Source organism: Natator depressus, chromosome 1 (assembly GCF_965152275.1).
Source record: "Natator depressus isolate rNatDep1 chromosome 1, rNatDep2.hap1, whole genome shotgun sequence".
Lineage (NCBI taxonomy): Eukaryota > Metazoa > Chordata > Testudines > Cheloniidae > Natator > Natator depressus.
Window position 1 is genome coordinate 255667413 of NC_134234.1, and position 65822 is coordinate 255733234.

At 46.2% G+C, this 65822-nt stretch overlaps 2 protein-coding genes and 1 long non-coding RNA gene across 5 annotated transcripts; 2 read left to right on the top strand and 1 right to left on the bottom strand.

Moving 5' to 3' along the window:
* Positions 1–7193: 7193 nt before the first annotated feature.
* CBX7 (chromobox 7) lies at positions 7194–20906 on the bottom strand. Of its 2 annotated transcripts, none has more exons than XM_074941588.1 (6): positions 20614–20906; positions 18202–18245; positions 14258–14323; positions 13602–13668; positions 11764–12100; positions 7194–9643 (listed from the first exon to the last, which is right to left on the bottom strand). In XM_074941588.1, the coding sequence occupies exons 1-6, from the start codon at positions 20680–20682 to the stop codon at positions 9486–9488; spliced, it is 741 nt and encodes a 246-aa protein (XP_074797689.1). In that variant the 5' UTR covers positions 20683–20906; the 3' UTR covers positions 7194–9485. The 2 variants fall into 2 exon arrangements, with proteins under 2 accessions (XP_074797689.1, XP_074797690.1); XM_074941589.1 differs by lacking the exon at positions 7194–9643 and adding an exon at positions 10028–10668 and having other exon boundaries at positions 20614–20905.
* Positions 20907–21043: 137 nt separating this feature from the next.
* LOC141986040 (uncharacterized) lies at positions 21044–57220 on the top strand. Of its 2 annotated transcripts, none has more exons than XR_012639112.1 (3): positions 21044–21992; positions 35013–35126; positions 56666–57220. It is a non-coding gene; the product is annotated as an uncharacterized LOC141986040 (long non-coding RNA). The 2 variants fall into 2 exon arrangements; XR_012639111.1 differs by having other exon boundaries at positions 21044–21884.
* LOC141986032 (uncharacterized) lies at positions 26424–28036 on the top strand. Its single transcript, XM_074950199.1, has 2 exons — positions 26424–27222; positions 27802–28036. The coding sequence occupies exons 1-2, from the start codon at positions 26640–26642 to the stop codon at positions 28032–28034; spliced, it is 816 nt and encodes a 271-aa protein (XP_074806300.1). The 5' UTR covers positions 26424–26639; the 3' UTR covers positions 28035–28036.
* Positions 57221–65822: the final 8602 nt, after the last annotated feature.

Sequence of the window (65822 nt, forward strand, 5' to 3'; positions counted from 1 at the left end):
TGAAGCAGCAGCTAGCGGGTCAGAATGCTGCACTACATGGACCATGGGTCTGACCCACCCTGGCACTCCCTTTCCCATTGTTCTTTTCTCATGGTTAAAGCCCATTTTCCTATGACACAGCAGGTAATACCTAACCATGTTCCCTTGAACTACCCAAGGTCCTAGTTTGATTCTTGAAGCACAATTAGATTCCATTTGCTCTGTTACACTCACTATTCTGTTTGAAATCAATAGAGTGCTCAAAATTAGGGCTTATCTACACCCAGTTGTTCTGCTGTAACTATACCAGTACTGGTAAAGCAGTAACAGCCACTAATGTGGACGTAGTTATATCTACTTGAGGGTGCTTATGCTCCTATAGCTTATTCCCATCTTGGAAGGGGAATAAGCTTTGCCATATATGTATCTTTATGCCAGTATAATTGCATTCATGGTACCAAATATCCAAGAGTTGTACCAAATAACACAAATTCACACGCTTAACTTAAATAATTATATTGGTACAAAAACTGTAGACCAGGACAGCGTGTAGATGTGTTTCACCTCAATGTACAAAGAAGCAGGGATAGTCCTAGGCACAAACAATGCAAATGTCCTCTTGAGGTCCTGCATTTTTGGAGGGTCTTTGCCCCCCAGCAGCTTCCACTGATTAAGGAATTTTAAGGTCACTTTAGCTGTTTCTGGAGAAAAGCCTGGCGAAGGGGAAGAAAAAAAAATCAGTCTCCCTCTCTATTCCAGCAATTTGGAATCCAGTCAATCTTAAAGCAGTGTGTGCACAGAACATTTGGCAGCAAAGACCATGGATTTACTTTTGGGTGCCCTACAGGTGCATTCCATGCACTTCTCTCCTTGGTGAGAGACCCCCAGACACTTCAGGCAAGAGGCATGGGGATCTCCTGTTGGCATGGGCTTAGAGCAGAAACTGCAGGGCTTGAATCCCAGAGCTTTGGGCATGAGCCCAAGAGAAGAATCTGGGAGGAGGGGAAAGGCCCAGCAACCCCACTAACACTAAGTAAACCACCTATAACTAACAAACATACATAACTATAAACTATCCACTATTAAGTATACGCTAGGGAGAGTGGAGAGCAAGTGAAGCGGGACTCCACACTTCCAATGACCATCACGGACGGTAAGAAGGAACTGAGGAGGCGCTGGGTCGGCTGGGGTATATATCGAATGCCATGAAGGCGTCACTCCAGGGAGCTCCACAGCCAACCCACTGGGTGTTGCTAGGGTAAAAATTCTCCAACGGCCGTGCACGCAGCGCACGCACACCTAATTGGAATTGATATGAGCAAGCGCTCTAAGAAGAACAGCAATATAGGACTGAAAGGGATCTTGAGAGGTCAGCTAAAACTCACTTTCCACATTTAAAAATTAATTAAAAAAACCTAACCTGCTTGAGATGATCCAATAAGGGAGGTATTGTCAGAAAATGCCCTTACTGCCCTCACTAAACATGGTTCCCTGTACATCATACACATATGATTTCCATCTCTCCTAAGCCAGTAGCACTACTGCACATTCATTCCATAGGCCAAGAGGTCAGCAGCAGAGATAGAAAGAATGGAATTGTAGCATTAAGGGGGAAAATGACAAGACAGAAACAGGCCATTAGTTAAATGTCAGTTATCATATTTAATATTTTTAATAACTTTGTTTGCAACATTTACCACATAAATCATCTAAATAAATAGATGCTGTACAGTCTTATCCATATCAGTACAAAAATAAAACCACACTTTGCATCAAATTGTAACTAGACCTGTCCTCCCATTTGTATTACAATCTCCATTTACAACAAGCACTCACTCAGAAAAGGCATTATATATGTAGGGGTTTTTTGTTTGTTTGGAATTGATTCGTTCCCTCAGCCCCCTCTGCCCAAATACATTCAATTAGTCTGTACAAAAGCTAGAAGCTCATTCTGTGCAAAGGAAGCTTTCTTGTGCAAAGACTCAGGTGCTCTATCATGCCAAGAATAAAAAATAAAGTAACCTTCCCCAACCCCATCCTTGGTGGAAAACAAGCATATAAAATAGGCAATAAAGTCACACAGCAGTCTTAGAAGAACCTAGATCAAGCAGTGCAGGAGCATGGTAGAGAAGGTCAACGCTGAAAAGCTGGGAGGATTAGGCTTCCTCCAAACACAGGTGCCTGCTACTAAGTAAAACACCCCATATAGCCAGCTAAAATGTTCAATTTAGATTTTTTTTAAGCCTAAACTTTGTGATTAGTTTTTTTTTAAGCAAGTTCCTTTGCACCTGTTCTGCTGGACGTGAGGGGAGACATTAACCCACTGGAAGAGTCCAGCAGCCACTGAAAACAGCTGTTAGGTTGCCCCGACCCCAAAGAGGTACACGTGCCTCCCATCCCCATTAAGCTACTAAAGTGCAATTTGTCCAGAAAAGGGAACTAAAAAGAGGTCTCCATAACTAGAGATGGAAGAAACCCATTGGATCATATCTCAGCCATCTCTAAGCACTGGGACTACTTAACATGGGAACAGAACCTAATAACTCCCCTATATACCGCAAGTGGTGGGGGAAAACATGTTCTGAAGGTGGATGTGGAGTTTTAAAGTCTCCTTCCCTCCTTCATTATGCCCTTGTTCACTTGAGATGCCTGGAATGGCAAACCCACCCTACAACTGTAGAAGGGATCCCAAGGGCTGGATGGCAGCTGTGGAAAGGAGATAAGGAATAGCCAGTGGTCTGAAATGGATACATCTTTCCCTTTTCAAATGCCACTTTTTTAAAGAGGCAATACGAGTACTCAGCGCTCCTAGTGCTTTGCATCTTCAAAGTGCTTCAAACATACTTAGGCCTTGACTTAAGAAAAGCCAAAAAGCAGACTAACTTTTTTAGATTTCAGAGAGTTTTTGATGCTACCTCTACATTTCTGGTCAACCCTCCCCCACTGTTAGCACTAAAATGATACAGAACAGATAGATTTTAAAAGGTCACGTTTCTGACCATCACACAGTGCACCCCCTCCCACCCAAAGATGTCAATCTGGCACCTCCAGCACACACACAGTTGTGGGAGGGGAGCGTGCCTCTTCTCTGAAAAGACAAGCAGGGTAACAAGTGGCCCACAATTAATGAAAGCAGCAAATCCTCTCTCTGAGCCTGAGCTTTCTACCCATCCCATTTCGCAGGTAGAGTAATTCAGTCTTCCCATTCAATGGGAGCCACTACCAGCTTCCATTATTGGGCTCAATCGCTCTGTGCTACTTCTGATCATCCAGAAGCTATTGCCCATTCAGAAATCCAGGAAGTGGCCAACTCCCCAGGAAACATTCCTTCTCCTAACAAAGAGTCTGAAATGGATGTTGGAGGAAGATATGAGGTTCTGAACGAATGCTATGTCTGCCCTTCCCCACCAGTGACTGTTCTGATGAGACTGGCAACCTACCCCTGCTTTACAAATGCTCATCTCTTGGGCAAGTCCCACAACCACTTCCACCTGCTTAAGAGCTTAGGTTTCATCTGAGTGGTAAAATAATTTGGGACAGTCATTCTCCTTTTGCATGAAGGCTACAGCCCTGGCTTATGGGCATTTGAGCTCAGTGGGGCAGAGGACAACACGGACCCTCTGACATGAGAAAGAGCTGATTTTAGACCATTGTGTTCTGGGAGATATTGACTTGCAACAATCTGTCCCCATCACCTGCATTTGCCAATGGTAGATTTTCCTTTCTAATAATGGCTCTGATCTGAACTGTCATTCTCCTGTTTGGCTCCCGCCCCCACAAAGATAAGTCTCTGCTTTCCCTCCCCCTGAAAGACCCAGCTACTTAACACAGAAGCAAACGACTCTCTCCACACATGCTCACTTACTCAGTACCCATTCAGAGCACACAGAAGAGTGCCAGTTAATCCTTCTAAAATGCTGATGCAGGGCCGTGATGTCCTAAGAGGGAGAAGGAAGTGAAGAGATAAGAAAATTGTGCATTTGAATACACTAGGCTACACTGAACCAAAACATACTCCATCTCCTAGATACTCCCCTCTCCATGCACACCCCCATCTAATATTCACTTTTTTCCCCCCCATCTGAGTGAAAAGATGAGAACAAATCTGTGGCCAAACCAAAGCTGTGACAGGCCACTGTGTAATGCACATCCCAGCTGAACGAAGCCATTAACTAGTCAGAATTGGGACTTACAAAGGATGGGAGCAGAAGTCTCCAACAAGAACAAAGGTTTTGGATTTCTCACTTTGGCATCTGATTTTATTCAATGGGAAGTATCAGCATGATGCAGACCCTGGAAGGGCTTTGGGAGTTAATGAATGCTCCCTGCATCGCAATGCACTCTCTTCTTGAAGTAACAGGCACTCTACCCAACAGTCTGTCCTGAACAGTCTAGCAAGGGCATTATTGACAATGGGGATATGGTACACAGATCCAGCACAACTCTGGAGTCCAAGGAATGCCAGACTCTACAAGTTAGGGGCCCCATTCATCGAGCAGCCCCTACACTGTCCCAGGAAGCTACACTGCCCTCCTTCCTAGGCTACAGGAAGAGTATATGGAATAGGAACAGAAGAGAAGGGAAAATATTACCATTTTTAGAAAGGAGGTTTGCTTCTTTCCTATTTCAAAAGCATGAAATTAATGTTCAGCAAAGGGGCCCTGCTTTAACCATCAACCCTGGGCTGTTGCCCACAGCCATCAGCACTGTATTTCCTCACCCCAAACCTTTGTTGTGGTGGTTGCATTAAGTATCTCCTATTAGCAGCCTGCCTATTTTTCAGCCTACATGAGGCCACTCTCTCTATTCCAGTTAAACTGTCAAACAGTACTAAGCGTGGGGCTGGGGTAGAGCAGGAAGCAGTACTAGGGCCATAGGCCCCATGAGGTCAAAACCAAGTTCACACATTCAGTCAAACACACCAGAAGAATCTTTCCAGACAGTTTCACAACACTAACAAAACAAAAAACACCCTGTTCTGATATGTTAAATCACATCTATGTTCGTTTCTGTCTCAGGCTCTGACTTAGTCAGGGTCACTTCACTGGCAGACTTGGGTTTATTTTGGCAAAAGGAACTGCATTTGGGTGTTCCCACAATATCCTGTCTGCCACTGAAAACAAATTTGGACTTGACACGTCCAAGGGCCCAAGTCATTACAGGAGAATAAGGGGTGTGCTGGAGACACAGGGCTACTAAGGGTAGGTCTACACTGTTTAAAAACAAAAACAAAAAAAACCTGGGGCAGCAAGTCTCAGAGCCCAGGTCAACTGACTTGCGCTCATGCTGAGGGGCTAAAAATAGCGGTGTAGATGTTCCTGCTTGGCTGGGCATGGGAACATCTACACTGGTATGCTTAGCCCTATAGTGGGAGCCCAAGTCAGTTGACCTGGGCTCTGAGACTTTGTTCTGAGGAGTTTTTTTTCCAGCATAGATGTACCTTAAGATACCACAAATGATTTGTAGTTGGTGCTCGAAGGAATCAGAAATACTGGGGTGTGGGGATGGAAGGTATTGGGGGGGGGGGCCCGAAGCAGTCTTCGGCAAGTGTTTATACAGTGCCTTGTACAATGGAGTCGAGTCCCAATGTGACAGGGGCCCCTAAGTGTGGGCATGATACAAACAATACATAAAATACCACTATGAACAGATGCATGAAACAAGCGTTGCCTGCCCTACGAACTGCTGGCAAGTTCTTACAGTGCAGTTCTGTTCTGAAGACTGACTCTATAAGAACAGTCCCTTCTTACTCAAGGGACCTGCTTTTTGTGCGATTCTGCTGGCTGAAGCCAGTCTGCATTGCTTCAGCCTTGCAGTCAACAGAGCTATAGGGGAGTCAGTTGGATTCTATTCTGGCTCATATTTCAAACAGAATCATTAAAGTAAGCTCCAACTGGACTCTATTTTGGCTCTTGCATCAAACATAATAGCTAGTGAAGCTCTAATCACAGAATCTTTGATTTTTGTGATAGCAGCCAAAAAGGCCCCCGCATGACTTTCAGATTCCAGGCTGAGTTTGCAGTTAAACTTTGCACTTGTAAACTGAGCACATTTGATTTGAAAATCATTGACATTCCACCACCCTGGAGCCCACGCCACCATTTCTCTAGTCACTTTTCAGAAGAGAACGACACTTTACAGACACTAAAAACAATAAAACCATTCTGTTAGAGAGCAAGAATGATTTTTGCAACATGCAAACCTTGCTAAGGATGTGTCAAAAAAAAAAATAAAATAAAAATCGATAAATACATGTTTAGTTTCCTACCACAAAACACCCTCTCCCCACTTGTTCTCTCCACGCCCCCAAAAAAGCCAACCCACACATCAGCAAAGTTCTGCATCTCAACTGGAAATGAATTAACCCCCCCAGTGACTTGGGCATAAGGTAGTACGGCTACCAAGATACCTCCTTAATCCTTTTAGGTCAGGAGAGGATATTAGTCATCAGAAGCAATACAAGTAAACATCTACAAAAGGGTTAAAAATGAAGCAGTGCGTGAATCCTGTTTGCAAGGGCTCCAGAGCTTCCACTTATAGTCAAGTTTGCAAAAACAGTGTTCTTCAAAGAAAATGAATGTCAAGACAGAATTCTTTGGTCTGGAAAATCTCAATGGGTGCATAGACGGTGACACCAAGGAGAGAGAAAAGCAGAACGGAAGTCTGGTGAGAGAAGAAGCTTTTTTCTTGCCCTTTACAGGATTTCTGCTGCTTCCCAGATTTTGGCCAGGGCTGGAAACATCCACAAACAAGAGTTTTTCTTGCAGTATTTCTGGACTAAACTGGGGAAAGTGCATAGAAGGCCGTACCCACATATAAAAAAAAAAATAAAAGTTAAAGCCTCTCTTCCAGATCCTACAAAGGTTTGGAACAATGAGTTGGGAAGTAAGTTCTTCAAACTCAGGTGCCTAGGATTAATCTTCTAAATCTAGAGTCACCTGGATCAAAGTCACCCTGATTTTCAGACATTCTGAGCACTTACAACTCTCAGGGAAGTCAGTAAAAGATGCAGGTGCTCAGCACTCTTTTTTTGAGGGAAGGGATGGGGAAAGAGGACACTTCTATGTAGGTGACTATATATGTATTTAGAAACCTAACTCTAGGCAACCACGATTGACAAACTTTGTCCTGAGTCTATGTTTATCCCACAGGTTGCACTGTTTCTATTTTTTTTTTTTAAAGGATTCAGCACTCCCTCTTCTCATCTAACACCTACTCCCACCACTTAAAAAAAAAAAAAAAAAATCAACTCAGGTTTCACCCCCTACCCCTCCTCTCAAAATTCACCACTCATTAAAACTTGGAGCTGGGGCAGTCTCCTGCATCCCCCACTTTGTGTTTATTTTGAGGGACAAAAATATTTGCACCGAGACACCCGAAATATAGGGCGTGTCAATCCATCCCGCAAGTACCATGACCTGATGGAAGGCAGTCTAGTTCAGACAATGGAGGGTGAATCTTAGTATCCTGTAAGCAGCTAGAGCTTATTAGAGGTAAAATGTGCATTTAAAGCAAGCTTAGGGGCAGTCCAAAACCTTTGTAAAAAGCAAGTGTTTGCAGGATCCAAAGCATCAGCGTTGCAGAACTCTGAAGTTCTGCAGGAGCTAAGCCCTCCAGGGGAAGAGCTGCAGAGAAACAGCATTTAGGATTTACACTAACACTTAGCTTCAGCTCTGTATGAAAGTAGCTTCAGATAGCACAAAACCAGCAGATGAAGTCTTTTTTTTTTTTGGAGGGAAGGAAGGAATTAAAGGAGGGGAGTAAATGAAGAAAGAGTCAAGGCTGCACTGTATCACATTGCCCCACAATTCCCCCCCAAGGCCCTAGCTTTCCCTTCTTGTTTTCCACAGAGAGAAAGATTTTTAAGTTTAAAATAAAGAAGGAAGAGAGTGAGCATGCAAGAACAGATGCTAAACATCAACTTTGAAGATACAGCAATTCTTAGAAACCCCAAAATGTCACAGGTAGAATCCAGCACAAATCTCCAGGCGTTTTTAAGTGCAAGATCAGGTGCAGTCTATAGAACTGCAGATGGCTTTCCTTGGCAAAGCTTTTTAAACCCTCAAAAGGGAAACTCCCCTGGTAAAGGGAACAAATAAGGATGAGGTCACAGATACAGTAAGTTGAGGAGGGAAAATATAAAGTAGGACACTCAGTCCAAGAGTCCTTATCACTTTAGAGGATAAATTAAAAGTTAAAAAATGTTAGAAGTCTAGTAGACTCCTCCCAGCCCTTATGCTATTCACTTTTGCCCTTTAAATTTGATCAGAGAGCAAAAAAGACTACCTAAAAGTGGAAACTGACCAGCTAAAGTCCAGTTTCACTGCTTACTTCTCATGCACTGGCCTCTGCCGTTATCTGCGGTTTTCCAGCACTGCCAGGCAATGTTTCAATCCCTCTATAAGCCCTTCTTCCCAAGAAGAGAGCCACCCTTTTCACTGACTTAGTAAAGCATTTTCAGGACAATATTTATATACAGTCTGGGTTTGGTAAATCTTTTAGTACAGGGGTTCTCAGCCTGGGGGGAATCCTCATCCCCCAGGGGGTGGGGTGGGGGGTTACATATAAACACCTTTCTCTTCCCATATTTCTAGATCATAGAAGGGTTCTGGTCAGAGAGAAGAGTTCTGGGAAGGTCTCTGGATAGAGAAAAATGAGTACCACTATGTTAATATATACAGTTATCCTCCTAAAGGGCAATTAAGTTACAGTGATGCCTTTATTAAAAGGCTCAGAAATCTAAAGTGAGCATGTGTAGCTAATATACCACAGCTAGGAGATTACAAAGCTATGTGTTACAGGATAAATGGATCATGCAGACAAGGAAGACATCCCTTCACTCTTCATGGAATCACACTGTAACCGTCAGTCCCGTTCATTATTTGCCATGGAGTTTCCTACCTTCCCAGGCAAACAAACAGATTACCTGCAATACCGCCACAGATAAAACATTTGGAAGGGAGGAAGCTTGTAACAGACTTGAGTTACCTAAAGTGATCGGGTCCATTACATCTCACTGCATTAGCTGGGCGGGAGGAGGAAGATGGGGAGGGTGATGTCCAGAGGAAGCATCTTTACCCAAGGGACAACAACTGCAAATCAGGGAAGCAAGCAATAGGTCCAACCCCTTCTCCATCTCCGTGTCCTCTCTCACCCTAAATGCAGCTGTCAGAACTAACAGAGTAAAGGAAATACATAGAGAAAAAAGGTTCTCAAAATGCCCTGCCAGGGGAGTCTTTGCCAAGGAAAGGGGTATCAGTTTCTCAGATGGACAAAGCAACAACAGACAAGTATAACAAACAAAAACACGGGCACCGCGTACATTGCCTTTTGTTTTTGCATATCTGAAGGGGGAAAATGAAAAATCAATGAGATTTCAGTAAAAAAAACAAAAAAAACCCTCCTCTGTAAACATTTTTTAAAAGAAACATTTTGGATATTTTTAAAGAGTGAAATAATCACCCCACCCCCAAAAGAATCTGACTAGGAACATTAAAAATGGAGATTCAGAACTGCACGCTTCGGTCTCGGAAGAAGCCCTCGGCCACTTGTGCTTCTCTGAAGGTCACGGTAATGGAGTTCGCCGTGATGTCTGTCACTGTCACTTCGCTGGGGGACAAGGTGGGGATCCAGGGGAGGCTGCCATCAACTGCATCCATGCCTACTGCAGAGGGGGAGGTGGATAAGAGCACGTTAGAAAAAGAATGAAGGGCTAACAGAAGAGGAGCACCCTTGCTGGCTATGGGTGGGTGACATCAACCTGTGCCAAGTTTGCACATGCTCCAAGGCACTGTAGGTGTCTAACCCTCCCACACAGGAAGTAAGGGGCACAGGGAAGAGGTGGGAAGATAATAATGGGACATTGAAAGGTGAGGGAAAGAAGGGGGAGCGGCAAGAAGAACGACAGACACACAATCAACTGTGCAGGCTGATACAACAACAGCCCCCAACAGCACCACCATGCTTACAGGTCCATCAGCATTTTCATTATACATTCCCCACCCTCTTTCCAAATGGGAGTCAAAATATCCCACTTTAGGGGAAATATCTGGAAACTGGATCTCAGCCCACTAGGTCTCCTGGTTAGTGCACGTGTTCACTGTAGTGTAAATTCAGCCCCCACCCCAACCAACCAACCAAAATAAAAAACAAACAATCAGAACTCATTTTTTTCAAGCTCATCCCCGATACCCCATGTTCCCTGGGCCTAAGGGGGCCCTAACAAACTGAGGATTTTCCTCCATTGTACCTCCAAATCCAGCCAAGGGAAGGGCTGGATGTGACTCTCTCCAAAGCCCATCAATGCCACTCCTTTGGGGGTCCAAAGGGTACAAGAGTCTTCCTCTTTGCTCCTCCCCACCGAGGGGAGGAAGCTAAAAACATCTACTCTCCCTTGAAGCTCCTAATCTCTACCACTCAAAGTGAGGGACCCAAATACCCCCCACTTCCACTTCCCCACAGTGTAAAAAACTCAAGAACAGATTGAACAAACCCGCACCCAAAGAGAGCCACAAAAATATATGGAGAGGGGAGGGAAACATCCCCTCTCTATTACTTTACCTGTACTGCACCCTGTTGTCCCACCTGGGTATGGAATGTGGACCCCTTAACTGGGCATTTCCTGGCTTCTGTCTCAGATATCTGAGGTGTCTCTACTCTCACCTCGGAAAGAGTCCATTCACCCAGACACTAACCGGAATTCCGAATGTGCACACGTCGAGGGGAGAATAGAAAAATAGTTTTACATTTCTCTAGCACCTTTCATCCTTCAGATCCCAAACTGCTTTACAGACTGCACAGCTAGGGATCACATCACCCACCATCAATATGCAGCACGACAGCCATTCTGCATTGGTGGTGCTACAGGACAGTCGTGGAGGGGAAGTTGAGTACTTTCTCCAATTGAAACTAGAAGGGAAAGTTTAGATCGCCAGAATCTAATTAGCCCCATGGCCCAACCTAATTCTAACTTGGGTAACACCTTGCTCCTACCAGGAGTGCCATGACATTGATTTTACATCTCGACAGGAAAACTGCACCTTCAGAAGCTCAAACTATGCAGGGGTAATGAGGTTTGCTACTGAATCTGAAGGATATGACTCCTGAGATGCCATGAGCCCGCCCTACAGCTTCCGGGGTTTGCCTGGTGGTCTGCCATCCACTTACTGCCCTACTTAGCTTGTGACATTTGATGAAATTCCAGTGACCTTTGCACCCCACCCTCAAAGCTGGTGATTTAGCACAATATTAATGTAAAGGGATTTTGGGTGGAAGAGAGGAGGGCAGGGTTCCCACTGACATTTGCACACATGCCTCAAAGTGGCACTGCTAGAGGATGATGAGTATGCGAATTTATCCCTTTTAAGATTCCCTTTATCAGGGTGTGGGGAAGGACTATATGCTGGAACATGACAAGACACAGTTTCTTACTGCAACAGACAGCCATGTCATCCCTCTGGAGAAGCAGTGGGGAGGAGAAGCAGCACTAGCTTTCACATGCACTCTGATACTATGATGATGGTCACCAATATAAGAACACATAGGTGGCAACACCACAGAAGCAGACTGATAGATTAACCGAGTTATTCATCCAGACAACTTGCAGAGGTGTTTGGGGACAACCTTGCCAATTATAGTCTTTGCACACATTGTAAAGAGCTGACCCAAAACCACACTCCCAGGATGCAGTAGGCAAGGAGGAAGAGTGTGTGTCCAGTAAACAAAATCAGACAGCATCACGCTCATGCCCCTGAATTCACAGTCAAATGGGGTCCCTGGCCTTACCTTCTTTGCTAGCATGCTGCGTCGCATCCCAGTCATTGGGAGTCTGCCTAGTTTCTAGTGCCACTGACTCCTTCAAGAAGAACTCACGCCTGTGGTTACGGCTCTCCAGGCTTGACATGCGTGGAAACTTCTTCCGCGACAGCCGGAGATATTTCTGGTTCTTGCGCTGCTTCCGGAGTGGGAATGGTAGGACGCCTCCCCCACTCTTTTCAGATAGCTCTGTCTGTCCTGGCTTGGCCCCTGCCAGATTGCTTCCTCCTCCAAATCGCCGTGATAGAGAGAAACAGAGCTTCTCCTTTCCCTTGTGGGCACTCCTCAGGTCCATACCATAAAGCCTCTGTGAATGGAAGCGGAGCGAAGAATGGAAGCGGAGAAAAGCCAGTCATCCCAGAGTAACAGAACTAAAGCACCTGTGTGTTTCAATGCCCTTGCAGAGACAGAACCATGCTAAGAGGAAGGGGAATAACTGTCTACAGGTGCCTAAATGCCTAGGGAGGAGACAGTTGTACAGCAAGGTCACTGAGCAGAGGGAAAGCTTGAGATGAATGCATCAAGTCAACAGTCCCAACAGCAAGAGCTGTTACTGTACAGCAGGTACAGTAAACTGTAGGTCGGGACCCCAAAGTGGGTCGCAAACAGCAAGTCTGAAGCCCAAGCCCCACCTCTCAGGGCTAAGGTTACATGCCCCCTGCCCATGGCAGAAGCCCTTGGGCTTCAGCTTTGGCCCCCACCACCCAGGGTGGCAGGGCTCGGTCTTCAGACCCTGATCCTGAGGTCATGCAGTAATTATTCTTGTCAGAAGGGGGTCATGGTGCAATGAAGTTTGAGAACCGATGCTGTACAGAATAGTCTCGAGACAGCCTGGTCCATCCCTAGGCACTGGTCTAGGTGTCAGGAAACCTGGTTCTACTCTTGTGTCTTCTAAATGACCTTGGATAAGTCACTTCACCCCTCTGTGCCTCCATTTCCCCTCCCATCTTTTGTCTGTCCTCTAAGGTCTCTCACAGGGTGAATCCAGTGAGCACATAAACAGGTAGCATCTCTTTTATGGCAGAAATCTAATTGTTTAGGTACTTACCTGGCCCTAATTGCCCTGCAGGGCACCTACAGCCATCCCTTCTGCACAGTGGAACCCACCTGCCCTAATCTGATTCCTCCACTGCCACAACGACCCTCTACAGGCCAGCTCCATCTGAGCGTGAGCATGGTTTAAGTTTTGCTGAAAATAAACATTAACACGGAGGCACAAGCTTCACTGGAGAGCTGTTTACAAGACATAATATCCAAGTGCTGCCCAAACCTCCTCCATCCCTCATGTAGGGATAATCTCCAGCAGAGGGATGCTCTCAGTGCCCTCTCAGAGCCTTAAGCAGCAAAGAAAGGGGACATGTGCACATTAGAACAAGAGATGTTGAACATGCCAGCTGACACATTGTACAATCCTTGCATACACAGGGTACACTCTAGTTTTAACACGCGCTAGCCAGTTTCTGCCACTGCTGCAACGTCCACACTGTTACTTTTCGTGTGCTAGCGTGAGCCCTGCCAACACAAGTTTGCATATCCAGCCTGGGAGTATAGGCACGCCCTCGATGGGAATGCCTTGGGTTCATTTCAACCCACTAAGTGGGTTAAAACTGCAGCTTGCCCTGTCTACACTAGGATTTTAAAGCGTGTTAGCTATTATGTTTGAAACCCACCACCTTTCTTCCTAGTACAGACAGTCAGAGGATATACCATTGCAAACAGAAAGTCAGCTCCACCCTGGAAGATCCATAGACGCAGTACCAAAGGGGCTAAGGATGGGAGAGGACACGCCAGGAAGAGTGAAAGGTTACCTGTAATAAGAGGCGCTTCGGTTTAGGCCCTCTCTTCCTGTATCCTGATGCACGGTCTCTCTCTTCCCTGTAAGGAAAAAATGTGAGACACAAGATGACAAACTACAATACAGAACAACACAGCTCAAGGCCCAACTAGGGCTTCCACTCTCCGTATCTAGCTAGTTCCCTTAATTCCTTCACCAAACCCCGCAGGCCAGCATCATGAGCGAGGAGAAAACCCCAGAGCTGCTTCTTGTGGGAGTAAAAACCTTGTTGGGAAAGAAACGTCACAGCTCAGTTGATCTAGGTTGGGATATGGTGCCTCTAGGTCACCTGTTTATACCCAGCCCAGGTGGCAGCGACTGGAAGTTATTCACAATAGCTCTCCAGCAGCGTTTGGGCAATGAGAGGAGAAGTGTCCTTCTCAAAAAACCGCCATGACTGGCACGGACTTCTTTCTTGCCAGTCTCAGCAGAGTCCCAGGGCTGAATAAGCCATGGAGAATGAACCAGACGTTCCAAGAGGTGGTCACCCTTGATGGCGATTCAGGCGTATTGGCAGGACAGAAGAGATGCTTATGCCCCTGCTGCCCATGCTATGCCCATTCTATGCATACAGGACTTTTTTATTTTAAGTTTGCCTCGGGGGGGGGTTGGAAAAGCGAGCCCTCTTACTTCTCTTCATAAGCCACTACCAGGCGAGGATCCAAGATGTGATCCTCCGGCTCCCATGTGCTGTATCTGAAGAAATAAAAATGAATATATTTTAAAAAGGCTTCAGTGAAACATCTTCTCTGCAAGGGCTGCTACTGGCATTGCTGAAGCCCTGGAACCTGCCTCCCATGCATAGATCACTCCTCAGTGGGAGGTCAGGGATCAGCCACACCACTTTTAGAGCTTTGGGGACTTCCCATCACCCATTTTCACGTGTACATACACCCCCCTGAATCAGTCTAAACCCTACATCATCCATTCTTTGTAAGAGAATAGAGAGAGCTTCCCACCACAGGCCCCCTCAAAACCTCTCTTAAAGTCAGCAGGAGCATCATAAACTACTCCCACCACTGAAGGCTGAGCAAATCTACTCTGCAGTGCTGCTCCCAACTCGGGGAGCAAATCCAGCTCTCCCCCTTGGCAGAGCACTAACCACTAAGGCAATGGGCCCGGCTGGATGGGATTTTCAAGAAAACAGGACACTCGAGATTAATAGAGTCCTAAGCAGAAATATTAATAAGTTAACAACACAGGTGAAGAAACAATCTCGGATTATTGAAGATGAAAGGATTATAACAGCTGAATGGATTTTTCATCACAGATGCCGATTTAAAAAACAAAACAAAAACAAAAACACACACCTAGATTTGGGGCCTAAAGTAAGTTGACTGTGAGCCTTCAGACCTTTTTGCTATTTCTTATGCACCTAACTCCTCCTACAGGTGACAAGACGCTGATCAATTAGCTTTTATACACCAGTTCTAGACTGGGATAAGAAAAAAGGGATGCATGCATATTGTTTTCACCAGCACAGAAACCATCTAACATAAGCCAGGTGTTATGAGGGGGGAGGACTGGAAATAGTGCTTCCGAATTCGGCACCCAGAAAACAGAAGCTAGCCTTGCAGAGCTGCAGAGCAGAAAGGTCATCAACCCATCTTCCTCCCTGCAGCTGAGACAGGAACTAGGGGTTAGGTGTGGTATCAGTGAAACGCTGTATGGGGAAGTCCTTAAAAACTGCTTTCAGAGAAGAGCTAGAACATGGAAGAGCTAAATGCCAGAGAACAATTCTGGAAGGGTTACCACTCGCAAAGGTCATGTTTGACTGGGACTGGGGGTGGTATACGTCTGGAATGCCCATCCCACCAGGGAGAAGAATATAGCTCTAGAACAAAATGTTCCAGAGTGATTTATTTTCTGGACTAAAAAGGTCTAACACCCATGCAGTGGGGCACACAAACTCATACATTCCTGAAGGGGAGAGAGAAGTGGTACCAAAAACCACAAGCAGGGCAGTGGTGTTTGTACAAACATCTCTGAAGCAGAGCAGCAAGCCAAATTATTACAGAACGGTCTGGTTTTTGGATGAAGAGGTGTACATTGTGCGTGTGGTTCTGGAACATTCACTTCTGAGGCAGAAGAGAGTACCAAGACAGGGTTTCTAGACTCATCCTCGGGAATCTCCCCTAATGTAGATTCCTCAACAAGGGAGAAGGACAGGTATGAAACCCAGGAATTCTAAGATGTGCTTTATTCCAGAAGGTTATGGACAGAGCACAGGGTTAAGAACAGACAGGCCTTCACCATTCCCTGTTAACTGACTCTTCCCTCCCTTCTCACTCCACCATCACCAACTCTCCCCCATCTTTTCACCCAAGCCTCCTGCAGCAGTCTCGGCATCCACAGGCTGTCAAAGTCAAGATGTTATTTGTGCAGAAGAAGGTTCCTTTCTCTCCCTTCCAGAGATTTTGGCGTTCATTTTTTACAGAGGGAGGGAGGGAAAAAATCAGCCAGATGATTCCTTTTCTGATGGCAGAGGAAGAGGGGGATTTGTTACAAAAAACCTGATGGGTATTTCCTTTTCCTCTGCAGCTCAGCTCCCTGCTCACTGCAGTGGCAAAACACTGCATATAAAAAAAAAAAAAAAAAAACCAACATGGTGCAATTTGCGCCCCACACACACACACACAGAGTCCAGGCTGCAGCAGCAGAACTGCAGAGAGAGCACACACTCTGGAAAACACAGATCACATGATCTTCCTTCCCCCCTCCCCCTACCTCAAACACAAGTTGTAAACAAGCTTGTGGCTGAGTCAGATCTGTAACCCTTCCAGTCCCTGCCTGCAGCAGCACAGCCCAGTGATTTGATAGGTGTGGCAAATTAATGAGGGAAATTTGAGAAGAGTATGTGGAATGCACAGGAAAGAAGCAAATGCACTACTTGTACCCGACCCTTTACCCCTTTCCATCAACACCACAGTGGGAGTAATTGAATAACGAGTAAAGGAGATCAGAAATGGCAACACACACACACACACACACACACACGAAGAGAAAACCAAGATGGGTAGGGGGAGACGGGATGTGCTGGAAGGCTAGGATGTAAACACCTAAGTATGCTGTACACCTCTGCATGTACAGAGCATTCAGAGATCAAGACAGAGACTGATAAAAGGAAGGAAGAGAGTTAACAACTGAAGCATTTAGGTTTCAAGCAATGCTAGCTCTGGAGAGAACAGGTTTCAAAAATGTGATACCAATCAACATGGTTTGATATTTTTATGTTTTGAGGTGTCATGGCAGCAAAACAAGGAATCCTCTCGCCTATGAGCCAGGAGCCTGTGAGGGTTCAAATGCCCATGCTAGGATTTTGTTTCGTTGCGGATCTCAAGGTCTGGGGGAAAGGAAGGAAGGAAGAAAAAGGCAAAAGGAGGTAACTGCTGCACTGTCCTTCAGAAGAGCTATTAGACCAAACTCAGTCCACCCATTCCTGCTGACTAATGATCAAGCAGAAGTGAAATAGGCACCACTGGAGTGACTGCACTTGTGGAAAGTAACAGGGGACAAACACCAAATTTCTGTGCTTCTAGCAGTGCAGACATGCTACCAACCTGAATGCCTGAATACAAAAAGCTGAAGTTAACTCTAAAGTCAGCAGGTCCACAGAAAATGGCTTTGGTGCTAAACTGCACTATAGAGATTGGTACTCAAGTGCACAGGGTTAAATTGATCACAGAATTTATAGCCAGGAAGAAAATCTCTCTTCCCACACCAACCAGAGAGATAGGGACTGTATACGCGCACACGCACACCTGGGAAGTGGAGGTTGGGGGGTGAGACAGGGCATTTGGGGATGTTTAAACTTTTTAGACGAGTGAAGACAGATGTCCATAGTCCTTTTAGGCAGGCAGTTCACACAGTAATAATTTTACATAATGCCTTTCATCTTACAGCATTTTACAGATTGTTCCTTGCCAAAAAAGTCACTCCCAATTGAAATGCAGCCACTTCTGGGGAAGACTAAACTAACTACTAAAATAATTTAGGACAGGAACAGAAATATACCCTAACCAATGGAAAATAGTGGGAATCCTCAAAAGGCAACACAGAGGACTGTGACCAGTAAATCTGAGTCAGTGCCTCTTCTCTCATGAAAGGAAATCTTTAATGATAAAAGATAATGCTCACAATTTGTGTCTTATCCAAAAGGAAGCACTTCTAGAGGCAACCCACCCTCTAATAATATGTTGGGGGGGGGGTCTTCTCAGTATTGACCTGGAAGGAAGAATACCTCCTACTGAATGTAACACTTAAAACCCTAGCACCTGGGTTTCCCTTGGAGTTTTCCTGTGTAAGATGGATGGACTGGAAGTAGTTAGCAAGTGAACAGTTACAGAGGGGAAAGGATAATGGAAAGAAAAGAGACAGGCAACTGACGGATATGGGCCCACGCTTCAGCCTCACCAGTCATTAAGTCAGTCAGGAATGTGGGTACATAGACTTTGTTTGGGGCTGTCTTGTCTTTTTTGGAGCAAGGCACAAGAGAACATACGTTAATAACATGGGGAGCAGAAATACAGCCAAAGCCATTACTGACAAGCGGGGTGGAGGGAGGAGATACTTACTTTGGGGGCCATCCTTTCCACTTCACCAGGTATTCTACTTTACCCTAGAGAGAGGGAAACAAAAAGAAGAGGTAAGCCCTGCAACCCAAAATGGGTACTACAGGAAGAGGAGAAACTGTGTCAAGAGAATGCCCTTTGTTCTGCACTGGCAACAGCGCGCACTGAAGAGCTTGCTCCCCATCACCACCTTTAAAAAAAATTAAGCCTTTTCTTCATCAAACATAAATCCATAGGTTTCACAAGCAAACGCACACGTATTCCTAGTGCTCTCAAATGACCCTACTATCAACCAGGGAACACAGCTCTGCAGGTGCTTCAAAAGTGAGTAATGTACTAGAAGGCGGAGCCCCAGCAACCCTCCAACAGGCATACTGCATATGCACAGCTCCACAACTCATGAGCATCCCTACAACAAGTCCGCATGCATGAACATGATGGAAGGAAGACTCATGCCAGGAATGGAACAAGTGTCTGAGGGGCTAGTTATAAGAAGCCAAAAGAAATACAAAATTTTAGAAGCTATGAAATGCCTCTTTGGCATGTCCCCTTCCAGTTGCTACATGCTTTACCCAAACACTGTCCCCCTCCATCCAAGCCACTCAAGGTTCTGACCTGAACAAACAGCAATTCAAAGCTGAATTTAAAGGTATCCACTTAGTTGTTCACTATATAGGGGGAGATGGAAGAAATGGGAGAGTATGGAAATCAGTTCAAGAGCCCTGAGTATGTGTACAACTGATATCATATTTGAGTAATAATAAATAACAGCATCACTTTACCCTTAAATTTGCCTGAAGTGTGGTGTGTACACACATACTTATGGAGGCAGGGCATTGAAAATATACAAATTAAGATACACTTAACATACACAATGGGTTGTAGAAGGAAGGGAGATCATGGAATTGATTTCATTTTTTTGAAGGGGGGTGGGGGGGTTCAGCTTTCAAATATGTGAAAAAAAAATACTGCCTTATAAGATGCCTTCCACTGAAGGCTCTCAAGACACTTCGCAGATGTTTATGGGTTAATCCTCACAATATCCCATAAGGTGGTTAATACCCTCTCCATCCTCATTTTACAGCTGTGAAACCAGTCACTAAATTCAAGACCAACATTTTCAGGAGTGTCCATTGATTTTGGGTGCCCAATCTGACACATCTTGGCATGAATTTCAGAAGTGCTGAGTACCCACAATTCCAATTCAAGTCAATGGGAGCTCAGCACCCCTGAAAAAATTCAGAGCCCCCAAGCATTCAAAACCAGTACATAAAATTAGTGGCAATTTAAAAAAAGGGGGGGGGGCAAAATAACTTGCCCAAGGTTACCAAAAGAGTCAGTGTCAGAAGTAGGAACCCAGCTCTTTCAACTCCCGCTTCTATCATTTAAGCACAAAGCCATGCTTTCTTATACAATGATCCATCCTAGAGTCCCACATCAGCATTTCAAAACAAATTCTGCATTCATTGCACTTTTTCAAACACCCCATCATCTACAGAAGTGTCCATTCAAACCACAAGTATAGCTCAGCACCCAAGAGTCAGGACATGGTTCAAAAATGACTTGTCTAAGGTAGCCGAGGTGAGAGGTTAAACATGTAGCCATCTCTTCCATGTCCATCTGTGCCTCTCTCCCCACACCCACATTTTTCCAAAAAGAAATGAACCCTTACTACAAATTAAGATCCTCAAGGAATTGAAGATATAAGCCACACTTAAAAAGACTTGCATCTACAGGCATGAAAAGTCAGGAAGGGGAGGTCAGGAAATTTGGCAAGGTGGCCTATTCTTGACCAGGTCATTACTCATTTAAGGGGAGGTGGTAAAAGAAAAAGATGACATCGTTGTGGGAGGTGGAAAAGGGGAAGAAGAACAGTCATGGATCCTCTTTCCCTTACAAGCCTCGCATCTAGCTATTTTTCTCTCCACCCCCGAAAGGAACAGCATGCAGAGACGCATGTATGGAAATGGTACCTGTCCTCTCTATGGGACGTCGGAGGAGTAGGTGATGGTGACCCGCACCATACAGCTCTACTTGTAACATGGTGACAGAAAAACATACCCATGCCCTGCAGCACTGGGGCTTGACAATGATCCCCTTCACGCCCCCTGCCCGCAGCATGCTGCTAGTACCCATCACCACGCCCCCCCCCGCATGCAGCATGGGTGGGGTACATACTGATGCCCCCATACCCGATGCCTGCAGCATGGGGCGATCCTAGTGTCCACCACGCTCCCTACAGCACAGAATATGTACGAGAGGCAAGACAGGGGAGCAGGGCCCCTGCCCTCCTTCCCTGCAGCGTGGTGCACGAATGGGAGCGATTACAGGCAGTAGGCTCTGGAGCCCCCCCTGCCTGCAGCAGGGGAGGGCGAGGTGGGGAATAGATGCTGGTGCCCCCCGCCCCCTCCTCACCTTCCTTATGCGCTTCTTCCTGATACTCTCCACCGCAAAAACCTGCTCCCCGATAGCAGAGAGCTCCATGCAGGGGGAAGGAGGAGGCGGCTGCTCCCCGTACCGCTGCGGGGGGACCGGCTGCAAGAAGGCGGCGGGTGCGGTGGTGACTACTGCCGCTGGTCCCTGTCTTACTCACGCTCACACACCCCCTCGCGCTCAATCACGCCGCCGACAACGTTCCATTTTAGAATCTGCGCAACATTTTCCCAGGCGCGCGCGAGCCCCCCCACCCCCTTCCGCGGGCGCGCGCCTTGCCGGGTCCCTCCTCCCGCCCAGCGGATCATGAATGTGAGATATTTCCCGGGCCTTCGCTCGCTGTTCCCGATGGGTCTCTATTTGGCGCTGACTAGACGGCTGAGGTTGAAGGGTGGGGCCTAGGCCAGTTTTCTCTGGGGAGCCCGCTGAGCCCGGAGCTCCTCTACTCCCAAGCTGTGTAAGAGGAGCTGGGGGAGCGAGAGGCATTGCGCTCCCGATCCTCCCTGCCATAGGTTCTACCCCCTTCTAGGAGATGAACTGCCCTTGTTTGAAGGGGCAGAGGGCCCATGCAGTGTGTTCCTCTCATAATTGGAAGATGATAGGGAGGGGGATCAAGCAGATGGGGATGGAGTGCCTCACCCCTGTCTTTCCCCTCCAGCAGTTCTCATTCCATCTGAAAGCCCAAGAGCAGCACTGCTGAGCTCTGTGGGGTGTAGAGCAGGGTAGGGTTCTTTTTTACTATTTAAGAAGAGACTTTAAATGAGGAAATGCAGTGCAGTAGGTGGATAGTGCACTGGACTGGAAGCCAGGAGACCTGGGCTCTGTTCCCAGCTCTGCCCCTGATGAGCATGTGGAAGTAATGCTTTCTACCATCTCCATTGGGCTAGGAGATGCATTCTATCCTGGCGCACGATGATCTGACCTCAGCTGTTCACGCTTTTGTCACCTCTCAGCTAGGCTACAATAATGTGATGTATCTGGGCATGAAGCCTTCAGCTCTCAGGAAACTCCAACTAGTATAGAACATTGCAGTGCATCACCTCAGCAACACGGGCAACTGTGAGCACATCACACCTGTCCCCTGCTCTCTACCCTGGCTTCTCAGAGAATATCGAGTTCAAGGTCTCAGAATTTATCTTCAAGGTGTTCCACGGCCTGTGCCCAGGATATCTAAAAGACAATCTAAAGTTACAGGATGAAGACCATGGTTGACAGCTTTGCTTCTCTGGCACAATGGAATCTCTACCACAAGGGTAAAGTTTGTCTGTGCATGAGACAGAGTTTTCTCGGGGGTCAGTTCAAGAATGGAATGAACTCTGAGGGCCATCACAAACCTCATCGCCTTCTGCTCAAAGGGCAAGGTGCATTTCTTTGACCTTACCTTCTCGAATATAAACACATAGCTCTGTGTGTGTGTGTGCGTGTGTGTGCGCGCACCGGCAGCCCTCCTATCAGCTCTCCCCACTGCCTCCAGTGCCTCCTGACCACTGGCGGGCCCTGCGGATCAGCATCTCCCCCCGCTACCCCCCAGTGCCTCCTGCCCACTGCGCACAGCTGTTTGCATTCTGGGGGCGGGAGGAAGGAGCGAGGATGCAGCGCTCTTGGGGGAGGGAGCAGAACTGGGCGGGAAGAGGCGGGGTGGGGGTGGAGCAGCGGTGGGGCCTTGGGGGAAAGGGATGGAGTGGGGGCAGGGCCTGGGGTGGAGCTGGGGGTCGAGAACCCCCGGCACTTTGAAAAGTCAGTGCCTGTGGTATGTTACTATTTAAAAAACCCTTCCAAAACATTCCACGGGACACACTTCTCCCCCTGGGGAAAGGATGAGAGAACAACCACCACATAACAAATGTTAGTAATGTGCTACTGGAAGGTGCTCAGATACTACAGTGATAAGCACAATATAAAAATCCTATGGAGAACAGAATAGACCTGCTGTGTGATTTTAGGCAAGTCACTTCACCTCTTTGTGGTGCTATTTCTGTAGTAGGAGGATATAAACATAGAGAGCCATGCTTTAAGCAGCAAATGGAGAATTCCCTAACCACGAAGTTCCCCCACTTATTAAGATCCCTGCTTCTACACATCCTGGTCCCCTCTGGTACCTGGTGAAGGACCAGGTACTCTATAAGATTAAAACCTAAATTATAAACCAATGTGTATACACACAGCAGTTCAAAATAAACTTCAGTTCCTTAAAACTATTTAAACTTCTATGTTCCCCTTTAAATAGTCTTGAACAGTATTCTAAAGATCAGGTCTTTAAGGGGGTTTTGATCAATCTTCCAGATGTGTTCTCACTTCTGTTGAGTTTGTGCATGGCATTCCCTGTGGAGGGGGCTCACTTCCTGACAAAGTACCAGCAGGCATAGGCGCCGACTCCGTGGGTGCTCTGGGGCTGGGGAGCTGACTCCGTGGGTGCTCTGGGGCTGGAGCACCCATACGGAAAAAATGGTGGGTGCTGAGCACCCATCGGTAGCCCCCCATCAGCTCTCCCCAGCCCCCAGCGCCTCCTGCCCACCGGTGGACCCTGCGGATGAGTGCGTCCCCCTCCCTCCCTGTGCTTCCTGCCCGCCTGCCAGCCTCAGTCAGCTGTTTCACAGCATTCAGGAGGCTTCCGGGGGGGAGGAGCATGCTCAGGGGATGGGCGGAACTGGGTGGGCAGAGGCAGGGCAGGGGTGGAGCAGAGTCAGAAAGAGGTGGGGAGGTGGTGAGGCCCTGGGGGAAGTGATGGAGTGGGGGCGGGGCCTGGGGCAGAGCCAGGGGTCGAGCACCCCCAAGCACTTTGGAAAGTTGGCACCTGTGCCAGCAGGTCCCAGATCCTCTCTTCACTGGGTTTGGAGTTTTCACTAGTTAGGATGTGGGAGATTGAGGAGTTCAGAACAGTTCCAGATATCTGAGAGCTTTTGAGCCAAACTTTGTTCCCTAGCTCAAAAGGTAGTGCTTTTGTTCGGTAGCGCTTTTGTTCTGTGCTGAACATTGATGTTTTGTTGCTGCTGAATTTTTATTTTGGCAACCTATTTTCAAAATTCCTGCAGGTTGGTCTACTTAGGTTTAAGTTGTATTTGTGCCACAGATAAAGGCATCCTTAGTCATCTTCCCGTGAGAAATTCTGCTGGAGATAGTCTAGATGCAAGTGGTGTTGACTGATATGCCAGGAATGCTTTATATGAGTCCACTGATTTTTCAGAACATTTTGTAGTCTACACTCACTGGCAGATTATCCAATGGGCCCATGGGGCATGTGCCCAGGGGCCCTGGGGAAACAGGGGCAGGGCTGCGGGGGAAGGGGCAGAATAGGATGGGGCCATGGGCAGGGCTGCAGGCAGAAGGGGTGAGGCAGGTCCATGGTTCAGTGCTGGGACCACTCCACTTGCTCTGGCCCTGGCCCCAGGAGACCTTAATCCGCCTCTGTCTGCACTGCTCCTTCCACCTCCCCCTGTTGGCTCTGGGGGTAATGTGGACTACTAGTCTCATGTTCAAAATCAAAGTCCTGTGAAATTCTGGGAATGTTTCAGAGGTAAATTGAGGGTCATTATCAGATATGAGGATTTCAGGAACTCCATGACTTACATATATTGACTTTAGTTTCTGTGTGACCTTTGCTGATGAAGTCTGCGTACCTATAGCCAAGTCAAATATATCTGGAGAAGTAATCAACTACAATAATGTATATGTGTCCTTTCCAGAAAAACATCTGTGGCTACCCACCTCCAAGGTCTGTCAGGTAGCTTTGTAAAAAGTAATGGTTCTGGCAATTGTTTTTTTTTTTTTTTCTTCCTCTTGTTACATATATTGCAGTCCTCTACTAAGGTCCCAAGGAATTTGCCTACTCAGACTGGGCCACCATACAGGTTGCTGTGCTTGTGCCCTGCACTTGATTATACCTTGGCATACCTTGTGGATTGTGGAGAGTATCTGTTTCTGAAGTACTGCAGGGATAAGAATGAACTGGCCTTTGAGAAACAGGCCCTTGGCCATGTGAAAGTCATTTCAGTCCTGTCAGTATGATAACAGATCTGTTGGAAGTTGACTGCTTTATCTCCACTCTCTTTGGCAACATTGAGTCATTTTCTGGCAAGTCTGATTCTTTAGTTGTTCATCTCTAATTTGCTGAAGTCAGCTGGCAGATGCTGCAATTGCTGCCAGAACACGGTCAATGTAGACTTTGACATCTTTCTCTGAAACCTCTTCTGTTGGTGGCTACTCAACTGGGACTCTAGATAGAGTGTCCGCTGCTATGAGTGCGTTCCCTAGTATGTATGTTGCAAGAAAATCACATTAGCCATAGTCAAAATCTTTGAATCCTAGGTGAAAGGTCATCCAATGGTTTTGAACCAATAGTGCTATTAAGGGCTTGTGGTCTGTTTCTGTGTTAAAATTCAGGCAAAACAGATATGCACTGAGCTGTTCACAGGCCCACATGACTGCTAGAGCTTCCCTTTCCATTTGGGCCTACAGTTGCTTGGTTTCTGTGAGGCTTCTTGAAATGAGGCAGCCCCAGTAGCCTAATGGATAAGGCATTGCCCTCCTAAAACAGGGATTATGGGTTCAAGCCCCATCTGGGGTGAAGAGAAGTTTTTTGGGGGGGGCGGGAGAGCTCAGTAGTTTGAGCATTGGCCTGCTAAACCCAGGGTTGTGAGTTCAATCCTTGAGGGGGCCATTTAGGGATCTGGGGCAAAAATTGGGGATTGGTCCTGCTTTGAGCAGGGGGTTGGACTAGATGACCTCCTGAGGGCCCTTCTAACCCTGATATTCTATGATTGTATGAAGGAGCCAGTCTGTGGTCACCTTTTGTCTGCTTTTATGTCAGCACTGTTTCTAACCGCTATGAACATACACTGCTGCTACAGTTGTTGGGTAGTTTACCGAATATTGTGCCAAAACAGGTGGAGATGCCTATAGTTCTTTTATTTTACTACGTGCATTTTGTTGCAGCTTCCCCAAATCCAGATATTTTGACCATTAAGGAGATCTTTTAAGGGTTTTTTTAGATGAGCTAAATCTGGTAAGAATTTCCCAAAATGACTAATCATGCCCAGGAATCTTCTTATAGCAAAAACGTCTGTAGGTTCAGGTAAAGCGAGTAATGCCATCAGTTTGTCTGAATTCAGCTGAATTCCATTTGCTAATGATGTGTCGTATCTGCTTCTTTCCATGTTCACATTTCTCATTTCAGAGTGAGGCCAGCTTGTTGAAAGCATCTCAGAACTGCATGTAGTTGCTCATCATGTTCATTTTTATCTCTGCCGTATACTAACCCATCATCTGCATGGCAAAGGGTGCCAGGCAAACCTGAAATGATCTGAAAGAGTTTCTTCTGGAAATGTTCTAGTGCTGAAGATGTGGTGCTGAAGATATGGCAAAAGGAAGATGACCAAAACAGTACCTTTCAAATGGGGTGATGAATGTATTAATTCTTAGCAAGGGGGATTTGCCAGAAGCCTGCTGTAGCATCTAACTTTGAGAAGACTTTGGCTTCTGATAACTGAGTTAATTTCTGGTTAACTGAAGGAAGCAAGTATCTCTCTCTGCACATGCTTTTATTAATTTGTGTGAGTTCCACACAAATCTGGATTTTGTCATTGGGCTTTGGTACTACAATCATCCCTGGACTCCAGTCAATGGGTTCTTCTATCTGGGAAATAAACCCTCTATGCCCTGGTCTACACTAGGACTTTAGGTCGAATTTAGCAGCATTAAATCGATGTAAACCTGCACCCGTCCACACGATGAAGCCCTTTATTTCGACTTAAAGGGCTCTTAAAATCGATTTCCTTACTCCACCCCTGACAAGTGGATTAGCGCTTAAATCGGCCTTGCCGGGTCGAATTTGGGGTACTGTGGACACAATTCGACGGTATTGGCCTCTGGGAGCTATCCCAGAGTGCTCCATTTTGACCGCTCTGGACAGCATTCTCAACTCAGATGCACTGGCCAGGTAGACAGGAAAAGAACCGCGAACTTTTGAATCTCATTTCCTGTTTGGCCAGCGTGGCAAGCTGCAGGTGACCATGCAGAGCTCATCAGCAGAGGTGACCATGATGGAGTCTCAGAATCGCAAAAGAGCTCCAGCATGGACCGAACGGGAGGTACGGGATCTGATCGCTGTATGGGGAGAGGAATCCGTGCTATCAGAACTCCGTTCCAGTTTTCGAAATGCCAAAACCTTTGTCAAGATCTCCCAGGGCATGAAGGACAGAGGCCATAACAGGGACCCGAAGCAGTACCGCGTGAAACTGAAGGAGCTGAGGCAAGCCTACCAGAAAACCAGAGAGGTGAACGGCCGCTCCGGGTCAGAGCCCCAAACATGCCACTTCTATGATGAGCTGCATGCCATTTTAGGGGGTTCAGCCACCACTACCCCAGCCGTGTTGTTTGACTCCTTCAATGGAGATGGAGGCAATACGGAAGCAGGTTTTGGGGACGAAGAAGATGATGATGATGACGAGGTTGTAGATAGCTCACAGCAAGCAAGCGGAGAAACCGGTTTTCCCGACAGCCAGGAACTGTTTCTCACCCTGGACCTGGAGCCAGTACCCCCTGAACCCACCCAAGGCTGCCTCCTGGACCCAGCAGGCGGAGAAGGGACCTCCGGTGAGTGTACCTTTTAAAATACTATACATGGTTTAAAAGCAAGCATGTGAAAGGATTACTTTGCCCTGGCATTCGCGGCTCTCCTGGATATACTCCCAAAGCCTTTGCAAAAGGTTTCTGGGGAGGGCAGACTTATTGCGTCCTTCATGGTAGGACACTTTACCACTCCAGGCCAGTAACACGTACTCGGGAATCATTGTACAACAAAGCATTGCAGTGTATGTTTGCTGGCGTTCAAGCAACATCCGTTCGTGTGTTATCCTCAGGAGAGTGAGATATAATCCATGGTCACCTGGTTGAAATAGGGTGCTTTTCTTCAGGGGACACTCAGAGGAGCCCATTCCTGCTGGGCTGTTTGCCTGCGGCTGAACAGAAATGTTCCCCGCTGTTAGCCACAGGGAGGGGGGAGGGTTGAGGGGGTAGCCACGCGGTGGGGGGAGGCAAAATGCGACCTTGTAACGAAAGCACATGTGCTATGTATGTAATGTTAACAGCAAGGTTTACCCTGAAAGAGTGTAGCCAGTGTTTTATAAAATGTGTCTTTTTAAATACCGCTGTCCCTTTTCTTTTCTCCACCAGCTGCATGTGTTTCAATGATCACAGGATCTTCTCCTTCCCAGAGGCTAGTGAAGATTAGAAAGAAAAAAAAACGCACTCGAGATGAAATGTTCTCCGAGCTCATGCTGTCCTCCCACACTGACAGAGCACAGACGAATGCGTGGAGGCAAATAATGTCAGACTGCAGGAAAGCACAAAATGACCAGGAGGAGAGGTGGCGGGCTGAAGAGAGTAAGTGGCGGGCTGAAGAGTAAGTGGCGGGCTGAAGAGAGGGCTGAAGCTCGAATGTGGCGACAGCGTGATGAGAAGAGGCAGGATTCAATACTGAGGCTGCTGGAGGACCAAACCAGTATGCTCCAGTGTATGGTTGAGCTGCAGCAAAGGCAGCTGGAGCACAGACTGCCACTACAGCCCCTGTGTAACCAACCGCCCTCCTCCCCAAGTTCCATAGCCTCCACACCCAGAGGCCCAAGAACGCGGTGGGGTGGCCACCGGCCAACCAGCCACTCCACCACAGAGGATTGCCCCAAAAAAAGAAGGCTGTCATTCAATAAATTTTAAAGTTGTAAACTTTTAAAGTGCTGTGTGGCATTTTCCTTCCCTCCTCCACCACCCCTCCTGGGCTACCTTGGTAGTCATCCCCCTATTTGTGTGATGAATGAATAAAGAATGCATGAATGTGAAGCAACAATGACTTTATTGCCTCTGCAAGAGGTGATCAAAGGGAGGAGGGGAGGGTGGTTAGCTTACAAGGAAGTAGAGTGAACCAAGGGGCGGGGGGTTTCATCAAGGAGAAACAAACAGAACTTTCACACCGTAGCCTGGCCAGTCATGAAACTGGTTTTCAAAGCCTCTCTGATGCGTACCGCACCCTCCTGTGCTCTTCTAACCGCCCTGGTGTCTGGCTGCGCATAACCAGCAGCCAGGCGATTTGCCTCAACCTCCCACCCCGCCATAAACGTCTCCCCCTTACTCTCACAGATATTGTGGAGCACACAGCAAGCAGTAATAACAGTGGGAATATTGGTTTCGCTGAGGTCTAACCGAGTCAGTAAACTGCGCCAGCGCGCCTTTAAACGTCCAAATGCACATTCTACCACCATTCTGCACTTGCTCAGCCTGTAGTTGAACAGCTCCTGACTGCTGTCCAGGCTGCCTGTGTATGGCTTCATGAGCCATGGCATTAAGGGGTAGGCTGGGTCCCCAAGGATACATATAGGCATTTCAACATCACCAACAGTTATTTTCTGGTCTGGGAATAAAGTCCCTTCTTGAAGCTTTTGAAACAGACCAGAGTTCCTGAAGATGCGAGCGTCATGTACCTTTCCCGGCCATCCCACGTTGATGTTGGTGAAACGTCCCTTGTGATCCACCAGAGCTTGCAGCACTATTGAAAAGTACCCCTTGCGGTTTATGTACTCGCCGGCTTGGTGCTCCGGTGCCAAGATAGGGATATGGGTTCCGTCTATGGCCCCACCACAGTTAGGGAATCCCACTGCAGCAAAGCCATCCACTATGACCTGCACATTTCCCAAGGTCACTACCCTTGATATCAGCAGATCTTTGATTGCGTGGGCTACTTGCATCACAGCAGCCCCCACAGTAAATTTGCCCACTCCAAATTGATTCCCAACTGACCGGTAGCTGTCTGGCGTTGCAAGCTTCCACAGGGCTATCGCCACTCGCTTCTCAACTGTGAGGGCTGCTCTCATCTTGGTATTCATGCGCTTCAGGACGGGGGAAAGCAAGTCACAAAGTTCCATGAAAGTGCCCTTACGCATGCGAAAGTTTCGCAGCCACTGGGAATCGTCCCAGACCTGCAACACTATGCGGTCCCACCAGTCTGTACTTGTTTCCCGAGCCCAGAATCGGCGTTCCACAGCATGAACCTGCCCCATTAGCACCATTATGCATGCATTGGCAGGGCCCATGCTTTCAGAGAAATCTGTGTCCATGTCCTGATCACTCACGTGACCGCGCTGACGTCGCCTCCTCGCCCGGTAGCGCTTTGCCAGGTTCTGGTGCTGCATATACTGCTGGATAATGCGTGTGGTGTTTAATGTGCTCCTAATTGCCAAAGTGAGCTGAGTGGACTCCATGCTTGCCTTGGTATGGCGTCCGCACAGAAAAAAGGCGCGGAATGATTGTCTGCCGTTGCTCTGATGGAGGGAGGGGCGACTGACGACACGGCTTACAGGGTTGGCTTCAGGAGGCTAAAATCCACAAAGGGGGTGGCTTTACATCAAGGAGTAGTTCAGGCAGGACTTCACGGAGGGTTCCAATAAGAAATGGTGCACCTAAGTTATTGTTCTTATTGGAACAAGGAGGTTAGCCTGGCCTCTGATTGATACATGGCTAGATCTACCTCGCAGCACCTTCTCTGTGAGTGACTGCAGTGTGACCTAGAGGAATGAGTCCCCTAGACAGGGGAGGAGGCAAATGAGTACAAAACAAATCTGGTCTATTTCTTGTTTTGATCCACTCCATCTATCTTTTACATCTTTGGCTGGCAGCAGACGGTGCAGAAGGACTGCAAGCCATCCACATCTCATGGCTGCTCGGCAGAAGATGGTACAGTACGACTGCTAGCCATCCTCATCTCTTGCCTGCCTGGCAGAAGATGGCACAGTACGATTGCTAGCCATCGTCATCTCTTGCCTGCCCGGCAGAAGATGGTACAATACGATTGCTAGCCATCGTCATCTCTTGCCTGCCCGGGAGAAGATGGTACAATACGACTGCTAGCAATCCGTATTGCCTGCCTGCTCACCATTAGACGGTTCAATACGACTGACTGCATCACTAAAGAGAATGACCTGGTCAAGTCACCAAAAATTTAGTCCCTGCGCCCATGTCTGCCCAGGCGCTCCCAGCCGACGTGGCCAGGAGCACCTCGGACATGACGAGGACGGCTACCAGTCATACTGCACCATCTGCTGCCAGAAGGCAATGGGTTGCTGCTACTGTGTAGCAATGCCGTACCGCGTCTGCCAGCACCCAGGAGACATACGGTGACGGTTACCTGAGCGGGCTCCATGCTTGTGGTGGTATGGCGTCCGCACAGGTAACTCAGGAAAAAAGGCGCGAAACGATTGTCTGCCCTTGCCTTCACAGAGGGAGGGAGGGAACGGGGGCCGGACAATATGTACCCGGAACCACCCGCGACAATGTTTTAGCCCAATCAGAGTGCTCCATTGGGCTGCTCTGGACAGCACTCTCAACTCAGATGCACGATTGTTTGCCGTTGCTCTGACGCAGGGAGGGGCGACTGAGGACACGGCTTACAGGGTTGACTTCACGGAGGGTTCCAATAAGAAATGGTGCACCTAAGTTATTGTTCTTATTGGAACAAGGAGGTTAGCCTGGCCTCTGATTGATACATGGCTAGATCTACCTCGCTGCACCTTCTCTGTGAGTGACTGCAGTGTGACCTAGAGGAATGATTCCCCTAGACAGGGGAGGAGGCAAATGAGTACAAAACAAATCTGGTCTATTTCTTGTTTTGATCCACTCCATCTATCTTTTACATCTTTGGCTGGCAGCAGACGGTGCAGAAGGACATATTGCCTGCCTGCTCACCATAAGACGGTTCAATAGGACTGACTGCCGGACTAAAGAGAATGACCTGGTCAAGTCACTAAAAATTTAGTCCCTGCGCCCATGTCTGCCCAGGCGCTCCTGATCGACCTCACACAGGCGACCAGGAGTACCTCGGACATGACGAGGACGGCTACCAGTCGTATTGTACCGTCTGCTGCCACAAGGCAATGGGTTGCTGCTACTGTGTAGCAATGCCGTGCTGCGTCTGCCAGCACCCAGGAGACATACGGTGACGGTTACCTGAGCGGGCTCCATGCTTGCCGTGGTATGGCGTCCGCACAGGTAACTCAGGAAAAAAGGCGCGAAACAATTGTCTGCCCTTGCTTTCACGGAGGGAGGGAGGGAAGGGGGGGACTGACGATATGTACCCAGAACCACCCGCGACAATGTTTCAGCCCCATCAGGCATTGGGATCTCAACCCAGAATTCCAATGGGCAGCGGAGACTGCGGGAACTGTGGGATAGCTACCCACAGTGCAACGCTCCGGAAGTTGACTCTAGCCTTGGTACTGTGGAAGCACTCCGCCGAGTTAATGCACTTAATGCACTTCTGTGGGGACACACACACTCGAATATATAAAACCGATTTCTAAAAAACCGACTTCTATAAATTCGACCTTATTCCGTAGTGTAGACATACCCTATGTTCCAGTCTCTTTCATTCTTCTTTAACTTTCCCTAACAAGAGTTTAGGGATGTGACCTGGAGCTTTGAGAGCAAAGGGAGTTGCTGCTGGTGTCAATTTTATTTTGTGCCCCCCTGACAGCTTTCCTAGCCTTGTGAAGATTTGTGGATACATCTCCTGTATAGTTTGCTTTCTGCCATTAATGCATTCCAGTTTGTCTACTAGCTGTATTCCTTGTATTGCTGGCAATCCTAGTAGGGGAATTGTCAGTCCATGTATTACATATATTTGTTGAAGAAATTTCTGTCCTTTCTCCAGTTTCCCAAGGAACTGGCCACAGACATCCAATGGAAATGGCCCACCTTCATTATCGCTTCAAAAGGTTTTCTGTCCCCCCACCCCTCTCTCCTGCTGGTAATAGCTCATCTTAAGTGATCACTCTCCTTACAATGTGTATGATAAACACCCATTTTTTCATGGTCTGTGTGTATATAAATCTCCTCACTTTATTTTCCACTTTATGCATCCGATGAAGTGAGCTGTAGCTCACGAAAGCTTATGCTCAAATAAATTGGTTAGTCTCCAAGGTGCCAGAAGTACTCCTTTTCTTTTTGCGAATACAGATTAACACGGCTGCTACTCTGAAATGCAGTGTTACTAGCCCCACGGAGATTCTTATTTTGTCTTTGCAGATCTCCATCCCTGGATCAGTTATAATCTTCTTTTGGAATTGCAGTGATTGCTGCCCCAGTATCAATTTTAAATTTAAGGTTTCAGCTGTTTAGAGTCATGCTTGCATAACAAAGTTTGTATGTTCTGTTGAGGATATAGTCCCTAGAAATATGAACTCATTGTCAACTGATGATAACGCTCCCTCTTGGATTGTTCCACTGCTCTTGGTGAGGTGCATGCTATTGCAAAATGTCTCATTTTATGGTATCTCCTACATTCTGCCTCTTTACACTGTTGTCATCTGTGGCTTGGTGTTTTGCCACATCTTCCACAGCTTTTCCAATCTTCCCTCCTATGAAGGTTTTTTGGTTTCCCACTCTCTAATTGTGCACTGTTCTTATGTTTTAATTTGGTTTGACTGCTGCTTTCACATTTGTGCCTTTTCTCTTATTGTGTTAATGTTGTCTGATGCAGTCTCCCCTGTGCCGTTAGCACGTAAGTCAGTTTGCTGTTGCTTTATGGTTTCTTGTATTCTCATTTTTGCTGTATGTAAGCGGGGGAATGGTCCTGTTATTGTGGGGAACTTTCCTGGCTTATAAATAACCCCTGTGAAATGGGCTAGTGAAAGGATCTGAGTCCTTGCTCCCACTTCCTTTACCCAGAGGCCTGCCTGACCTCGAGGGCTCCTCTTCCACTTTCCTGTGTGGCAGAGTCCTTGTAACCCCAAGGCTGGGCCCAAGATTCTTGAGGGGCTCGACCCCCAACCTTGTCATGGTCACTTAGGAGAGGGGCTGGGGTGTCCCCACGCTGGGGCAGTGTTCCCTCTAATTTTTCCCACCCAGGTGCGGAATGAATTTTATTATGTGTGCCAATATGGATGTGTGGTGGGGCTGGGTATGAGTGGCTCAAGGCTGGGGCAGAGGGTTGGGGTCATAGGTGCTGGAACTAGGGGCGTGGGGGGCATAGGCGCTGACTCCGTGGGTGCTTCGGGGCTGGAGCACCCATGGGGAAAAATTGGTGGGTGCTCTGCACCCACCGGCAGCCAAGCTCCCCGCCCTGCCCCACCTCACCTCTGCCTCCTCCCCTGAGCGTGCTGTGTCCCCGCTCCTCTGCCTACCTCCCAGCGCTTGCCGCCACCAAACAGCTGTAGCAAGCTCCGGGAGAAGTGGCTGCACTTCTTTGATGCTGTATGTATGTAAGTTTTTAGAGGACTTTGGTATGAATTCTGCTACATAAATTGAAATGTTAGAGAAAAGGACGCCTATGTGAGGAGCAGACTAATATACAGCGTGGGGTAATTTGCAGGTACATTTGAACTCCTCAAAAAAGTGAGGGAGGGAAGTTTTATTTAATTATCTGCTTTAAATATGTTGCATTTGATCTATTTCATTTGAACTTGCAAATAGTTTTTATATTTACTGCAGCTACACGCTCATTCAAAAACTGCACAAATAGCATAGCGTAGAGGTTGTATTCTTTTTGCTGAGTTTTAAGTAGACACTGTTAGGTTAGAAGTCATTTTAAAAAGTTTCTTAACCACCATCTAACAACTTAGATTATTAAAATTAGAACAAAATTTCTTTCACCACCAATATTTGATTATTTTCTGAACTGCATGGTGAAATAAGACTTTACAATTTCACATTTATTTTGAGTCTGTTTCATTTTCTCATGCACTTGCACAAACTTCAATAGTTTTGGGGTTCAGATTCTACAGAGAATGTTTTAAAGGGCAGCAGTAACTTAAATTTGGCATAAAGTTTAAGTTTGAGGTACACAAGCTTTCAGAAAGCAAAAGATGAACAAATTGGAAACATTTCTCTGAACTGCAACAAATCCATCCGATTTTTAAACAACTTCCTTTGTAGTGGACATTGTAGCACTATGATCCTGAGAATGAGAATAATAAAATTGACATAGTTCAGTGTGAGACAGACGCAGAAAAACAAGCAGCATGTGAATAGCAAGAACCAAATTGAATTTTTAAAATGTCAATGTTTAGTAATCTAAGCCATTAAACATAAAAGATTTACAGGATGATTTTTAGTAGATGATATTCCTTGAATTTTGAACGCGCACTGTTTTCATTGACATTTAAGAAATATTTTGTGAACATTTTTAATACTAAGTTTTCAAACTTTTATTTTAAGCAACCTGCATTTGGGGCCTGACCAACCTGGCAGTGTCGCTATAAATTAGGGTAATCCAATAGAAATGGTCACATTTGACCCCATTAGTATCATTTATTTATCCACAATCACAAAATCCCCAAATTAATATTTGCCTAAAATTTCAAGTTTAATGAATGTCACTTATTATATCACTGGTATTACAGGTATTGAAATGGCACTTGTATCTCACCTGGAATGACTGCAAATTAATTCTTGGCACCAGATGACATCAGTGTAGCAGCGAAGTTCCAGTTTGATTCCAAGACAGCACAAAATGTGTAAGTTGGCTGTTTTCTGTGTGATGATTATGATGGTGAAGAGCCTGATCACAACCCTTGCTCAGACAAGTAGCCTTTATTTACATGAGTAGTTCCACCGCTTTCAGTTAGACCAGTGATTTTCAACCTGTGGTCCGCGGATCCCTGGGGGGCCACAGACTATGTTAGATCCCAGAGTAGTCATTCCATTTTTCTGATCTATCAAAAGTATGTGAATACTCCCACCTACAGGTCAAAACCCGGAAGTGTTACCGTAGAAGCCAACAATTTAGCGCCCTTTCTCATGCTGCATCAAATGCCATGCCATGCCAAGCAACTGCATAACGTTTATAGTTGAATTCTGTTCAGTTAGTTTTCAGTCTAAGACTTCTATGGTAGTGGTCCACAGACCACAGGTTGAATTTCTAAAAGGGTCTGCACCTCTGTTTGAAACTTTTTAGGGGCCTGCAAATGAAAAAAGGTTGAAAACCACTGGCTATTTCCAAAGGAAAGGATTGCTGATAGGGTTCATAATCCTTATTTAAGACATCTAATAGATGTAATTTGTGGTACATCTTTTTGAACTCTAGAGATAAACCATCTAAATAATTTTTTTTGTCAAACATGTTCACTCGATTTTATCTTATATGTCAGAGAAAATAATTTACATTAGGTTTACATTTATTGTCACTGGAGTTGCTAATCACTGGAGTGTAGTAATGGTTTGAAGTGGGATTCCACTTTTTCTACCTCTGGTCATCTATCCAGAGGAAAATTAAAGAGGAAGGGGAAGGAAAATAATGGTTTTTACAACTTGAATACCAGGTAAAGGCTAGTAAGATTCATTTAATATTGACTAGGTATAATTAAGACAGATAACCAAGGTGTTCAGATCCTGCAGTCTATTTTAGAAGTGCTTGAAAAGCAATTTTATGATAAAATACTGTTTCATAGCATATCTAGGACAGGTAGATTTGAGATCTTTTTTGAAAATATGCCTGTTATGACTTTAAGTGTGCCATAATAGCACATGATTTAAAGTGCTGTTACACTAAAATACACGGTGGTGTAGGGTCCCAATATGCAAGTGGTTTTAAACTATTAAATACCAGAACAATTCAAAGCAGATATTATCATAGAATCCCAGAAATGTAGGGCTGGAGGGCAACCTTGAGACGTCATTAAGTCCAGCCCCCTGCGCTGTGGCAGCACCAAGTAAACCTAGACCATCCCTGCTAGATGTTTGTCCAACCTATTTTTAAAAACGTCTAATGATGGAGATTCCACAGCCTCCCTTGGAAGCCTGTTCCAGAGATTAACTGCCCTTGTAGTTGGAAAGTTTTTCCTAATATCTAACCTAAATCTTCCTTGCTGCAGATTAAATCTATTACTTCTTGTCCTACCTTCAGTGGACATGGAGAACAATTAATCACAATCTTCTTTATGAGATCCCTTAACATATTTGAGGACTGTTATAAGTACCGCCGCCACTTGTGCCCAGTTTTTGTAACCCTTCCTTGTCCGTCAGGTTTTCTAAATTTTTATAATTTTTGGTGCTCTCTTCTGGACTCTCCAATTTGTCTAGATCTTTATGGCAGTGAGGCTCCCTGAACTGGATACATTACTCCAGTTGAGGCCTCACCAGTGCTGAGTAGGGCGGAACAAATACCTCCTGTGTTTATGTACAACACGTTGTTGGCTCATATGCAATTTGTGATCCATTATAACCCCGAAATCCTTTTTAGCAGTACTACCAGCTAGCCAGTTATTCCCCATGTTGTAGTTGTGTATGTGATTTTTTCTTCCTAGATGTAGTACTTTGTACTTGTCTTTATTCAGTTTCATCTTGTTGAATTCAGACCAATTCTTCAATTTGTCAAGATTGTTTTGAATTCTAATCCTGTCCTCCAAAGTGCTCTTGTAACCCCTCCCTGCTCGGTGTCATCCACAAATTTTGTAAACATACTCTTCACTTCAATATCCAAGTCATTAATGGAAACATTGAACAGTACTGGACCTGGGACTGATCCCGCGGAACCCAACTAGATACACCCTCTCAGTTTGACAACAAACCATTGATAACTACTGTTTGAGTATGGGCTGTCCACCAGTTGTGCACCCACCTTATAGTGATTTAATGTAGACCACATTTCCCTCATTTTATGAGAATGTGGGACTGTGTAAAAAGCCTTACTAAATATCAAGATATTTTACATCTACTGCTTCCCCCCATTCACTAGGCCAGTAACCCTGTCAAAGAAGGAAATCATGCTGATCTGGCATGATTTGTTCTTGAAAAGTCCATGCTGGCTATTCCTTATAACCTTATTAATCTCTAAGTGCTTACAAACTGATTGTTTAATAATTTGTTGCAGTTATGCAGTATCTTTCCAGGTATTGAAGTTAGGCTTACTGGTCTGTAATGCCCCAGGTCCTTCTTGTTCCCCTTTTGAAAGATAGGTACTATGTTTGCCCTTCTCCAATCTGCTGAGACCTTATCTGTCCTGGAGGAGTTCCAGAAGATAATCGCTAACAGTTCCAATATTGCTTCAGCTGGCTCCTTAAGTACTCTGCCAGCTTGAATACATCTAACCTATCTAAATAGTCTTTAACCTGTTGTTTTCCTATTTTGGCTTACTTTCCTTCCCCCTTATTGTTAGTATTAATTGTGTTGAGTATCTGGTCACCTTTTTAGTTAAGACTAAAGGAAAATAGGAATTAAACACTTCAGCTTTCTTGATATCATCAGTTATTAGCTCTCCTTCCTCACTAAGTAGAGGACCTAGACTTTCCTTCATCTTTCTCTTGCTCCTAATAAATTTAAAGAACCTTTTCTTAATGCCTTTTATGTCCCTTGCTAAGTGTAAATCATTTTATGCCTTAGCCTTTCTGAATTTTTCCTACATGCTTGTGCTGTTCTTTTGTACTCCTTGTTAGCAATTTGTCCATGTTTCCACTTTTTGTAGGATTCCTTTTTGATTTTCAGGTCATTAAAGAGCTCCTGATGGAGTCATATTGATCTCTTACTGTTCTTCCTATCTTTCCTGTCCATTGGGATAGTTTGCAGTTGTGCCTTTAATATGATCTCCTTGAGAAATGGCCAGCTCTCCTGAACTCCTTTATCCCTTAGATTTTTTTCCCATGACACTTTACCTACCAGTTCTCTGAATCTGTTAAAGTCTGCTTTTTTGAAATCCATTGTCCTTATTCTGCTGCTCTCACTCCTTCCCTTCCTCAGAATCATTATCTCATTCAAATGTGTAAACCCAAATCCAGAATCTCTTAGTCAAAATCCCAGCTAACTGCTGTGAGAGTTTTGCCTGAGTAAGATAAGAATAAGCACTACAGGCAGGATTTAGCTCATAGTGATTATCATTTTAAATGGCTACTATTCTTTGACGAAGTGATTTAACTTGCAGTTGATGCAGACACTGATATTAATAACTAACATCTATTCATGGTCAGTTGCACTCTACAAAACCTAATCTTGGAGAAGGCTGCAGCAATGATCAGCATAGGTAGCCTCAGGAGAAATGAGTAGCCTCCCTGAAGGAATGCTGTTGGGCAGAGCTCCAAGTAGTGACCTTGCAACAGAAGCAAGGCTTGGCAACCTGATAGCACTGCGCTGCCATTGTCCCGTAATGTCACAAGAGTTGGCAACCAGTAAGAGCTGCACTCAGGAAGCCATTTACAATGCATATCAGCAAGTTTACTGAGCTTACACCGTTATGACCAATGCTATGGTCTTATCAGTAGATAGCACTGTTTATATATGTCTGCCTGAACAGGTGTATTTTGTATGGAACTCTCGTTACCGCAATTCAGGGAGATACATGTCCTCACAAGAGCTGGGGGACCACACAGTAAAATAGTTAATTGACATCAGAGCTTGCCTTCTGAATGCCACAAATAAAGTTAATACCACTTTGGCCTAGGAAGCCAAGATCCTAGACAGATTAGCTAGCACCACCTACTGGAATAAGGAGATACAGGTCTTGTGGCACTCCATGGACGGTGAGTGACTCCAAAGCCCTGCCATATCTCATGCCAATACTATCCCTAGGAGAGGGCCCAGATGAGCAAGTCACAGCTTGGAGTTTCAGGAATTAGTTCCCAGACAGCGTTCAGAGGCTCAACAGCTTAAAAGAAAAGGAAGAGGCCAACAGGGGCTGTGTTGACTAGAAGCCAAGTCAGGAAGCTGTGGGGAATCAGAAAAACTACCCTGTATGGTGTGGACTTTTTGTTTTGTATTTTTAATTTTATTGCTTGTAAAAGCACATGGAAAGAATGCAGTAGGAGATTCCTGCCAAACTGGTGTCAATTTAGGCTAACCCAGAACCCTTGGAACACACAAGCCTGCCCAGAGAGTGATTTTGTGTTCAAATCTGAGCCTTCAGTTAACTCTCTTAATATTCTGGCACAGCATCTGCAGTGGGGTTTCACACCAGTAGAGTGTCAGCTAGACACAGCGATGGCCAAAAAGAATGAGATACTTGTAAGTAGTATTGGAAAAAACAATCATCTTACTCAAAACCAACAAGCAAAACAACCATACAAGTACCATAGCCCAAGTTGGGAATGGATTGAGGTAAGATCCACAAGAAAGAAAAAGAATATATAGTCCAAATGTAGGCTGTCAAGGTTCCTTCCCCACTCTGAACTCTAGGGTACAGATGTGCGGACCTGCATGAAAGACCCCCTAAGCTTATTACCAGCTTAGGTTACCAACTTCCCCAAGTATTACCAACTTCCCCAAGGTACAAACTTTGCCTTGTTCTTGAACAGTATGCTGCCACCACCAAGCGTCTTATCCAAAGACCAGGGGAAGAGCCCACTTGGAGACGTCTTCCCCCAAAATATCCCCCCAAACCCTACACCCCCTTTCCTGGGGAAGGCTTGATAAGAATCCTCACCAATTTGTACAGGTGAACACAGATTCTAATCCCTAGGTGCATCTCCTTCTGGGGATGTGTGTTCCCATCAGGATGTGTGTTCCCACTATCAGAATAGCTAACTCTAGGTTATACTTCCTCCCCTTTATGTCATCTTCCCTCCTGATTATCAACTACAGCTGGAAGATCTTTGTATCAGGCTTGATGTTTTTGGCTGTGGCGACTGGACTGATTTAAGTCTCAGTTACCAGGATTAGACCATTAACCCCTTTCTGTCGAGATCCAGCATGGGGTTTGTGTATCCACCACAAAGAGTATATAACCTTGTTCCAATTCAATATTTTATCCCACTCTGATCACAGAGTTCATTATTTCTGTTTCATAGTATTTATGCCTCAGAGTGGAACATACACTTTCAAAGTGCACACTGCAGAAAGCACAACAGAGAAGCGGTTTTAGCCAGCACTAATTTCTCTTGTTAGTTCTTGAAATGGCTGGAATATATAAATTCCCAATTCCTCCATTGCAAAGGGGTCAGTGATGAGACGTTCAGGTATTCTGTGCAGACAACGCTCAAAGAAGTTTATTGTGAGGACTGGATGGCGTAGGGGAATTGTTACTGGGCTATAGCATCTTTCGCATGTAGATTGGTGGTTCAAAGTCTGCCCAGGTCTGGAGTGACTGAAAGTTGCTATCGTCGGATCGCTGTTAGGTGTCATAGCACTAGCTGAGATAAATTTGGCGGTCTTAGTCAAGCTCCTAGTGCTCAGATCATAAGAAACACCACAATTGGCCCCCTTATTGAGCATCTCTGAAGTCCAAGGACTGAACGAGCATGCAAGTGAATTACCCTCTCATCTCTACAGTGGTCTCTTCAGCGTGAGACATGTTGATGGGGCAGTTTGAGGAAACATGCCTTTCCCATGCTGTCCCTATTCTGTGGATAAACTGAGGATTTTGATCACTGGATCTGTCAAATCAGCAATTTCCACAAGCACCAAATTCACACCAACATGGAAAGTTTGTTCATTTTCTGTTAGATATTTCATCGTATAAAATGCTGGGTTCCATCTGGTAATTACATACTGGTTAAATGGTAGGTCTAGTTCTTTATGGATGTTATTAATATTATCTTACTACTAATATTGCAACTGCTCTGCTCAGCTCCTAATCAACTGGGAACCAACCTAAATTCCATTCCTGCGCTGCCCAGCAGATGAGAAGGAGCTGCTGAAACCAACAAGATGGTAAATGGTAGAGTATGGGAAGCTGCCCAATGAGTATCACTCAAGCTGAGCCAAGGACACAGATGAGTACTCCAGTGCCCCCATATGGTGGCGGGTTTCCTTATTGTTCCTTGGGAAAGAGTGAAATCTGGTGGTTAGAGTAGAGGAAGGATCTGTTCTAGTCCCAGCTCCACCATTGACTAACTACTTGACCTTGGGCAAGTGAATTAACTTCTTTGTTCTGTTTCAGAATAGCAGCTGTGTTAGTCTGTATCCGCAAAAAGAAAAGGAGTACTTGTGGCATCTTAGAGACTAACCAATTTATTTGAGCATAAGCTTTCATGAGCTTTCATGAGCTACAGCTCACTTCTTTGTTCTGTAGTTTCCCTGTCTGTTAAACAAGAAAAATATTATCTCCCTGGCTTCCAGGCATGTTGTCAGGGTTATTTAAGTAATGTTTGTAAAGCACCTTGAGATGTGTGGCTGGAAGGCACTAGGAAGTGTGAAGGGCTATTATACAGTTAAGTAGCTGAAAGCCCATGCTGTTGCACGGAGTGATGTTTGAGGCTATTGTGTATGGGGGTTGTGTTGTTGTGTGAGTGGTTGGACTGAGGGGTGGATGCTGGGAGATTTGTGAGGGTGGCAGTGGGGTGTACCGGTGTGGCAGTTGGGCCTAATCCACCATCTGTGCAGTCTCCTTCATACAGTTGTGAGCTCTCAGAAAACAGAATATTTATTAGGAACTGACAATGTAACTGTGATCTAAGCGGTTGTCCTATTTGCACGGTCAGCCGCTAAAATAAGGGAAAGGCAAGTGGCACGGTGATTATACGTGGTTTAATTAGTTTTATGTTCTTTTTCATCTGTATTTACATGTATTTTGGTAGTTTAATTTTTTTGATTTAGTTTTAAGTTTTATTGTAATATATTTTGTTTTTGGCACTTTGGCCTATGGCTAAGTTACTATTTATAAACTTGCCAGGATGGTGGTTGAGGCATACTTTGAAGCAGGACTCAGACCTGGAGTGGGAAGAACAGGTTGGAACGGCATTCCATCGCCTTTCCCAGCTGAAGTGTGCATTGGTGCCCCATGGCCTTCCGTGATGGCTCTGAAACTGTCAACAAAGAAAAGGAGAGGAGAACTATGAGCCAGCACCACAATCTCACCCTCTCTCTGATTGGTCCACAGACTTGAGTGCATGGGCTGGACAGGCAGAGCTGTGGGGAGAAGGGGACATAGGGCCAGATTCACCATTGCTTTGCACCTTGTGTAGTCATTTATACCAGTGCATAGGGGATATAAAATGCTACCATTCTGATTTGGTTTACATTCATTTTGTGCTTCGTTCATGTCTGAAAGCTAATTGCTCATTAGGTGGCGCTATATGCCTAAAGTTTCAGGGAGAGTGCACTCTCTTGAGGCTCCTTTTGATCTGGGCTGGGGTTTGTAATCTCTGTAATTCCCCCTGGCCTCCCTCTCACCCTGCCCCTCTTTTTTGAGCGGGTGAACGGAGTGCTGATGAAAGCTGCTGTCTTGACAGCATTGGAGACTAAGGGCTTGTCTACGCTTACAGCGCTGCTGCAGTGCAGTTTTGTAGTGCTTAGTGAAGATGCTACCTATGCTGACGGGAGAGCTTCTCCCATAAGCACATAGGTACTCCACCTCCCCGAGAGGCGGTCGCATGGGGAGAAGCCCCCCCATTAACATAGTGCTGTCTATACTAGGAGTTCGGTCGGTATGTCTGTGTCACTTAGGGGTGAGGATTTTCCACACCCCTGAGCGACATAGCTCTACCGACATAAGTTTGTAGTGTAGACCAGGGCTGGAGTCCTCTGTTTTGCCACAGAACAGGTACAGCAAAGGCAGCAGCAGTCAAGCTTCCCCATACAGTGTCTCCAGCTCTCCCCATATAAATCAGGAGCGATAGCACTGAAGGGACTGCAGTCACACCAATGTAAAATTGTTATAAATGAGTGAAGTATCAGGCTCATATGTCCACGAACCTCAGCTGCATCAGAGCTGTGCTCAGTAATGATGAAGAAAGTGGGGGCTGGGGGGCAAAGATGTTATTGAGCCATCTTGGCACTCCCCCAAACCCTTGAGTGTGGTTGCTAGAATAACTTGGAGTAGCCTTAGACCGTCTCTCAGATTCTGTAATGGATCCCTAGAGGCTCTTAAGCCTGCTGGGGGTCTCCAGAGCACAGCACACTTCTCCCGTGCCCCCTCTTCGTCCCACCCACTATATGAAGGGAACTAAAAGGGTGTGGTATAGGATTCTCCTGCTCCTGAGGATTTCTCAGCTGACACATTAGAGCAACTTTCCAACCCCTTTGCATTGCTGGCATGGCACAAAAGGGCCAGGGGGAGGGCCAGCATATGGCCTACTGTGTGTAAATCCTTACCCGTAAGGGCCCCCTCTGTGGAGTGATAGATAATGCAGCATCTGTACCCTATGCAATACTTGGCCTCTACTGAATTGTTGCATTAGGATGCCAATCAGAGTTAATTGTGATGGTGGGTTTTGTGACATGGGCACTTGATCGCTGGCAATTGGAATGAGATCCCCAATCCATTTCATATAAGGTCCAAAACAGACAACAGATTGTACCAACTCTCAGTCACTATTGAAATGTCCTGAACTGAATTCTAATAGGACTCTGTGTTCTCTTACAATCCCCTGAGACATCTAGGCCACTGTATATTCTTTATTCCCATGGATAACTTTTTATAAAAGTTTCCAAAGCCAGATATAGCACAAGTAGGAGCTATGCAAGTTTCCCCTGCATAGTTTTGGTGATGCACCTGAATCCTTAGACTTTCATAGAACCATAGAACTGGAAGGGACCTCGAGAGGTCACCTAGTCCAGTCCCCTGCACTCAAGGCAGGACTATGTATTATCTAGACCATCCCTGACAGGTGTTTGTCCAACCTGCTCTTAAAAATCCCCAATGACGGAGATTCCACAACTTCCCTAGGCTTATTTATTCCAGTGCTTAACGACCCTGGTAGTTAGGAAGTTTTTCCTAATGTCCAACCTAAACTGCCCTTGCTGCAATTTAAGCCCATTGCTTCTTGTCCTATCCTCAGAGGTTAAGAAGAACAATTTTTCTCCCTCCTCCTTGTAACAACCTTTTATGTACTTGAAAACTGTTATCATGTCCCCTCTCAGTCTTCTCTTCTCCATACTAAACAAACCCAAACCTCATAGGTCATGGTTTCTAGACCTTTAATCATTTGTGTTGCTGTTCTCTGGACTTTCTCCAATTTGTCCACATCTTTCCTGAAATACACAGAACTGGACACAATACTCCAGTTGAGGCCTGGTCAGCACGGAGTAGGGCAGAAGAATTATTTCTCGTGTCTTGCTTACAATACTCCTGCTAATACATCCCAGAATGATGTTTGCTTTTTTTGCAACAGCATTACACTGTTGACTCATATTTAGCTTGTGATCCACTATGACCCCCAGATCCCTTTCCGCAGTACTCTTTCCTAGGCAGTCATTTCCCATTTTGTATGTGTGCAATTGATAGTTCCTTCCTAAGTGGAGTTCTTTGGATTTGTCCTTATTGAATTTCATCCTGTTTACTTCAGACCATTTCTCCAGTTTGTCCAGATCCTGTCTCAAAACAATTCCTCTTGATGCTAGCTCTGGCTCAACCATCACAAACAGATATTTATTCACTGTTTTACTAAGGCACACCTGTCCTGATTGGCAGCATCCCCTGCTATTTCTCTCCTGACACACCTCTACGTGCTGTTGTGCCAGTGCACTTCAATCCGAACTGGTAACTCAGCCATTTTCCTGCTATTTTCCTGGGTCATCAATCCAGTTTTGCCAAAACACCAGATGTCCTTGAAATCCTCTGTAACTACAATAATTATATGTTGAGAAGGAAAATGAGCCATTTTCCCCCTTGTCTAATTGATTGGGATGTCAGATATTCCTTTTTGTGCATCATACATGCTTCTTATTTAGGTAGGAAGCAGCTGGTCTAGAGGCTTAGCCAAGTTCTTTATTTTTTTTTAAACCACAAAATTTGAACTTTTTTGGTTTTATCACCATATTTTATCATGAGTTGACAAGTAGAATCCATCTCTCCGCTCTTCCCTCTGCGTCCCAACATGTCTCTGGGATACAGCTCACCGCAGCTCCTCGCCTTCAAACAAATACTGCAGCTGTCTGGGGTAGAGGGGATGAGGTGGGGGCTACGGGAAAGAGTCAGAGTTAGGACATGGGCAGGGTGGGGGAATTCTCACAGCATAAGGAACACTTTGTGCCAAATGGTGCTGTGCAACAGACTCTCATCCCAAAATTGATGTGAGTCCTTTTCCCCTCCTTTTGGTTTAACTAGAATTATGAGCTATGCTAGATACAGTAATTATAATCTGCAGAATATTATGGAGATGCTTGTTCATGTTTCGACAGTTATGGTTGCTTTTTAAAATGGGCTAAAAACAGGGTATAAATTCCTGGTTTTCTCTACATGTAAGAGGCCTTTCCATACAGTGTTAGTTAGTTTTTTGTGCCCTTTGAATGTTCTGTGTGGTTTTTGTTTGATTTATTTTCATAAAGTTTAAATTGTACATGTTTGAAATAGGGCTGTGGTTCATATTTGTCCATTGGAGTCTGACTTTTAAAAAACATTGTCTGCCTACACAAAGTTTTGCAGAGAGATGACCCTTGAGTGGATCTAATGAAATAGGAGGTTCAATAAAAATCAGGATTTAGGGTCATTTTTTGCCCTTATTTGTTATAACTGAAAGTTTGTGCACAACACAGTAACCAGTCAATTAATGTTCTCTGTTGAATGGATAAAACTTCATCACTTAAATGTAAGAAAAACTAGGAAATTAATGCACAAAAATATCATTAAACTGCTAAGGTTGCTACACATATAACATGCCTGACACAAAACCACAAAAGCAAAGAAATGGAAAGTTAAGCCACCTAACAGTACATAGCCTCTTAACTTCCACCCCCAAGCACCATTGTACCACTACCACAACTACTTTACACCACAGACCACACCCCCCAAATTTAACTCTACTAACCTAGGGATGTTAACCTTTCATCACCTCCTTTACCAAACAACTTCCTTCCAAAATAACTGATTACTACACCAAACATCCACACCTAATAGTGTTTGGAGTAGGTAGTTTGATAAGGGGAGTATGCATAAGAGAAGTTTGAGAGGAGCATTTAATAAGGCCTGGGGTTGTTACTGAATGTGGAGGGTAAAAAGAAATACTCAATAACTGCCATTCACTGAATGAGCCAGTGGTCCTGTGGAATAAATAATATGTGACCATATATTAAAGGCTGTATTATAATTCATACACACAAGAGGGCTTAATTAAGGTTGCACAGGCAACCTTAATTCTGGTGTTCCCTAACTTTGTAATGCTTGACTTTGCAACCTTGACATTCTTTTAACACAGTTTTATAGCATAATTTCCTAATTAAAAAAAAAAAACACAAAAAACAGGAATTCTGTAACAGGGAACCATACAGACCACCAGCTTGGCTTATTACCAGGGTTTGAACCTTTAGATCCACAGAAAAGATCTTCACCACTGGAACTAATGGAATAAGGGGTAGCAGCAGGAGGTGTCATCCTCTGGATGGACTAGTCACTAGAGGAGGATGAGACATACACTTTGCCAGTGGGTTTCACACTGAGACTGAGCACTTCTGGATTCAATTCCAGGTTCTGTTGGGAAGTGTTCTCCAGGAGTTATGGATCCTTTTGTCCGTAGCCTGTTTCTGTTCCTCTCTGCTCCTGTCTGCAGCACTCCAGCTCCTGCCCCCTTTCTTCTCTGCACCTATTCACTCTCCCCTGGTTCCCTCTTCTGCTCCTACCCACTTCCCATGCCCTGTTTCGAATCTCTCTCTTTATCTGCTCTTCTCTACCCTCTACCCCACAGCTCTTGCTTCCCTCCCACTCTGCTCCTATCCACCCCCCAAAACCCTGGCTCCTTCCTCCCTCCCAGTCTGCTGTAGCTCTTAACCAAACCATCCAGCCTCCAGCTCCTGCCCCATCCCCTTCTGCACCTATCCAGTTCACCCACCCTGGCTCCTGCCACCATCCCACTCTTTCCTCCCCATCCCCCCCTCTATGCCCAGGCTCCTGCCTCCCTGCCCCCACCTATGTGGCTCCTACCCACAACCTCTGGATCTCTCAACCCTTCTCCCCCTGTTCCTCACACACACCTCTCCTCTCCCATGTCTCATCTTGTTCCTCACTCCTGTGCCTTCGAGTTGGTTTGAGTCCTCCTCCTCATCCATGCAGCCTGGATGCCAACAGGAGGAGCATTGATAGCACAAGAGAGACATCCCCCCACTCCCAGTTCCTGTGGCTGGCATCAGAGCAGCTACAAGCAGCCAGGAGCATTACTTGCAAGGAAAGTCGTACTCAGCCCCTGCAATCCTGGGAAGGTGCATGCTCAGCACCGCTGGAATCTTTGGGGAATTTAGCTGCCAAACTCCAGCAAATCTCTACTGCCCACGTGAAAACTGAGATTTTTCAAAGTCATAATTGTGCCCAATTTGAGCATAGTTTCACAGAGATGGCAAAAGGCACATCCCTAACACCAGGGTGATGCCCCTACCAAATTTCAAGTTCCTTCTCCAAAGCATGGAGGTACAAGAGCTTCTCAGCGAAACAGTTGTAAGACTATTTTTAAATGGGTAAAACATCATATTTTCCTCTAGTCTCATTCTTAGAAAGAGCTGCACCACTTTAGCCTAAGCATTCCAAAAAATTTCAGCCTGAGACAGACACTCAGCATGGGAAGTTTCATCCTAAACAGTTAAAGTCTGGCAAAGTAAAAGCGATTGAAAACAGTCTTATCATAGGAAGTGTCAGGCAACCTTAATCTTAAATGGCACTAGGAGCGCCACCTGTACATATGTAGTAGCTCCCAGCAGATGAGGCCAGCGGTGGACACAGGACTTGGCTAACTAGTGTCACAGTCCTGCTGAGCCACAGTGACCAAGTGTGATGAGGTTCTGGGACCTACTCTTCAGCAGGATGGATAGTTGCAGTGAGGAAGAGATCTTTGCCTGGGAGTGGTGATGCGGTTGCCAGATTCAGAGAGAAGCGCCTAGTTATGACTGCAGTAGCATATTGGAAGTGCACAGGCGGAGCAGTGCTGAAGAGGACTGCAGTGGAGGTGAGAACTACGAATATTGCTGGATGGAGAAGGGCAGCACTGAGGAGGCTTAGTCCACATTGCTCCTAGGCATAGATAGTCTCCCTAGCTCCTGTGGATGAATAATAGCTATGCTGAAGAGACCTTGGCTCTGCGGTGGGGCTGACACAGTTGAGATGGATGGATGGATGGATGGACAAGAGAAGGGCGGAAGAAACCTTTACTCTACAGGAGGGCTGAGGATGACAGATGAGCAGAAGCAACTCTGAAGACCGTTGTGTTGCAATGGGGCTGGGAAGGGCTGGTGGTCAGAGAGAAGCAGCCTTTGCTCCCGAGTGGCGCTGAGAATAGCTGATATGCTTGGTGCAGAGGAGCAGTGCTGAAGAGACCTTCATCCTGACCTCGTGGTGTGGCTGAGAATGACTGATATGGATGGACTCCCTTCCAGTAATGAAGAAAAACAAAACAAAAAAAAAACAGCCCCACAAGGGCCTTCTTGCAAGAAGGAAGTATTATTTAATGTGTATTGTGTTGTGAAATGAAAACACGGGGTCCTTGGCCTTCCTCCAGTTTAGTTGGCCTTTTTTCTTTTCTTTTCTTTTGGTAATTGTTCTTGTGAAGTCTTTTTTTTTTTTTTTTTTTTGGTTTGTTTTGTGTTGTGGTTTTGGAGTTGACAATGCCCGTGGTTAATTTTTCAGTGCGCTTCCTGTGTTGTGGCACAGAGAATGCCTGGTCAGTAGGCCTCACTTCCTTTTGCAGAGACAATTGCCACAGCAATAACAAGGGCAGTCGCTGCTGGGCTGACAGAGAGCACGTTACATCATCGGGATAGCAGGGGGTTCTTGTTTGGCCTTGACTCTCTGTTGCAGGACAGTGAGCTGGGGGAGTATAATAGGAATGACTCAGTATGGAACGGCCAGCACATTTCTAAGAGGTGACTCACCAGCTCCTAGGAAAAATTCCAATGAGTTTTTTTTTCAGGGAGGTAAACAAGGTCAGCCAGTGCAGCAAAATCCTGTTTACCTGAGACAGGACATATTTGCAGAGGCTATGCTGGAAATGAGAGATGTTTATGTGGATCAGGGAGATGGGAGAGGGCACTGGTAGGTACTGCCATTTAGGGACATGGCCAAACCACTGCTTGTGAGCCATATACTGCTCTTTTACAGTTAAAATGTGGCTTGTGGAGTCCCCTTATGCCCGCCCCCCATTCTCTGCCTACCAGATTGAGGGTGGGGAGGAGCCTGGGGCTTCTGCCCTGTGGTGGGATGGTGTGGCTAGGGCCTTCTGCCCTGCGGGGAGGGCGGTCTTGTGGCTCTCAAACTTCTGAAGATTATCGTATGGGGCTCGGAGGGTCAGTAAGTTTGGCCACCCCAGTAGGGCATCACTGCAGCAGTCCGTCCAAAATCATTCACCGCAGAGCCAAGATGTTGGGGGTTCAATCCCCTACAAGTTTATACCCAACTTCAGTTCTGCAGTGCATTACTGGGCATTAGAGGTGCTGTTTCCAGTGAAAACTTACACTAATGTCCCAGCCATCTGCCTATCTCTGGTGAAGTGTTGCAAGGAGGTCCCCATCCATCTGTTTCTAGTGGGACGCTACATCAAGAAAGAGGACAAGAAGCAGCGAATGGGGAGAAGATTCATGGACAGCTATTATATTAGTGACTTAATCCTCAAATTGTTCCTATATTAAGGATGCAGTTCCACGTTATGGGTGGATAATGGAGAGACTTAAATGGCTCAAGTTCCACTCTTGTAGTTTATTATTTCCCTGGACCCCTTTGATGGGACTTTTCCTCTGTGTCTCAGTGCATCCCATCTGCTATTCTCTCTGTAAGTCTATAATCTCATCTCAGCTGGTTCTGGAGGATTCTGATGTAAATAAAACTTCTTGCTGACATTGCAGTTTGGCAAGGGGTTACCATTATTCCTTTTATTCTTTTCCAGTGCTATATGGATAATTTCAGTGCCAGCTGAGCAAATTTATGTAGCCCACTGCCTCCCTGATGCCCTTTCCCCCAAGCTAATGTCCCCTGGCTTCCTGATGATGAAGCCCTGGTGGCCATATGGTTAATCAGAGTATATTGCAGACGCTGACTGAGTGTTTTTTCCTGATAACAAGACGTGTCTCTTTTTCTCTATGGTGAATATCCTGTTCTTGCCGACAGGCTGGAGCAGGAGGGGGAAGCACACGGTGACTTCACATTCCTGGAATTCCTGGGCAGCTGTCAGGGACACAACTGCTACAAAATGGCTCTGTGGGGGACAGAACGGCACATTGTAATGTAATGTAATGTTAACCAAATGCACCTGGAATGCTCATTTGCCCTTTTCCTAGATCTGTAGGATACAGATCTCTGGGTCCAGTTCTGTCTCACACTGCTGAAAGTTACCACCATTTGCTGGCTCTTTAGTGGCCTCTGTGGGAAACAAATAAGCAGTCTCAGCCCAGTTCTTAGTGAGGAGCCCATATCACCAAAATCATCACCATAATAAGTAGCACTATTTGTTAACCTCGATGGCAGTCTTAGAGAGGCCAAGGATTGAATGGGACAAAGAAAATGAGCTCTTCTCTTGTCCGTACAGGTGACTTATCCAGGACAAGATTTGAGGCACATTGGTGGGGTTAGGGGGAGTCTTGCATTTCCACTGTCCTGGCTGTACCTACCATGAAGATAAGTAAAAGACTTCTGTCTCCAGGAGTGGTTGATCTGACACACTTCGTTTGCACCAAATTCACTTAAAACAGCACTCAAATCTGCCACCTCAAAACTCTCCTGTCCCTTGCGAGGAACAACCCAGAACCCCGCCTTTAATTTTTTTCACACAAATTAGATTTTTATACCTGGTTTCATCCCTGTTCCTTCATCTGCACTCTACAGTCACCTGCCCCTAAATTCACAGTTTATATATTCCTAACTTTCCATGATGTGTCCTATGAGCCTATGGCTTTGCATGACAGTTAAAGATCCACACATTTATTTCAGACTTTGCTACGCTGCATTGCAACACAAATTCATGTGATGATGACATCCATCAAAGGGTTAAAGGCTTTTGGTTGTTGCTAAGTAACAAATTTGTCTGATGTTACAGTGTTAGATCTTGTGGTCTTGAGTTTCATTGGTTGAGAATGTCATCACACTCTATCCTGCTGGGGTAGTTGTGTGGACTGAGCACCAGAAAAAAATGAGAATACCATTTGCCTGTGTGTGTGTGGCTGAGTTTAGCTCTCATAATAAACACACTTTTTTTCCCTACTTTGTCTCTGGAGTCACAGGCCCTGATCTTCAGGTCATGCTGTGCTTCATCCAGGATATCCTAATGGAACAAAGGTGACTACATCACCTTTGTGCTCCCCAAGTCCTGGACCATTTCACTTTCCAAAGCAAGGTGGAGTAACCACAGAGCTGCTCTAACTTGCACCAGTTGGTAACAACTCCCATGGGGCTGATTCAGCAGCCAGGGTGGCTAGAGTGCAGGAATGCTCTGGCCACACCACCAATTTTATCCTCTGTGCGAAGGGCTACAAGGGTGTGGGTGAGGTATGTCTCACTGAGATTCCCCCAGGGCAGGGAAATTCTCAGCTGGCTGGTTAGGTCAATTCACAGCCCCTTTACACAGTGGAGTGGTGCACGTGAGCCAGGGCAGGGGGCCAGGATCCAGCTCTTAATTTAAAACATAGCAATTGCAGCATCTTTTGCACACCGATAAAACAGCATGATGTGAAGAGGCCAACATTGCAACCTAGCCCACCAGCCTTATGACATGATCACTTTGTCTTGCATGGTGAATGCAAGTGATTGGGATCCCTACAGTCTTGCTAAGCAGTGTACTTGGTGAAGGAGATACTGTAAAACATTTTTTTAAATGTTCTTGTTCTGCGCATTTTCCAGATCTTGGCTTTCCCCTTTCACAAACTCCTATGGTTTGGTTTCTCAATGAAGCATGCACATATCATATTCTTATCCTTTTTATAAAGAACAGGGCATAGGCTCTCTCCTTCTGAACACCAGTTGCCCATGTGTGTGTATTTGGGAGGAAAGAGATAGGGAGGAAAGCGGGGGATGCTTTTAGTCATGGGGATGCTTTTAGTCATGTGGAGAACACTGTGTTTGAGGAATTGAAAGTGTGTTGTAGCTGCAAGATTTCAGCAAACAAAATGTTCTTATTTCCTTGTTTTAAGGAATAAAGGTATCAGTACATCAGTGTTGGCTGGCCAGGAATGTCTTGATCTGAGGTTCTTGAGGGAACTTTCTCAATAGTCTTGTGATAACTGACAAGCAATGCTAAAAGCTTTGATCCGGACCCTGCCAAGTGCTGTGAATGATCCCAACTCCCATTGACTTAAGTGGGAATGGAGAAGGACACGGTTGGAGGTACCCAGCCCATCCAAACAGCAAAATAACCATGTGCCTTACCCCGATAGGAGCAGAGCCATGTACCACTTTAGGCCACGGTCAGGGATGATGCATGGTTAAGATTCATGGATTAGTAATAAACTACTGACCATGTGCACAGTGAACACAAACTATATTTTCAGCCAGTGGTGCCTTTAGCTTGTTAGTGACATGGTGAAAAGCTGTGGTTTAGATGGGGACTTAGCATTAAATCAGCACTTTTCTGTTAAACACTTTAGAGCCGGGGCAGTCAATTATTTTTTATCAAGGTCCAAATTTCTTGGTCAAGGACAAGACTCCAGAGAAAATAATAAAAACAATAATAATGATAATAAGTAAATAAAAAGATTTCAGGGTCTGTTCAAAAGCATCTGGTGGTCCGGATTTGGTCTGCGGTCTGCCTATTGACTACCCCTGCTTTAGGGTCATATTTCCAGTATATAAGCACCTTGGTAATCTAGGGTCAATGTATTTGCAAGATCAGCTCTTACCCTGTGTCCCACCAAGGTAATTAAGACCAGATGTATTGTCCCTGCTCGGTGTCCCAAGCTCCAGTCTGCATCGAGCTAGGGGAAAGTCTTCTCAGTGCTGGAGTCTTCCCTGTTTGAGTTATTTTATTCATAACTACTTAACTTTGCCTGTTTCCAAATACTCTTTCACACGCTGAGGTGGAAAGAGTGTTATGCTAGGGGAGGGTCTCCGTAGCTGAACCATCAAACCTCATTTTAAAAGATGCTATATAAATAAATATAATGATCTGGGGTTCAAGGAGGGAACTTTATCAATATGCAGCTTCTCACTGGCAGAGAATGTCCCAGTCTAGGATTCCTTTAGAATAGGGAAATATGACTCCTGCACACCATGGAGCAAAGGCCCAAAGACCAGGAATCAAGCCTGGGATTCATGGCTGGCAGCACAAAGCTCTAATTACCTGGATCACTGGAAACATCCTCCACAGGACTTCCAGACCCTACCAGGTCCTGAGAAGTGAGAGAGCAGGAGTAGAAATCTAACTGGATCACCCCCACACAACAGAACACAAACCTGTAGGGTCATTGAACTGATCTGTTTCCTTTTATGGTAAAAACATCGTCTCCTCAGTATCACAGGTTTCCGCTTTCATCTGAACTGGGATTTTTCTGAATTGCATATCCCTCTCATGCTGCTAAAATTAAATGTTAAAAGGAACATGTCACAATGCAGTGTTGCAATCCTCAGATTTACATATTTGTCTCTATAACAAATGGGTTGAGTAACAAACAATAGAGGATGGAAATAGTCTAGATAGAGATTTCCTCTTTCATTTGCACAATTGTTTCCTCGACTGGTGCATGCTAGAGCCAGATGGCAAGTATGCTTGTACCTAGGGCTGTCAAATGATTAAAAAGATTAATTGTGATTAATCACGAGATTTAAAAAATCATGATTAATCACAGTTTTAATCACACTGTTAAATAATAATAGAATACCATTTATTTAAATATTTTTGGATGTTTTCTACATTTTCAAATGCATTGATTTCAATTACAACAGAATACAAAGTATACAGTGATCATTTTATATCATTATTTTTTATTACAAATATTTGTGCTGCAAAAAAGATAAAAGAAATAGTATTTTTCAATTCACCTCATACAAGCACTGTAGTGCAATCTCTTTATTGTGAAAGTGCAACTTACAAATGTAGAATTATTTTTTTACATAACTGCACTCAAACATAAAACAGTGTAACACTGTAGAGCCTACAAGTCCACTCAGTCCTACTTCTTGTTCAGCCAATCGCCCAGACAAACAAGTTTGTTTCCATTTACGGGAGATAATGCTGCCCGCTTCTCATTTACAATGTCACCTAAAAGTCGGAACGGGCATTTGCATGGCACTGTTGTAGCCAGTGTTGCAAGGTATTTTACGTGCCAGACATGCTAAACATTTGTATGCCCCTTTATGCTTTGACTACCATTCCAGAGGACATGTTTCCTTGCTGATGATGGGTTCTGACTGATAACGATCCAAAGCAGTGCGGACTGCTGCAAGTTCATTTTCATCATCTGAGTCAGATGCCACCAACAGAAGGTTGATTTTCTTTTTTGGTGGTTCCGATTCTGTAGTTTCTAAATCAGGGTGTTGCTCTTTTAAGACTTCTGAAAGTATGTTCCACACCTCGTCCCTGTCAGATTTGGAAGGCACTTCAGATTCTTAAACCTTGGGCCGAGTGCTGTAGCTATCTTTAGAAATCTCACATTGATACCTTCTTTGTGTTTTGTCAAATCTGCAGTGAAAGTGTTCTTAAATCGAACAAAATGTGCTGGGTTGTCATCCGAGACTGCCATAACACGAAATATAAGGCAGAATGCGGGTAAAACCACAGAGCAGGAGACATACAATTCTCCCACAAGGAGTTCAGTTACAAATTTAATTAACACATTTTTTAATGAGTGTCATCAGCATGGAAGCATCTCCTCTGGAATGGATTAGCGCTGAAATCGACATCGCCGGGTCGAATTTGGGGTAGTGTGGATGCAATTTGATGGTATTGGCCTCTGGGAGCTATCCCAGAGTGCTCCATTGTGACCGCTCTGGACAGCACTTTCAACTCAAATGCACTAGCCAGGTACACAGGAAAAGTACTGGGAACTTTTGAATTTCATTTCCTGTTTGATCAGTGTGGCAAGCTCATCAGCAGAGGTGACCATGCGGAGCTCATCAGCACAGGTGACCGTGCAGTCCCAGAATTGCAAAAGAGCTCCAGCATGGACCAAACAGGAGGTACTGGATCTGATCGCTGTATGGGGAGACAAATCCGTGCTATCAGAACTCCGTTCCAAAAGACGAAATGCTAATATATTTGAAAAAATCTCCAAGGGCATGATGGACAGAGGCTATAACAGGGACCCACAGCAGTGCCGCATGAAAATTAAGGAGCTTAGGCAAGCCTACCAAAGAGGCAAATGGCCACTCCGGGTCAGAGCCCCAGACATGCCGCTTCTATGATGAGCTACATGCAATTCTAGGGGGTGCCCCTACCACTACCCCACCCCTGTCCATGGACACCTGCAAGGGGGGAGTCTCACGCAACAGGGATGAGGATTTTGGGGATGAGGAAGATGAGGAGGAGAAGGACGAGGAGGCGGAGTATAGCGCACAACAGGCAAGCAGAGAAACTGTTCTCCCCGACAGCCAGGAACTGTTTATCACCCTGGAGCCAATACCCTCCCAACTCTCCCAAGGCCAGTATAGCTACTGGAAAAGTCTGTTAACGTGTCTGGGGATGGAGTGGAAATCCTCCAGGGACATTATTAAGGGGACATTCAGAGGTGGTCGTTCCTGCTGGGCTATTTGTCTGTGGCTGAAAATAAATCGTCCCCGCTTTTAGCCACGCGGTGGGGCAGGGGGAGAGGGCGTTCACGCTGAGCTGTTCACGTTTGGCTGGCAGGAATCTTCCCTGATACTAGTCACGCGGTGGGAGGAGGGGTGAAGCGATCATCCCAGAGAATTGGTGGGGGGGGCGGGTTTAGTTGGGTTTGTGTTGCATGTTAACCCAAAAACCACAGCCCCTCCTTTTAAATGATCAACCCGACGGGTGCTTAGTATCGGAAAGGAGGGAGCTGCTGTTTGAAACCATTCCCACGTTATGAAGATTGAAGAAGCCGAAAGACTGTGGCTTACCATGGCTGTCTGCAAGCCGAATTCTTTTGCCTGGCCCTGCATGTGTGATCTCTCACACCAATCCGGCAGGCCCTCAATATAAGAGGCAAAATGCGACCTTGTACCGAAAGCACATGCGCTATGTAATGTTAACAGCTTGGTTCACCGTGAAAGAGTCTACCCATTGTTCTCTAAAGTGTGTCTTTTTAAATACTACTCTCCTTTTTTTTTCTCCCTCAGCTGCAAATGTTTCAACACTCCCCCATCATCTCCGTCCCAGAAGCTAGCACAGATAAGAAGGCGAAAAAAACACACTTGCGATGAAATATTCTCTGAGGTCATGCAGTCCTCCCGCACTGAAAGAGCTCAGCAGAATGCGTGGAGGCAAACAATGGCAGAGCCCAGCAAAACAGAAAATGAGCGCGAGGACAGGAGGGACGAGCAAGATGAGAGGTTGCGGGAGCAAGAGGAGAGGTGGCAGCAGCGTGATGAGAGGAGGCAGGATGCAATGCTGAGGCTACTGGGGGATCAAAATGAGATGCTCTGGCGTCTGGTGGAGCTGCAGGAAAGGCAGCAGGAGCACAGACCACTGCTGCAGCCCCTGTATAACCACTCACCCTCCTCACCAAGTTCCATAGGCTCCTAACCCAGACGCCCAAGAAAGCGGGCAGAGAGGGGCTCCGGGCACCCAACCACTCCACCCTAGAGTACTGCCCAAGCAACAGAAGCCTGCCATTCAATAAGTTTTGAAGTGCAGTGTGGCCTTGTCCTTCCCTCCTCCCCTCATCCACCACCCCACCCAGTGCTTCCCTCCTCCCGCACCCCTCCTGGGCTACCTTGGCAGTTATCCCCCTATTTGTGTGATGAATTAATAAAGAATGCATGATTTTGAAACAACAATGACTTTATTGTCTCTGCAAGTGGTGATCGAAGGCGGGAGGGCGGTTGGCTTACAGGGAAGTAGAGTGAACCAAGGGGGCGGGTTTTCATCAAGGAGAAACAAACAGAACTGTCACACCGTAGCCTGGCCAGTCATGAAACTGGTTTTCAAAGCTTCTCTGATGCGCACCGCACCCTGCTGTGCTCTTCTAATCGCCCTGGTGTCTGGCTTCACGTAATCAGCGGCCAGGCGATTTGCCTCAACCTCCCACCTCGCCATAAACGTCTCCCCCTTACTCTCACAGATATTGTGGAGCATACAGCAAGCAGCAATAACAATGGGAATATTGGTTTCACTGAGGTCTAACCGACTCAGTAAACTGCGCCAGCGCACTTTTAAATGTCCAAATGCAGATTCTACCACCATTCTGCACTTTCTCAGCTAATGGTTGAACAGCTCCTTACTACTGTCCAGGGTGCCTGTGTATGGCTTCATGAGCCATGGCATTAAGGGGTAAGCTGGGTCCCCAAGGATAACTGTAGGCATTTCAACATCTCCGACTGGTCTGGGAAGTAAGTCCCTTCCTGCAGCTGTTCAAACAGACCAGAGTTCCTGGAGATGCGAGCGTCATGTACCTTTCCCGGCCATCCCACATTGTTGTTGGTTAAACGTCCCTTGTGATCCACCAGTGCTTGCAGCACTTTTGAAAAGTACCCCTTGCGGTTTACGTACTGGCTGCCAAGGTGGTCCAGTCCCAAGACAGGGATATGCATTCCATCTATCGCCCCACCATAGTTAGGGAATCCCATTGCAGCAAAGCCATTCACTATGACCTGCACATTTCCCACAGTCACTACCCTTGATAGCAGCATCTCAGTGATTGCGTTTGCTACTTGGATCACAGCAGCCCCCACAGTAGATTTGCCCACTCCAAATTGATTCCCGACTGACTGATGTTGCAAGCTTCCAGAGGGCTATCGCCACTCGCTTGTGAACTGTGAGGGCTGCTCTCATCTTGGTATTCTTGCGCTTCAGGGCAGGGGAAAGCAAGTCACAAAGTTCAATGAAAGTGCCCTTACGCATGCGAAAGTTTCGCAACCACTGGGAATCATCCCATACCTGCAACACTATGCAGTCCCACTAGTCTGTGCTTGTTTCCCAGGCCCAGAATCGGCGTTTCACGGCATGAGCCTGCCCCATTGCCACTAGGATGTCCAAATTGCCGGGGCCCATACTTTGAGAGAAGTCTGTGTCCATGTCCTCATCACTCTCGTCACCGCGCTGCCGTCGCCTCCTCGTCTGCTTTTGCAGGTTCTGGTTCTGCACATACTGCAGGATAATGCGCGAGGTGTTTACAATGCTCATAACTGCCGCGGTGATCTGAGCGGGCTCCATGCTTGCTGTGGTATGGCGTCTGCAGGAGAGCAGAGTTGCAGTGGAAGTGGTGGCTGACGACAGATGCCACGAGAATAGTTATTTATAGAGAATGACGAGAGGACCTGTGAGGTGGATTCATGAGAGCAGCAGAGCAGAGTTGCAGTGGAAGCGGTGGAGGACGACGGTTAGCACTGCGCACATTTTCCGCAGAACACACGTACCCGGGAGCCCATGACAGACAACATGGAGAAATTCACTATTGAGACAACAGCAGCAAAGCGGAGTTGCAGCAGAAGCGGTGGATGATGATGGTTAGCAGTCCTACTGCACCATCTGCTGAAAGCAGTATGGCATCCGCATGGAAAAAAGGCACGAAACAATTGTCTGCCATTGCTTTCACGGAGAGAGGGGCAACTGATGACGTACCCAAAACCACCCGCAACAACGTTTTTGCCCCATCAGGCATTGGGAGCTTAACCCTGAATTCCAGTGGGCAGCAGAGACTGCGGGAACTGTGGGATAGCTACCCACAGTGCACCGTTCCGTAAGTCGATGCTCACCATGGTACTGAGGACGCACTCCGCCAACTTAATGCGCTTAGTGTGGACATACGCATTCAACTGTATAAAATTGATTTCTAAAAATCGACTTCTATAGTATTGACCTAATTTTGCAGTGTAGACGTACCCTCAGAGAGACATGTCCTAGGTCACACAGGCTGTGAGGGACATATGCAATTTCTGACTGCATGGACAGTCTAGCAGTACCTGACATTTTTCAATATATTTATACACTGTCTTCTGATTGTGAGGCTTTAGGGGTGGAGGTTCATTTGAGATTATGCCTTCAACAACACTACTTTAGCATCCCCCTATTACCCTGGACCTGTCATCTACATAATCATCCACTCCGTCTCATAAAATGACTGTATCTCAAACCAGTGGGTGGGATTTTACTACAGCCTTTCCCTCTTACCTTTGGAAACGTAGGTTCAGCTTCTGATTAGAGTCTATATAGAATGATTTCCTTAGGTCTCATTCAAATCCCTGTCTCTGCACGTCACAAAATCATCACCCATGATTGCTGTCTCCTTCATGTTAAACGTGATTGGCTGTCCCTGCCCAGCACAGACCCAGGATTGGCCTGTGATGAGGGGCTTGCAGATCAAGTTTGCAGTGTGTTGGATTTGCTCTTGGGAGATACTAGGACATGAACTGGATGGCTTGCTGCAGATAAAGACTGAGGTGGATTGGTCTAACAGTGGGTAAGAGTGGAAGACTGGAATAGCTTATTTCCTCCAGCTGTTTATACTGAGTTGGTAAGATAGCAAATCTTCAGAGATTGTACCAAGCACGTTAATAACTGGGCCAGTGTCCTATTGTCTTCTCTCTGCGTGCTCCCACTTCCCCTACAGATGCTCACACACTTACAGATTTTTTTAAATCTACATTCATAAATAGATCTGCTTTCTAGCATGCACGTAATCACATATTTTAAGGCAAATCCTTTTCTGAGGAAAGGGGGCACATGCCATGTGCTCCTCCTCTGATAGAAAGTGTTTGTTTAGCACAGACCTCTTCAGGAAGTATTTCCTTGCTGAAAACATTTGTAGTGTACTTACAATAAAGTATTTCTTCTTCTCTTAGATTTTGAATGTGATGTTAGTGGAGGGACTGCAGATCAGAACTGAACTACTGTACTGGGATAGAGTTGAGAGGAGGAAGGACCAGGAATAGCAACAGGTGTGGCAGGTCAAGAATGAGGTACATGGACATACCTTTCTGAGTGTATATTCTTGGAGAACCCTCCAGGATTGTCCTGGAGTCTCCAGGAATTAAAGATTCATCTTTAACTAAAGATTATGTCATGTGATGAAACCTCCAGGAATAAGTCCAACCAAAACTGGCAACCCTACTTGGAGGGGGAAGCTTGCCTGGTACCCACTTGCACTATAACTGTCTCTAGGGTGACCAGATGTCCTGATTTTGTAGGGACAGTCCCGATTTTTGGGTCTTTTTCTTATATAGTCTCCTATTACCCCCCAACCTCGTCCCGATTTTTCACACTTGCTGTCTGGTCACCCTGACTGTCTCCAATGTGTCCTTCACTGTCACAAGCTTTGAATTTATGTACGAAAACTAAATAAATAGACAAAATAATATGCTGCATCCCACCCAATGGAATTATCCATGGAAAGGGGAAAATACTTATCAGGGGAAAAGTGTAGATCCTGTTCAACTGCTCCCTTCTATTTCATCGAATACAATTGAAGGCAGCTTAACTGAGAAAATGCTTTGTTTGATTACTGGGCAACTCATCCCAGCCCTTGCGGAGCCAGGAGAGAAACATTCTTTGCCAAAACCAAATGGGGAGAATTATTTCTAATTTCGGCATCAGTCCACGATTTACCTGTAACGTGCCCCCCTGTGAAAAGGACTGGCTAATTAAGTTTGCAGTATGGTCAGACAGCTACAGCACCCAGAAGCAGGGGAAGAAGCTCATCTGGATTCCTGTGCTCCTTGAAATGGACTGGGGTGCAGCCCCTGAATGGAGAAGAATCAAACTGGATTTTTATTCCCCTCGGGAATGGACTCAGGGTGCAGCTCCCATAAGGGGAAGACTGCAGAGGATTTTTCTGCCCATTAGCATACACTCTAGAACAGTGGTCCCCAAACTGTGGGATGTGGAGGAACATTTTTGGGGGACATGGCGGGGCCCAGGCCAGGCCCCATAGCGGGGCGGGAAGGGAGCACCACCCAGCCCTGTTCTGTCCCCAGCTCTGCTTCTGCCCTTCCCGCAGATTCAACTCAGGCCTGGCCTTGGCCCCCAGCTCTGCTCCTGGCTGCAGTGCCAGCCACAGCCCTGGCTGTGGCTCCGTGTTGGCCATGCCCGAGCCGCAGCTCCAGCCTCAGCTGTTGCCCCGCTGGTGGCCCTGCTCCTGGCTCCGGCTCCTGACCGCAGCTGCGGCCCCGCTCTCTGCCCCAACTGCAGCTCCAGCCGCAGCTCCCAACCGCAATTCTGGGGAGGTGTCCAGATAGATTCCATTATGGGTAAGTGGGGGTGCGATGGAAAAAGTTTGACGGCCACTGCTCTAGAATAACTTTCCCCACTCTGAGTCTATTGCCCCTGTCCTCTGCATTTGAAAGGAAGAGTTTGTTGGCAGCAGGTATAGCATTGCCAGGGTAGTCATTGCTATCGAGAGGCATGCTCCTAATTTGTAGCTTTCACCAGCGCTGCCTCAGACTTTCCAGTGCAGGGTCTGCTTAGATTGAAATGTTTTGTCCGTGGCCATCAGGTTTATGGGACACCTGGGATTCCCCCCTCTTCCTATTCTCCCGCTCATAGCACAGCTTTTTGTTTTCCTTCTTGATTAGCGGAAAAATTCCTGAATCTGTCACGGGGAAGGAAGGTCTTTTCGCTCTCTCTTTCTCTTGCCTCAATCAATTAGTGAAACACAAACACATTCCATTGCAACCATGAAACACTTTTTCCACTTAAATAATACCTCCGCAGCCTTTAAAGGGGCAGCACACTTTTCCACCTCTCCTTCTCCACACCTCCCCACCCCCAAAAAGAAATCTGTCCAGAATTACTTCTCAGCTGGAGTGAGTACTGAGAATGGAAGTGTGCATAGGCGCATGTACCCTGTTCACTCTTGCCCCAGGCAGCCTCAGGAGAAGGAGAACAGGTACATTGGTGATACGCAATTCCATTACCAGGGACATTGCACTTTTTGGCGTTACTGTTGGCTTTCATCTAGGGTGACCAGATAGCAAGTGTGAAAAATGGGAACAAGGGATAGGGAGTAATAGGTACCTCTATAAGACAAAGCCCTGAATATCTGGACTGTCCCTATAAAATGGGGACATCTGGTCACCCTATTTTCATCACACACTACATTTTCGCTTTTATTAACATTTGCACACTTTGCGTAGTGGCAGCTGAGCTGCCTGTATTTGTTCTGAATAAAGAATTTTTAGTGAAGTATGGTGGTTGTACATTACACCAGCGTGTGAGCACTTGGGAAAAAAGGAGGGAGCAGGAAGTTTTATCCAAAACTTTTAATCAAGTCTCATAAATTCTCAGAAAATTACATAAAAGCAATAGCAAATAAACACACACACGCACACAAAATACAAGACTACACAACATCACATTCCCCTATCATAGTATCTCATTTCCCCACCCATCTCCTCATGTGATGCAAGGATATGGGCACACAGTGTTTCCTTGGTCTCTTGGACCCAGCCCCAGTGATCAGAGATGCCATTTCTCATTGCCTGTATGGGCCTGTATCTTAGCAGTGTCTTGAACCCACTCCGCGGGAAAGCTGTCCCCCTTATCTCTGTATATGTTGTGTAGTATGCAGCACATCCTAATGACACAAGTGGCGTTGGGCACACTGGCATCCAAACAAGTTTGGAGGCAGTACTGTCTTGGCCTCAGTAAGCCAAATGCACATTCTACCACCTTCCTGGAACTGCTCAGTGTGTAATAAAGCTGCTTTCTACCAGGTGCTCTGATGTTTGGGCAGGGCTTCATGAGCCAGGGCAATGGAGGATAGATAGGCTGGGTTCCCTAAAATATCAGTGGGCACAGAACCCCCTTGATATCCATATTACTGGGAGGGAATAAAATCCCTTCTTGTCCAAACGGTTAAACACTAGATCTCCTGAGCACCCTGACCTCATGCACCCTGCCAATGCATCCAACATAGGTGATCAACATTGGTGATCACAAACCTCCCTTTATGGTCGGCCCAGGCCTGAGTAAGGAGCTGGCAGTATCCATTCTGGTTGGCGTGTTCACGTGCACTTTGTGGCAGGCAAACAGTGGGCACATGTCTGTGCTGTTGATGGCCCCAGCACAGTTCTAGAACCCCATTCTCTCAAAGTCAGCTTATGATTTGGGGACATTCGCAATGTCAACCACCTCTCCGTAAACCACAGCAATAATTGCCTCACACACCTCCACCACCACAGCACCAACAGTTGACTTGCCAGCATCAGAGTGGTTAGCCACCAACTTATCACTGGCCACCTATAGCCAGCTCACAGATGGAAATAGCAACCCACTTCTAGTTATTATGAAGCCCTGCCTTGAGTGCAGGGGACTGGCCTAGATGACCTCTCAAGGCTCCTTCCAGTCCTATGCGTCTATGATTCTGGACTAGTATGGCCTCCCTCATCTGCATGTCCTGGCACTGGAGGGTATGGGCAAGCTCTTCACACAGGTCTATGAAGGTCTGCTTCCTGATGTGAAAGTTCTGGAGCCAATGTTGGTAATCCCAGGTCTTCGGGAGGATGGAATCCCACCTCACTGTGCTTGTGGTCCTGCTCTAGTCTCTTCCAGTCAGCACAGGAAGAATTCACAGCGAACCACAGGAATCCACAATCTACATCAGCTATCTCCACTCTGCCATGTTAGCATGCAGCCTGTCTGATCTCCTCACCAGGACCCATTGCCACTGCCTGAGGGCCACGAGCTGCTGCCACAATGCCCTCCACTGAGTCTCATGCCCTCCGTCTGCATTCTGCTGCATTAACAGTGCCAAAATCAGGAACAGGTAATCGTCCTGAGCTAGAGCCATGCCTTGGCATCATCTGGAATGGACAGAAGTGAGGAGCATGCAGAGTCATAAGTGTTTTAGTTTACTGAGTTGATGGGCTACAAACATTCTGCACAGAGGCCTGGGGCAGGATAAGCAAGTTCTCTTGCAACATACCACGAAACAATTCCTAGAGCAGCTCAGCTTACTGCGGTGCTCAGAACCATGGAATATGCCCCTTGAAATGCTAGAGCCTAACCCAGGTTCCTGTGGCACCAGTGTGGACACAACTACTTGGATGTGATTTGAGCACGGCTCAGCAATGCTTTGCAGGAGGGCTTGGCTAACCTGGATATCCAGACCTGGGTGCCTGGACCCAGGTAACCTCCTCAGCGAAGACACCCTTAAAAGGCGACTTTCATACAGGAGCAAACAACAAGAATATACATATGATCTCTATATCTCCTTGGCTGGTTATTCCCTTTGTGCCTTTTGCTGTGATTGTAGACACATGTCTGAGGAAGAGCTTTTCTTGCCAAGCACATTCCAGTTCACCACTTCCCCGCTTGATCCTGTGCCGATCTCATCATCCTGTGTTTGTGACATCACAGCTTGCAGCCGGAGGCGATAAGTGTACAGACACTAAATCAGCATTGTGATTTTGCTGCAGGATTAAAGGGGAAGAGATGCATTGTCAGAGCTGTGTGGATACATTTGCACTAGGAAATTTCAGACCTGTATTTTCAGCAGTGATGCAGTTGCGCCAGTGCTGCCAGTGATGTAAAGTGCAGTGCAAACCAGGTGCAGGCATTTTTACCACCAAGTCATCCAATCCTACTCTGCGCTGAAATCTGCACCATTGGTAGTACTAGGACAGCAGCACCACTGCTGAAAAATGGGTAAGAAGTCTCCTAGTGCAGAAAAAACCTGTGTGAGGCCCAGGCCCAGAAAAGCACAGGGTGCTGCAGCCAGTCAGGGTAGAGGTGCATTGGCAGACCTCCTCAGAGATTCAAGGACTGGAATAGCAGGGATTGCTTCAACAGGTGACTGGCAGAGCTGCATTAGACAGGCTCACCCAGGACCTCCACTGATACGCACTATCCAGCCTCTGCCCATCGCTGTTGGCCCTTCATTTTCACAAGCATTCAAAAAAATCTCAACAAACGTTTTAAAGGAAGTGTTGGCTGTCAAACCTGAAATCTACGTGCTGCCAGGTTCCCCACAACATTTGGACTTGGGCTTAATTGCTTCCAGACTGTTTCTTTAACCGAGTTTGTAATTAGAACTTTTGCGGGGGGGGGGGGGGGGGAGGGGGTCATTGTTGGTGCTGTTCTTCTGGGCACACTGTTGTTCTCCTGTGTGTGAAACAAGGCTGTGGAGTCTCTGGAGAATTTAGTTTGGTATCTGTGCTGATGGTGGAGGAAAGGGTTACTAAAGGTAACACATTTAGGCAGTGATGAGCTGCCAAAATCTTAACAACGAGTTCCCTCCTCACCCCATGAGGGGGTTGCTGCCCACCCCCGCCCCCTGGGACACCTGCCCCATCCAACCCCCCCGCGTTCCTTGATGCCCCCCCCGGACCCCTGCCCCAT

Excerpts from the sequence above, each read along its gene's own strand:
- LOC141986032 (XM_074950199.1), top strand. The coding sequence starts at position 26,640 with ATGCAGAGCTCATCAGCAGAGGTGACCATGATGGAGTCTCAGAATCGC. Across the intron at positions 27,223-27,801 it reads AGGCGGAGAAGGGACCTCCG|CTGCATGTGTTTCAATGATC; the intron begins GTGAGTGTACCT and ends TTTCTCCACCAG.
- CBX7 (XM_074941588.1), bottom strand. The coding sequence starts at position 20,682 with ATGGAGCTCTCTGCTATCGGGGAGCAGGTTTTTGCGGTGGAGAGTATC. Across the intron at positions 14,324-18,201 it reads TGGAAAGGATGGCCCCCAAA|ATACAGCACATGGGAGCCGG; the intron begins GTAAGTATCTCC and ends TTATTTCTTCAG. Across the intron at positions 9,644-11,763 it reads GCAGCATGCTAGCAAAGAAG|TAGGCATGGATGCAGTTGAT; the intron begins GTAAGGCCAGGG and ends CCCCCTCTGCAG.